This window comes from Hevea brasiliensis, chromosome 3, assembly GCF_030052815.1.
Source record: "Hevea brasiliensis isolate MT/VB/25A 57/8 chromosome 3, ASM3005281v1, whole genome shotgun sequence".
Classification (NCBI taxonomy): domain Eukaryota; kingdom Viridiplantae; phylum Streptophyta; class Magnoliopsida; order Malpighiales; family Euphorbiaceae; genus Hevea; species Hevea brasiliensis.
In genome coordinates, this window is record NC_079495.1 from 97,629,066 (window position 1) to 97,689,119 (window position 60,054).

Genomic DNA, 60,054 nt, shown 5'->3' on the forward strand with positions numbered 1-60,054 from the left:
CAACAATCATACAAGTACTATTGGCAAAGCACAATATTTATACATCAAATACATAAATAGATATATGTCTGTTGTTCTATGCCTTAGCAAATACATACTAGTTCCGTCTTACTTGTCTTCCCGAGCTCTAGATGTAGGTCTGCTCTCTATAACTTCTCCTGGAAGGGTTAGAGAGACAGAGGATTAAGGAGGAAGAAAATATGTCCCAAACATGTTCTAATTGGCTGAAATTATAATTCTCTTTTTTTTTTAGGTATAAATTACATTTTAACCCCTATACATTTTGGGGCTCTTCAATTATGCCCAAAACTATTTCAAATTCTCTTTCACAATCCATAACTTAATTATTTAAAAACATTATTATAATAGAAATGATAACAACATAATTATAATAATAAATTATTATATAAAATATTTAAAATCTTAAAAGCTCCCTAAAATATATAATAAGATGATAGTTAACCCTTTTAAAAAAAATTAAATGTCAAAAATTATATTAAAAATTTCTGAGGTATTACGACCCTCCCCTTGTCGACGAGCCTTTTTTTCCCCCTCTAGAAATTCTCTTGCTCTAGCTCTTTCTCAATTAAGTTAGCATATAATCACATTGTTGGTAACAATGGTGACCATTCTCCCTTAGGGTGGTCTCTTATCTCAAGAACCTCAACGACTTCGTGCCTTTCTTTGGCTGGCAATGCATGATCGGCTTCTCACAAATGGAGAGAGATTTCGGTGCCACCTTTGTAACTTAGCACACTGTAATCTTTAAATGGGCAATGAAAAGTCCAGTTTACATGCTCTCTTTGATAATTGCTTTGCTAATCAGGTATGGAAGCTCCTATCACCTCCGGGTGCTTGGGATCGGTTTGTTTGTTGGCAGACTTCCACCGTTAATTGGTTGTGAGAGAACCTTATTAAGGTGACATCTATAGAAGTGGCATTAGATAGTCCTACATCACTTAGTCATCTATTTTTGGTGTAGCTTGCTAATTGTTGTGTAGCTTGCTAATTGTTGTGGAATAGAAGGAATAAGGTGTTATTTAGTGTGGATTGTACCACTGTAAGCTTTAGAGTTTAATAGAGCCTATTCCCAGATGTCTAATGATTCTAACTTGGCAGCGTCTAAGGTTGTAAACTTGATTTGTTGGCGAGCTCCTCATTTTAATTCTTTTAAAATTATCATCAATAAATGCCAACAATTTAGATGTTATCTTAGAAATGGGTACACCTATGCCACTTTTGCATATATATATATATATATATATATATATATATATACACACACACAATGAACCAATAAAGCATTTAAAGAAACCAGTTAATGAAAAAAATAAAATTTACTATACATATTAAGATTTTTTTTTCTTAAATATTTGAAGGGCATAATAGAAAATTTACTATATTAATTTAAAAAAATAAAATTTTTTACACCTAAAAAAAATTTATAAATGTTTGGGGGCCAAGTCTCCACTTGCACCGCCCGCTCCGCATCTGCCTATACATAAAAAATTATAGGGTCTCATCGCAGCAACCGCAAAATTTACCACCATGGAGTCTCTCATGTACCACAGACAGAACATTTCTACTGCCAACCTTCCGGGATAACAAAACTGAATCCTCTTAATTTTCTTGGTTTCGTGCGCCCAGACAGAATTTCTCATGGACACAATTTAAGTTAACTCTTATCTCATTTAACTGGCAGGTACACTCGATAGAAGCATCTTCAATGTCTCATATGTCATGAAGACAATACCAACACTAGGAACTACCTTGTAGTATTCAGGCAGAATCCCTCTATACAAGCCCTTCAACCCTTCGTTCCGGATTATATGTCCAAATGTCCCAAACAAGCCAGTTGTGTAAACACGTTTACGACCACCAGCCCCTTCCAACTGCATTCTTCTCCTCACAAGGTCCAAAGGAAATGTTGCTGCACATTGTTATAACATTAAAAGTGTCACCCACAGGATGTAAGTATGACTGATAATCATTAGAATAACAGAACATAACCCAGATAATATGAACATTACTTCTTATAAACAACATTGCAATAAATCGTCCATGGGATTACTGCTAAGTTCATTCTAGCAGTAACAACGAAAGGAAAAACAATTACAAGAGAGTAACTGGCCTTCTCAGGGCCTAATGCATTATCCACATGCAGGGCAGTTGCTATGTCAACAAGTCCGCTGAAGAGGCACAACAAGTACTAAAAATGCAGCCAAATAATGAAAAATCTCATGAATAATTGCAATAAGATCAACTCTATTGTTGGTTGCTAAAGTTTGATAACAATTTATTAGTCTAAGACAGCCTAAAAGATATTAGACACAAACCATGCCACAGACACTGCCAGGGAAAGTGATATCAGAAAGTGATATGCATAAATATCATGTAGATACTCCAAATACCAAGCATATTAGCATGTGCTAACAAATGAATAGCATAATAGCATATGCAAAGTTTAGAGACCCTAAAACAAAATTGGGTAAGTTACAAAAACCATGATAATTTGGTGAATAATACACTTGGTTCTTCACTTTTTTCCAGACCGAAGTGTATAATATGTGAAAACTTGGAGATTAAAAGAATGTTTTGCTTAAACAACTTTGGATCTAAAAGGTTAGTCTTCTACTCTTCTTAAAAAATTAAGGACTTTAGTGTACAATACTTAAACAAAAAAAAAAAAAAAAAAGGATTAAAGTGTAAGAGTTTGAAAAGTGAAGAGCTACATAATTCTTTTTTTTTTTATATAAAAAAAAGGAACCAAGCATATATTTTGCCAAATAGACCAAGCATATCAAAAGAAAATCTCAAGCATTGTGTTTTGAGGATTGGAAAAAAAAAAGGCTGAATGCTTACAGCATAGGGTCACTCACCTGTTGAAGATGCAATGCCTGAAAGACTACCACAAGCAAGACTAACCACAACAGTAGAATCATTGGGCCTGCAGTCAATGTGGCAAAAACTTATATAACCAAGCAAGAGACATTAGACATAACAGTGCATATTCACATAACATTGCTCAATTTCACACATTTAAGGAGTCTTCACCTTTGAGACAGCCATAAAGATCTGAGAGACTCATAAACAGAAAAGCTTATTGCTATACTTGGCCCAACTCCCTGCAACACAAAAAGACCCTAATTGGTACTCAAAATTAATAAGAAGAAGCAAACAGAATAAGAGATATACAACACAAGCATACCAAAAGTGTTGCTCCAAGTCCCTTATACAGGCCCAAAAACCCTTCTTCTCTGCATATGGTATGAAATGCATGCCCAATACCTCTGTAGTAGATTGTGTTCCTCTACAAAGTATAAAATCAAGTCAAAAAAAGATTTGAGCAAGGAAAAGTAGGGACGAACACATAACAAATTTAACTAAAAATTGAACCAAACCAATTTAATTCAGTTTTTTGGTTTAGTTATTCAATAAATTGGTTCAGTTTCCATTAGTTTTTTGGGGAAATTTTAGTTTTTTGGTTTGCTTATTAAGGTCAAAAACCAAAATAACCGAACCAATATATGCTACGCCGTTTTGAATGGCTATATATTGAAACCCCCAACTATCCTGCAAATGTTTATGCTTTCTCTCTCCCTCTCTGTCCCAAGCTTCTTCCTCCCCTCTCCCTCACACTCACAGCCCCAAGCCAAACCCAGTCCTCTCCTTCTCCATCAATCTCCCTCTTTGCTTCATGGTATCGCCTCCACATCTCAAACTGTGTCTCTAAAGGCATCACCACCACCATTCCTTAAGTGTTTCCTCCCAGAATTTCCCTTGATGAAGCTTGAAAAGGCATCGACTTACATGGAGTGGCAACATCCTCGATGAAGCACCAGAGCACCAAGGGATCCCAGACATGAAATTGAAAGAATTGATGTACCCAAGAATAGTGCAAAGTGACATCCTCCACATCTGCATCGCTACTTAGGGACCCAACATCAGTGCCACAACCTGGCTGAAGTTTGATTGTGAAATTGTCATACAATTTAGGTTTTTTGCTAGGTTTTGCTGCTTCACGCAACAAGTTTGTTGAAATTGAAATTTTGAATTGCACATGTTTATATATTATTGAATGTTAGACTTTTTCAAATTTTCTTTACGATCAGATTGCACCAATGCAAGTTCTAGCTTAAGTAATGAAATTGTTTGCAATTACTTTTGGCTTTGTTTGCAATTTGAGCTGCAATTTGCAGATTTGAGATGGAAAACTTTGCATTATGTAATTTAGAGATAACTGAAACCAAAGTGCAGAACCAAACCGAATTTTTTGGCTTCGGTTCGCTTCAATTTTTAATTACTTTAGCTCAAAACTGAACCAACTGTTTACACAAACCTAAGGAATAGCATGTTAAATGGGTGTAGACAAACCTAAGCAGTATCATAATAGTCATTAAAAACTCCCCACCCACACCAGTCCCCAACCTGTATACTCACCCAAGTTCACTAGAGTTACCTGTGCTGCAAGGCGCGTCCTCACAAGATCTAGTGGATATGTTGCAGAAGCAGCTGTTATTCCTGACAACCCACCAGCTACAAAGTGTACAGCAAGATCTGCAGGAGCACTCCCTCTCTGTTTTTCCAGGCCAAGAACTGAATGTATCAACTGTAAAAGTTCAAAAGAAAGCATGAAATTTTAGCGGCAGTAAGATCACATATCAATCATCTTTAATTTCAAGAGTTTTCAACCGACTGTATGATCTTACACTCTTGTAGCGCTCATAAGCATAGAAATTCACAGAAGAATAAGGAAGACGATGAGCAATAGTAACCAGATTGCCTTTCCAAAAAGCTCTAAACCCTTCTTCATGAATAATACGGGAAGCCTCACGCCATATGCTAGCCTTGCTTAATGCTGTAACATCAGCATGCATACCCTGAACCTATTAGATTAATACAGTGCGAAGCAGTCAGCAAAACAAACGATTAATGGCAACTAGTCACATGAAAGTCAAATCCTAAAGCAGCAAAAATGCTAAGCAAACAATTTTTGGGTTGCATTCATGTTTAAGATAAAGTATAATAAACATTAGGCATGCCTACTAAAAATATATAGAAACAGAGCAGATAAGTTAGTATAACGAAAATTTGGAACTTCATCAAATCACCCAATGACATTCAAGGGTTTTTGAGCAGACTCTTATCCTCAGAAATGCAATAAAAAAAAAAAAAATACAAACTTGCCTGTCCCAAATTATCGTTACTAAAATCCAAATTTCAATGTCGATACAGCAGTCACTCATCACTCACGCTACATCAAATGCGTTTTTGTTAAAAGCCTCTCTGTTTGAAGAAATTCCAATTCAAGTATAATGGGCTAACTCTAATTCAACAACACCTCAATTTAACAAAGTTCTGTATTTTATTTTTTTGAAAAACCTCCAATCAGCAAAAACCAAATTCAGGAGTAGAAGAAAATAGACCTGAAAGAGGATAGTCAGGCGAGCCAGAGGAGCCGTGCAGGTCTTACTAAAAGCACCGGCAATACCACCAGAAAGCAGCTGTTGTACGGTTCCTATCTGCGCTTGAGGACTAAGAGACTGCTGTTTGTTGTGGTTGTGGTTGTGGCTGTGATTGTGATGCTGCAGAAATTTCCTAGCACTAGCATCAACGACGCTTCCATTAACAACAGCAGCAGAATTGAGGGCTCTCTGTCCTCCCTCAACAACCACACCAACCCTTGCTTCCATATTTAATTTCTTCCCTCGAGATTTGCCTTTTTCCTCTCAAAGTTCTTGGTGTCTCTGTGGCTGGTATATGTTAAGGTGGTTGACCTTGAGATTGGCGTTGCATAGGCGTGCGGATTTTAGCGGTGAAATTGGGAAAAGATGAAAGTCACGGTAGTGGTGAAGACTGAGGAGAGAAACCCTAAACCCAAACCCTAATTAGGGCGGACCAGTGTGTGCTTATTTTATGGGTTCATATAAGAACTTGGAACTCAGAAAAGGTCCGCATGTGGAATATTTTGCCCGTGTGCCTCGGACGGAAGCAGTTTACGGACAGGCAAGGATTTCACATGTAATAAGGTTCAAATTGCTCTGTACTTATTGTGAGGTTTAATTTAATTTATTTTTAATTTTTAATTTAATTTATAAATTTTAATTTATATTTAAATTAGTATAATTAATAAAAAAACTATAATTATTTAATTATTTTTAAATATTAAAATATTATTTTTATATTATATAATTAATTAATAAAAATATTATTTTTATTATTTAATATTATTAATTAAACTAAAAATATAAAAAAATAATTTTATATTTTTATATATTTTTAATTAATTATATAAAAATATAAAATTATTTTTTTATATTTTTAGTTTAATTAATAATATTGAATAATAAAAATAATATTTTTATTTAATTAATTATACAATAGAAAAATAATATTTTAATATTAAAAATAATTAAATATTAAATAATTTATTTAAATAAATTATTTGATATATAAACAAATTAATTAATTAATTATACAATAAAATAATATTTTAATATTAACAAAAGTCATTTTTTAATATTATTTAAACAAAATAATTAAATATTTTAAAAATGATATTAAAATATTATTTTTATATTGTATAATTTATATAATTAAAATATTAAATAAATTATTTTTATATTATATTTTAATATTAAAAAATAATACTTTTATTAATTGAACTAATTTGAGTATAAATCAAAATTTATAGATTAAATTAGATCAAAAATTAAAAATGAGCTAAATTGAATCTCCCCAATAAGTATAGGAGTCAAATTGAACCTTATTCCAATTTCATATAGACAATTTATACATAATTGTAAATTAATTAAATATAGATTAATAGTAAAAATTATTGAGTATATAAATTGTTAAAGAAACAATTATTTGTATAAATTTATATTAATATGTCAAATAATTATAAAAAAAATATTATAAATAAAAAATATTTAATATATTTTCATTTAAAAATTAAAATGAATTCATTTTAAAAATGATATTATCAATTAATATATTTTTTTTATTTATATTATTTAAAATTAATCTAAAACTTTTGAGAATTGAAAAAGCAATAAAATATTATTTTTAATATTTTTAAGTGCAATAATATGAAATCATTTAAATAATATATGTACATTAATCATATGTAAATAGATTTAATATATTAGATATTTAAAGAGATAATATTGTAATAATGATGTAAAGTTCTTAAGGCACATTTAAAATAGTAAGCATTATATAAATTATGTATTTAATATTTACTTAATATGAAATAAATTATAATAATTAAAATTTTTATAAAAAAATTGTTTAAACAACTCACTATTTATAAAAAAATAACAAGCACTAAGTATTACTCTTTATAGAAAGTATTTTGTGCCAGTACTATAAGAATATTTATCTGTTTTATATAGATAATATATATGTAGATTAGCATAAACTTACATTAATATCTCAAATAATTATAAAAAATATTATAATTAATATACTTTCATTTAAAGATTGAAATCAATTCATTTTAATTATAGTATTATCAGTTAATATATTTTATTTTTTTTAATTTACAATATTTAAAGTTAATTGTAAAAATTTTAAGAGTCGAATAAATAATGAAAATATATTTTAAAGTGCAATAATATGAGATATTGAAATAATAATATGTAGATTAATTTTATGTAAATATGTTTAATATAAGAGATATTTAAGGAAATAATGTTGTAACAATTATACAGATTTTTCTTTAAAAATTAAGGCACGTTTAAAAGGGTAAAAATTATATAAATTATATATTTAATATTTATTTAATATAAAATAAATTATAATAATTAAATTTTTTTTTATAAAAAAGAAAGATGTTTAAACCATTTACTATTCATAAAGTATCACTTTTTATAGAAAAGTGTCATGGGAGTTCCTATCTGCTGTTATATATATTAACATAAACTTATATTAATATCTCAAACAATTATAAATGAAAAAGCAATTAATATACTTTTTATGTAAAAATTGAAATAAATTTATTTTAAATATTATATTATTGATTAATATATTTTATTATTTTAGAGAGCTAAATAAGTAATGAAATAATATTTTTAAGTGCAATAATATGAATTCTCTTTAAAGGTCAAGGCACAATTGAAATGAAAAGAATTATACAAATTATGCATTTAATATTTACTCAATATCAAATAACTCTTGATAATCATAGAGAGTAATATATAACAACACTAAGTATCATTGTTTATGGAAATTGCCACGTGATAGTATTATAGGAACACTTATCTGCTTTATTTAGACAAAGGCCAAAATTTGAAGCTACGTAATATTATAATAATGATGAAAAATTCTCTCTAAAAATCAAAGCATGCTCGAAATAATAATTAGAATTATGTAAATTATGTATTTAATAGTTATTTAATATAAAATAAATTATAATATTATATTTTTAATGAAAAAATAAAGATGTTTAAACTGCCTAATAGTACTTAGGGGTGAGTGTTATACGATTTGAACAAAATAAATAAAAAAATTGCCTTAATTTAGTTTGGCTTTTTAAAGTAATTTAGTTCAGTTCGGTTTTAGATTTTGAGAATTTTGGTTATTTTAGTTTTTTTCGATTTTGGAGAGAAAAAATAAGTTGGAATAAAATAAACTGAATTGATTTATTAATTTTTAAATTACTTTATTTTTATAGGAAATTTATGTATTATATGAATTTTTATATATATTAATTGTTTAATTTCATTGATTAATAGTTAGTAGATTGAAATCAAAATCAAAATCAGATCAAATAACTTGAAAATCAAGTCTAAATAATAAAAAAACTAATCATAGCTCAAAAACTGATTGGTTCAAACCGAATTAAACTGAATTAGGATGATTTAGTTCATTTCAGTTTTTTATGCATTTTGGTTTGATTTTGTTTGGTTTCTAAAAGTATAGCAATTCAGTTTTAGCAGTTTGATTCAGTTTGAACCGAATGTTCAACCTTAATAGCACCAAGTATTAATCTTTATAAAAGTGTCACATCATAATACTATGAGAATACCCTTCTATTTTATAATAATAATAATAATAATATAGATTAAATTAAATTTTTTTGACATGGTTATTTGTAAAAAAAAATATTTTTATTTTTTATTTTTCATTTTTAAAGGTCCGTTGGATATTATTTCTGTGTTTATTTTTTAAAATTTAAAAATTGTTTTTAGTTCTTTTTTATGTTTTCTAAAAACGGTTTTTAATTAGAGTTTTTTTTTAGTTTATTGTGTAATTAGAAAATAATTAAAAATACTCATATAGGTAATGATTACAATAAAATGTAAAAAAGAAAAAGTAAAGTTGATTTATTACATTTTAGATAAATAAATAGATCATTATAAATAAAAAAAGGCATAAAAGAAAAAAAAAAACTTTAGGTATTATATTATAATTTAATGTTAACTTTTCAAATTCAATTTTACCCTTTGGATACGATCGTAAAAAATGTTAAACGTTTGCAAATTTAGAAATTTTGGATATAATTGTAATTTGACATAAATATTTAGTATTTTTAGTTTAATTGGATTTTTTTTAAGAAAACTATTTATTGCATTTATAAAAATTCCAACCTTTTCAAAATAGTCTTAAAATAAATTTTAATTCAGTGATATTTATTCTATTAGAGTTGTCTCCAAAGCTTTTACAGTTTTGTATTGATTCTTAGCAGAGTCATTTATAAAAAAAAAAATAAATAAAACATTAATTTCATAATTTGAATTTTCAAAATTTTAAAAATTCAGACGGTCAAAAAAATCAACTGTTAGAATTTTTTCCAACGCAAAGTTGGAGTTATTTGTAATAATAATAATAATAAAACATTAATTTCATAATTTCAATTTTAAAATCTTAAAAAATTCAAACGGTCAAAAAATCAACAGTTAGAATTTTTTTTCCAATGCAAAGGGTTGGTCAGGCGTGTCCAAAGTACCATTTTATTTTTTACTTTCTGATTTGAATTGAATTGAGAGTCAAACGGTAATTTTGATTTGGTTCAAAGTTTTAGAGACCTCTAAATTGGGATTCGCCCTATATTTGGTTCAATTCAGCTTCAAAAATTATTAATCGGTTCAATTTTAATTTTAATTAATCTAATTTCAATTCTAAATTAGACCGATTCCATTTCTATTAAAGCTATAAAATTTTTAATTCTAAAAATACAGTCTGACTTTTAAAATATAGCTAATTTTAAAATAATTTTTTCATTAGTTTAAATAAAAATTGTACTAATTTTTTTTAAATTATTTTTTAAAATATAATTTAGCTATTTGATAATAAAATAAAAAATTATGATTAAATTAAAAAATTATTTATTATATGTTTGGTTAAAATTATTATTTAAGATGTTATAGACAAAATCGAAAACTGCAATTAAGTCAAAAAGTTGTTCATTATATGTTCTTCGCTGCAACCCCAAACGGGACCTTACAAATTGCAAATCCTTCTATAAAAGGATCTCCTCCGCTTAATAAAATAAAAAATTTGTATCACTAGTGATGGACGCAAAAATTCAATTTAAGAGTTTAATTAAAATACGAAATTTGTAAAACAAATATGGACTGACAAGAAATTTAAAAAAAAAAAAGATTTGTTGAAAATTAAATAGAATTGTTGTTAGTTAAAAAAAAAAAAGAAATTAAGGAATGCCTAATATTAGAAGTTACTGAACTTACAATATATTGATTACCTAAAATTAAAAAAAATGTCTAGTTTATCTCAAATTTCATTTTTTTTAAAGTAATCATGAAAAATAAACTTAATTGAAATTATAGATTAAATAAAATGAATGACATGATTCTAATTTGTGAAAGAAAAAATATTTTTCTAACTTAAGTATGATGAAATTCTTGCAAAGAAGAGATCTCAACTATAGGGATGAGATTATGAGAAAAATGCCACTAAATTTTCAAATTAATAAAAAAAAAAGAAAGAAGTGTGCTAGACTTCAATGATTTTGTTCAAAAATTTAAAATTTAAAATAATAAAAATTGATGATTATGGATTTATTAGAAGAGAAAACCGGTAAAATAAAATTGATAGAAAAAAAAGAGGCAAAAACAATAATGAGTTAGATTTTTCTTTTTTTGGCAAAAGGATTTAAGTTTCATAGTTGATATCATTTTTTCAATAGAATAATAAAGAATTTAGAATTTTTTTTAAAATAAAATTACTAATAAATCTCTAAAAACTTTTAAAATATTAGGGTTCAATACTCCATTAAAATTTGATAGGTAATAATAAAAAATATTGATTTGTTTAATAAATTACCACCATATCTATACCAGCATACCTATTAAAATTTTTTGGGCTAGTGCCCTATGAAATCTATTAGACAATATAAATAATATTTTTTTGAGAATTATCACTATACTTCCTAAAAAATTTTCAAAATTCAGGTCCAATACCCCGTTGCCCAAGTGTAAATCTGTCTCTAAGTATTACACATAGAAATTTAAAAAAATATGATTTGAAACTATATAATTTTGTGTTACTTTTGCCTCATTTACGTATATTATTATTATATTAAATTTTAAACTATATATTAATATTTAATGTAAATTATAAAATTATTATTTTATATTTTTTTTTTTAATTTTTGTGTAGAGAAAATCTTATAGAAAGAGCAAGAGGTCAAAGAGAGATGAACAAGCGAGGGAGAGAGTTCCTTGGAGGAGGTGAAAGAACAAGAACTGCACTAACATTTTGAAGAGAATGTTATTTGTAAAGTAATTGTACCATTAATATGTTTTCATATTATTGAATATACTTTTTTTTTCAAGATAAAATTTGTTGATAGAAGGGGAATTACAAGCCTAGGTCTTACAATGCTAGATCCAATAGCGATTAGGAATGACAGCGGGTCGAGTTTTTACAGGAATTCGATCCGATCAAATCCTAATAGCACATATTTGAATAACATATAATTGAGTTTCAGGTTTGAAATTTAATACTCATGACGGGTTCTGATCGGGTTCTGATTTTATATGTTGGATATCCGTTACACAAGCCCGTTTATATAAATATTTAATTAAAAATAAAATATATGTTTTTTATAATAATATTTATAAATTTTTATATATTTTATTTTATATAAAATAAAATTGAAATATTTTATGAAATTATTAAATTTTTAAAATATAAATTATTAATAAAAATAATTTTTTATATATATATTATTAATTAAAATATATAAAATTAAACGGGTTCGGGTATTTACCAGATATTAATAATCGAGTTTGGAATAAATTCAGATAATTAAAAATAAATTTTAATCAGGTTTGAGATGGATTTAGATTTTGAGAATATTAATCGAGTTCAGGTTTAAGTATGATGATTTTCACAGGTTCCCTATTTGTTGTCTTCCCTAATAGAGATACGACCGTAAAGAGTAACATAAAAAATTAGAGGTTTGAAAGAAAACTAGCACTAAATACAAACAAGGCTCAAAGCAAAATAAAAAAAAATTAGGCTAGCGATAGAGGATGGAGGGGATCGGTCAACAACGTTGCCCAACTCGAATCACTATCTGGAAGGGAAACACTGACCTCTCATTCTTGGAACCTCCAACCAAAGCACAAGAAGGCTCAATAATACCCATTAAGTAGACTTCCAAGATAGAAGAAAGGTCTCTAGAAAACACAAAAAGTTCAAACTCCATCCTCTACGATTTACAGAGAGAGCCAAATGGTAGGCGACACTTTGCCTCAGAAGGTCGGTGAACCATAGCTTAGGTTGACAATAGGATACCTAAGGTATCATTGCTCTTGGCAATGTCGCAGCCTCTCACAGGGCTTCTCAAATAGACCAAGTTAACTATAGGGAATCTTCAATCGATAATAATAGTGTAAGAGTCTCTAACACAACCTTCACCCATATTAACTCCACCTGCATGCAACACAAAAGTACACAACTAAAAACTATATGCAATCCTTACCCGGAGGTAAGGGGTATAGGCAAAGGAGAAATAGCTCTCCATTGCCAGTGTGGGGCAAGAGAAGCTAATAGCTAATAGGAACTAGTGGATAAGCCTTTGAAAAAGGAAAGAAAAAGGAAAAAAAAATTCTCTCTCTAGAAAAGCTAGAGAGAGATCTAAGCAACCGCCTATGGACTATACCATCTAGATAAGTGTTAAAAGATAATTAAGTATGGATCAATCCATCTTCTTACATTTATATACCATTCGGCTGAATCGGAATAGAATCAGTTAAGAATTGATAGTTTCAGTTCAAGGTTTAGGAGAATTAAAATTATAATCACAAAAACTTCTTTTGCAGTGTTATTTTGATTCAGTTCATTATGATTCCGATTAATTAGATCCAACATTTGAAATTATTTCAAAGTTTTATTAAAAAAAAAAAATTAGTTTGATCTAAAACCAAATCAATGAATTTCAATTCGATTCAAATTCAATTTGATCAATTTCGATCTCAATTCTAAACCAACCCTCAACTAGTCTAGCTCTATCTATCTATAATTGCCTTTCTTTCTCTCCCGTCAACATCTTCTTCTCTTGGAACACATATGGATTTTTTTACACAGACAAGATACATATATATGGATTAAATCAATGATTTTGCATGATTTTAAATTTCCTTTCACAAGTTTAATTTATTTTTATTCTAGCGTAGTTTTTTAAATTTGATTCAAAATACAACAATGTTGCTTGTCTAAAAACCAATATAATAAACGTAAATCATCATTTATAGAAAATAATTACACAATATTATATAATTTGTGTGACGCGAAAATTTTACTCATAAATTGAGAGGTAAAGATCCTATATATTTTTTACTACATAATAATTATAGATGTATTTTCTAGTCCAATATTCTGATCACTTGAAAACACGTGTAGTTATATATATATATATATATATATATATATATATATATATATATATATATATATATGCTTTTGATGTTTTATATATGTATTTGAAAAATAATACACAGAAAAAAAAAAACAATTACAAAGCACGTAGGGGTGAACAGTTTTTTTTAACTAAAAAATAAAATAAAATTGATTTAATTTATTTTTTTTTTATTAATTTTTGGTTCATCAATTCAATGTTAATTAATTTTTTAAAAAATTTCAATATTTCAATTTTATTATTAAGATAAGAAATAAAATCGAATCGCTCCATTTACATAAGCTTTGTCGCTTATTCCTGCTTATATTATTAGCTTCTCTTGATCCTTTAATTCATAAATCACTTCATTTCTGCACTCAATTCCTTTAATACTATTTATGGCTCTCATCCTAACCTTTGGTTTGAATTGTGGAAAGTGGAGAGAAGAAGAAAGAAATGAAATTTGATTTCCTTCAATTCTCTTGTTTGGACATGTATTTGAATACAGAAAAGAGGAAAAAGAAGGGAAAAGAGAAGAATAATGCATTTCTTCAACCCCATTGTGTCTAGGGGTGAGCATTAGGTTCAAACCGAACCGAATTAAATTTTAGAAACCGAACCGAACCGAAATAGGTGAAAAACCGAATCGAACAGAATCACTCTATTTTGGTTCGGTTCGGTTTAAACCGATCGGTTTGATTTTTATTAATTTTTTAATTTAGACTTGATTTTCAAGTTATTTGGTCTAATTTTAACTTTGGTTTGAACCTAATAACCATTAATCAATGAAATTAAACAATTAATATATATAAAATTAAATATAATTTATAATTTTTCCATAAAAATAAATCAATTAAAAAATCGATTCGGTTTGATTTAGTTTGATTTGACTATATAAATTACTATTCGGTTCGGTTCGGTTTAATCAATTTTTTTCTTTTTAAAACCGAACTGAACCGAAATAACCGAAATTTTTATAATGTAAAACCGAACCGAACCGATTTAATTTTAAAACCGAATCGATTGAACCAAATTGACTCGGTTCGATTCGATTTTTCGGTTTGAACCGAATTCTGCTCAGCCCTAATTGGGTCTGTCCCAAAAGATTTCCCTCCAAATTAGAGGAGAAAGAGGGAAATTGCTTGTTGTTTGTGTGAAGATTACTTCAACACCCTTCAATTACTTCAATAGAAAAAAGGGTCTCCAATCTCTTTCATTTATGCTCTTCTCTTTGATGCAGAAAATGTCTCCCATCTTCCATCATTTCTACTCTTCTCACAAAAATGCCTTTGGGAAGTGTTTGAAGTTTCATACTACTCTAGATTGTCATATTATTTTTATCCAAAAAGGCAAATATTGAACCCAGGTTCATCCAGTACCTTAATATACTCTTTACTGCATGACCTAAGGCCCCAAGAGGCACTTCGGATTCTTTACAAATTATTAAGACCAATTAGAAATGTGCATGTAGAGAACAACATTAGAAATGTGAGATTTCCTCAGTAATATGAATTAATCTTCAGGCAATGTTATGTCTATGTCATTGTAATAATATTAGCTAAAAATATTATTAAACCTCAAAAGCAAAATATTTTAGTAATCAACTTAGATAAAAGAAAATAAATCAAGGTAAAATACTTGTTTTTCATTTTTTTTCCTAAAAAAAAAAAAATCTATATATATATATATATATATATATATATATGACATTCTCTTCCATGGTATTGTTACATGACTAATACGTGGTAAAGTCTAATACATGACATTCTCTTCTATAGTATTGTCACGTGACTAATACGAGACATTCTCTTTCATAATATAGTCACATAACATTCTCAATTATATGTAAGTTATAAATTATTTAATAGTTAAGTACTCATTATTATAAGGTAACTTACAATATATTAACATACATTAATTACATATATATATATATATATATATATATATATATTTTAATTATTTCTATTATGAAATATTTATTAAAAAGTTTAAGATATAAAAATAATAAAATAAAAATTTGAAATAATTAATAAAAAATTAAAATATTATATTATTTTTATATATTAATATTAAAAAATATATATAAATTAAAATTATTAATAATCATGTCCATTAGTATGGAAAATTTCCTAATTCATTCATATTAAGAAAGGTTAAACAAACTTTCTCTTATAACTGGACAGCCCAATTACAATACAATAAAGCTCCATAAAATAACCCCAAACAATAAAACTCACGACCCAAACAATAGAACCTTAAAGGAAATAGGTGACCTGAAAAAAAAAGGGCATGGATCCTAAAAACGTTGTAGGTCCATATTTTCTTTTAAGGGTATATTCCTCTCCTATTTTAATAATCTATCTAAACATCATAAAGTAAATTAGATTAGATAATTATCATTTAAAATCACCCAACTTTATGAATTATTTCATAAAAGTTATTAATGAGCAAATTTTCCACTTATAATCACTCAAGGATAACAATATATATATATATACACACCAAGGACGCACCGACTGAGTATCTGAATCTTCTTCAATTATATTGACACTTCTTTGAAAAGTTTGAGGTGCTTCAGGTGCTACTGGAGTAGAAGTTGAAGCTTCTAGTCTAATTTTCATGTCTCTTAAAGCTTGAATGAATTCAAAATTGCTGTTGTTTTGTAAATCTTTCTGGTTGTTTTTGAAAGCTTGAAATGGTTTGAAGATTGAGTTTTTTAGTTTTATATCAGGCATAGTTTCAACCTGAGAAACTGTAGCCTGTTCGGTTTGTTCCATTTTTTATAATTGCTTACCGATGATATGCAAATGAGCATTTGTAAAGTTATTCTGTAGAATAATATTTTTTATATTTACAGAATCATTTTCATTTGGAATTTTGTAAGGAGCTGCTTCTACTGTTTGGTCTAAATGAGGAATTTTTACCTTCCTAAGAGGAGGATGTTCAGATTGTATTTTTCTACCATCTGAAATTTTCCATTCACGAGTTTTATTTCTAGCAGTGATAGGGTTTACAGACAATTTTTCTTCTGAAGAGTTTTCAGAGTCGTAATGAACTCTGATTGGTTGTCTTCTAACTTTTGTTGTTTAGGTTTTGAAATCTAAGAAGGTTTTGAAACTGGATCTGATTTTTTGAAAGTTTTTGAAATTTTGGAAAACAGATATAAAATGTTATGTTGTTTAGAATACATCTCAACCCAATCAAAGAAAAGAATATGAACTTTATGTTGGTATATAAAGTCATAATATTCTTTTTGAATTTCTTTCCTTTGATCATTGAAATTTTTGAAAAATCATATTTGCTTTTTATGATTTTTAGCGGAGTAAAAATCATCATGTAAATATTGTTTGTCTACTTCAAATTCTTTTTCAAGCACATTAAGCTCATGATTTACATTTTCTGTAATGGCTGAAAAAGTAGGTGAAGTAGGTTCTAACTCTGTTTGGGTTTCAACCTGAATAGACTCATTTTGTAAATTTGTATAAACTGGATGGGGAACATTTGTAGAGTAATCTATGTTTTTTAAAGTGGATCTAGGTATTTCTAAGGTAGAAAACTTAGAAGAGCTAGGTAAATATGAGGTAGAATACCTAGGCTGAATATTTTGTATTTCTATTAGTTTTGTAACAGGCAAACTCATGATAGAGGGTATACGAGATACTCTTCCTATGTCTACTGTACTGGATGTCGAAGAATCATCTGAGAACCTAAGGCTTCTGTTAAAGCTAAGGCTGACTCTTCCATCTTCTCATCTGGTTTTTTGAATTTCGACCCCAAAATGGACTGAATTCCATTACCAGAAGATTCAAGGTAAAATGGTGGGACTCACTCAATGTCCCCGAAGCAATTATAAACCAAGGAATAAAAGAGTGGCTTAAGGGGAAAAATCTCTTACCACAAAATCCAGTACAAAACCAGTTGTTTTTGACCCAACGATCACATGTCATGGCTAGATTGGCGGGAGCTAAAAATGATAAAGAATATTTTGCAATAATGAAACAGTTATTGCAAAACAGAACCAATTCCTTTATAGCCGATTCTGATTCAGAACCCGTAATCGATTTGGGAAATGATAATGAAGAAGGTTGTGGTACAAAATCTCAAAAAAAAAAAAAAGACCGACAAAAGAAATTTATTGCGGCAAAATTATCCATTTTACTTTTATATTTTGATCTTGTAATTATTTTTGCACTTTTACTTTTCTTTCTTTCAAAACTCGGCGGGACACTGTTCACCTATCACTGTTCATATTTACTGTTCACATGTGAAAACAACAGGAAGAACTATTCAAGTACTGTTCACCCGACAAGAAGAACAGTTCAAGACACTGTTCAAGTACTGTTCACACGTGAAAATGTCAAGTGGCAGACACTATTCAAAATTTAAAAAATTACAAACCTGCCCCTAGTCATTTCTATATAAGGAGGCACTCATTCAAAGCAAATCCATCTTCCAAATTTGGTATCTTCCAAATTCATCTTTCCAATTCCATTTCTCTTCGGCATCCAAGAAACAGAGAGAATCCAAAGAAGGTCTTGGAGGGAAGATCACCCCGAGGCAAGCAAAGAGCAAGAAGGTCGATTCACTTCCCGTCCTACCCTACCTCTACCTCACTCACAAAACCTTGTAACTTCCTTGTAGTAGATCTTAGGAAGCTCATGTGTTGAGCAACCTTTGTAAGTCCTACCTGAAATTACATCTCCAAAACCTCTATACAAAACTTACAAAAGTTTATAAAATTTCAAAGTAAGTTTTCTTTGAAATCTCTATACAAAATTACAAATTTTGCATGTATGTGGCTGGTTTAACCGCCTAATATGCATATATATATATATATATATATATATATATATATCATATTTAAATTTCATTTCCGAAGATTTCTTATCTTTTTTTTTGTAAATTTTGTTTATTTGTTAAATTGTTTATATATTTTTCAAGATTTAGAGAGTAGTTTCTTCCTTGTTAGCTCATCCCCCTGTCGATCTCGGTGCGTCCTTGGTATCAGAGCCTTGGGGGGGGGGGGGGGGGGGGAAGGTTCTATTTAAGATTTGGATTCACATTCAAACATTTCTGAGAGGTTGGTAAAATGATATTAAGGCGATAAGACAACTTCTTTAGAGGTGTAAACAGGCCTGGGTTGTAAGTCTCGTCTTTGAAAGCCGAGTGAAGGCGTGTGTTTAGGACAGTGATTCTTTTGGCGATTATCTCACTTGACTCAAAAGATCAACCTACAAAAATTCTATAAGTATGAATCCTATTTTCTGTAGGACTGTTTCTTCTTCAAACTCTTCTACCTCGTCCTCTGAGTCGAGAAAGATAATTAATAGTGAAGAAATTATAATCGAAAATTTTGAAAAAATGTATAGATAATTGGGAAATTTCAAAAGTATAAAAAAATTAGATCTATCAGACTACAAAACTTAATTTCTTCAAAACCGATTTCACAATCAAAACTAAAAAAAGAGATCTTCAGATTTCAAAACCTTTTGAGACCGTTTCACTTCTGTCTCAAAAATCTTTATAAAAACACCGTGATAAACAATACAAATAGATCCACATAGGTTTAGTCCAAATCGAAATTAAACCTCTTACAAAAGAAAGATTGAACACCTCAATCCTAACAGTTCTTAGAGATACTAGGTTCATAAACTTTCAGGACTCATTACTTAGTTCAGTAGAGTCTAGTTTGTGTAGTGGACCAATCTCTTTCGATTGTTATTCAAATTTTACTGTTTCGTTAAACGACAGTCATATTACAAATCCCTTGTTTTACAAATCAAAACTTACAATTACAAAATGCTTGATGGATCTATTCCTCTTACTTTGATTTACAAAATTCATTACAAAGCTATGGTTTATGCTTTTGCTACAAAACATAAGTTTCAGAGTAAAAGAGAAGAAAAATTACTTTTATAAATTGATCTTACAAAATCTAACACTGTAATTTCTAGATCTATCCAATGGAAAGACATAAACTTGCCAGAAGAATAGATCTTAGAATGTGTAGTGGAACCAGAATCTTTAAAAATAGTTGAACCAAACGTTTAATTAAGGCAAATCACCCAGTATGAAGATGAAAGAGTCAGCCTTAACTTAAACAGAAGTCTTAGGTTTTCAGATGATTCTTTGACATCCAGTATGATAGACATAGGAAGAGTATCTCGTATACCCTCTATCATAAGTTTATCTGTCACAAAACCAATTGAAATACAAAATATCCAGCCTAGGTACTCTACCTCAAATTTACCTAGCTCTTCTAGGTTTTCTACCTTAGCAATACCTAGTTCCACCTTATAAAATATAAATTACTCTACAAATATTCCTCATCCAATTTATACAAATTTACAAAATGAGTCTGTTCAGGTTGAAACCCAAACAGAATCAGAACCCACTTCTCCTACTTTTTCAGCCATTACAGAAAATGTAAACCATGAACTTAACGTACTTGAAAAAAATTTTGAAGTAGACAAACAATATTTGCATGATGATTTTTAGTCCGCTAAAAATCATAAAAAGAAAATATAGTTTTTCAAAAATTTTAATGATCAAAGGAAAGAAATTCAAAAGGAATATTACGACTTTCTACACGAACATAAAGTCCATATTCTTTTTTTTTACTAGTTTGAAATGTATGCTGAATATCATGACATTTCTTATCCATTTTTCAAAAATTCCAAAAAATCCAAAACTTCCAAAAAATCTACAGAAGTAATAACCCCAGTTTTAAAATATTCAAAACCAAATCAACAGGAGTCAGAAGATAACCAATCAAAGTTCATTACGACTCTAAAAACTCTTCTGAAGAAAACAGAAGAAAAATTATTTGTAAACCCTGTCACTGTTAGAAATAAAGTTCATGAATGAGAAATTTCAGATGGTAGAAAAATACAATCTAAACATCCTTCTCTTAGGAAGGTAAAATTACAAAAAGAACCTCTTCCAAGAACAATCTCAGAATTACAAACATAAAGTGACTTCAAAGTTCCTGAATTCACTAACAATGATGAACCATTACAAAAAGAACTGGTAATTCAAATTTGAATACTAATTCTTCTAATTATTCAAACTCCAATCAGAAGTCCGAAGAAAATATGTCTTTACAAAAAGATAGATTAGTCACTAATTCATCCAATTCAGACTCTAAAATTGAATCTGAAGAAAATACAAAAAATGTCAACATGCTTTTAAAAAATCAAGAATTAGTCTTTAGATGTTTTAAAGCATTCTAAAGTTCAAAAAGAATTACAAAACCCTTCTATTCTACCTTTTGTGGAAAAACCCGCGTATGGTCTTACAACCATAATAGGTAGAAAGGAACCTCTAAAACAATCCAAAGCTCCAATCCAATGCCTCCAAAAGGAAATAAAAATCACTAAGAATGAGTTTAGACAACTTAGAGAAAAACAGGCACAGGAATCAAAAGCAATTCAGCTTTTGCTTTCAAAACCCCACGAGGAGTCTGAGAAAAATAAAGAAAATAGTTTGGAAACTCAAAAACCTCAAGAAGATTTTCTTTTTATCCTCAACCAGATTACCCTCAGAAAATATTTAATACAAATTATCATTGCTTTTTCAAAAGATTTCAAAATTAATACAATTGCCTTATTTGATACAAGAGCATATTTAAACTGTATTAAAGAAGGAATTGTTCCAAAGAAATTTCATGAAAAAACTACAAAAAAACTTTCAGCAGCAAATAATTCAAAAATGGCTATTAGCTATAAGACAGAAACTTCTATAGTTAATGGTGATTTTCTTTTCAAAACTTCATTTGTAATTGTCCAAGATATTCATCATAGTATAATCTTAGGGACTCATTTCATTAATTTAATAACTCCCTATAAGGTTAACGATGATAATATCTCTTTCAAAACTACAAAATAAACTCTTGTTTTTCCCTTTGTTACAAAACCAAAAACAAGAAATCTCAATATTATAAAAGCTTGTTCCATTTATAATAATGAGATTAATGTTTTAATAGAAGGAAAAAAGCAACATTTGCAGCATTTACAGCAAGATGTTTCTTTAAAAAGAATTGAAAACCAATTACAAAATGACTTGGTTAAAAAGAAAATTTCTGAGTTCAAAAATCAAATTGAAAAAGAAATTTATTCTGATTTACCAAATGCTTTCTGGAATCGAAAACAACATATGGTAGATTTGCCATATGAAAATGGTTTCGATGAAAATAAGATACCTACAAAAGCCAGACCTTTCCAAATGAATGTTGAACTGGAACAACAATGTCGTTCAGAAATTTTGGATTTAAAGAAAAAATGATTAATTACAGAATCTAGGTCTCTTTGGAGTTGTGCAGCTTTTTATGTAAACAAAAATTCAGAAATAGAAAGAGGCACTCATAGATTAGTAATTAATTACAAACCTTTGAATAAAGCTTTGAAATGGACTAGGTATCCAATTTCAAACAAAAAAAAATCTTTTACAAATTTGATATGAAATAAGGATTTTGGCAAATACAAATTGATCCAAAAGATAGATACAAAACCACATTCACAATTTTCTTTGGACAGTATGAGTGGAAAGTCATGCTTTTTGGCTTAAAAAATGCCCCATCAGAGTTTTAGAAAATTATGAATGAATCTTTAATCCATATTCAAAATTTTGCATAGTCTGTATAGAAGATGTTTTTGTGTTCTTAGAGTCAATTGAACAACACTTCAAACACTTAAGAACATTCTTATCTGTTACAAAACGAAATGGCATTGCCATTTCAAAATCAAATATTTCTCTTTTCCAAACTAGGGTTAGGTTTCTAGGCCATTACATATCCCAAAGAACCATTACTCCAATAGAGAGAAGTCTAGAATTTGCAAATAAATTTCCTGACAAAATCTTAGATAAAACCCAGCTACAGAGATTCTTAGGTAGCTTAAACTATGTCTTAGATTTTTGTCTAAATATTAACCGTCTAGCAAAACCCTAGCAAGATAGGTTAAAGAAAAACCATATTCCGCGGACAGATCATCACACTGAAGTGATCCGTCACATCAAACAACAGGTCCAAATCATTCATTGTCTTCATTTAGCGGATCCATTAGCCTCTTAGGTAGTCGAAACGGACGACTCAGAGTTAGGTTATGGAGGAATTTTAAAACAGTTTCAAAACGGAAAAGAACAAATAGTTCAATTCCATTCCGCACATTGGAATGATTGTCAAAAGAAGTACTCTACAATAAAAAAAAAATTTTTACAATTGTCATGTGCATATAAAAATTTTAAAGTGATTTATTAAACCAAAAATTTTTACTTGGAAATGATTGCAAATCAGCCAAAGAAGTTTGGCAAAAAAATGTTCAAAATCTTGCATCAAAATTGATTTTTGCATGATGGCAAGCAATTTTAAGTATTTTTTATTTCAAAATTAAATTTATAAAAGGAGATATAAATTTCATCACAGACTTTCTAATCAGAGAGTTTCTTCAAAATAGGCCAATGCCCAGAAAGAAAAATACCAAGGCTGAAGCCTCAGCCTCTACAAAACCAAACACTACAAAACTAGTCATCTCTTCTGCAAAGCCTATACAAACTTGGGTAGACATAGTCGAAGCGGAAGAAGAAGAAGATCATACAAAATATATTGAGTCTCAAGCTCTAGAGACTGACAGCCAGATTCAAAAATGGATAGAATCACTCTCTAGATTTCCTGAAATTCTTTAGGCCTTACAAAACATTACCCAGAAAGGTAAATCTACAAAACCCATTTCCAAAACCCTTGAGAAAGTATAATCTTCCTTCCAAAAAACTCTTTCTCAAAATATTTTTCAAGCAAATGAGATTTTACAAATCGATTTCCAAAATAGTCTTTTCCAACAGAATTCTTTTCAAATAATTGTCCCAAACAAAATTTAAAAAGAAGTCTTCACAATGGATTACAAAAACACATTTTTAAAATATTTTGATTATAGAGAATGAATTTTTACACCAAGACGCTTCCATAGCAATTTCAAAAGTTTTTCCAAAAGGATGGCATTACAAACCATGAGATCTTACAAAGACCCAATCCTACTGCCAGGCAATCGTTGAATTCACTGGCTCAATAAAATTCAAACATTTTTACTTAAAAGAAAACCATGCTGATCCGGCTTATTCAACTTGCCACATCTAAAACGTCCTTAATCCTTCTGATTGGGGGGCAAGAACTTACAAAACCAAAAATTTTCCCTTTATCATTCCAAAATAGGATTGACCATTGCCAACATTTCAACTACTGAAATTACCAACAAGCATGGTATAATACCTTTCTCATACAAAACCATAAGAATAGTCATTCATGGCTATTTTATTTTCAAAAAAGATTTGATCCTTCCAAAACTCCTACATGGTTTACTCACTGGTGGAAGTACTTTGGTGTAGTACCTAAAATTCTTACACCAGAAGTATTAAAGAGTTTAAGCCTCTTCAAAACCCGTTACAAACCCTCATCCAAAGAGAAAAGACTTCCGCCTCTTCTCTTGTTTTCTTCAAAATTCTTTTTACCCTGGGTTCTCATCTGGTTTTTTGAATTTCGATCCCAAGATGGACTGAATTTCATTGCCAGAAGATTCAAGGTAAAATGGTGGGACTCACTCAATGTCTCCAAAGCAATTACAAACCAAGGAATAAAAGAGTGGCTTAAGGGGAAAAATCTCTTGCCACAAAATCCAGTACAAAATCAATTATTTATTACCCAACGATCACATGTCATGGCTAGATTGGTGGGAGCTAAAAATGATGAAGAATATTTTGTAATAATGGAATAGTTATTGTAAAACAAAACCAATTTCTCTACAGCCGATTTTGATTTAGAACCCATAATCGATTTGAGAAATGATAATGAAGAAGGTTGTGGTACCTCTTCGCTGGTACAAAATCTCAAAAAAAAAAAAATTTAAGACTAGCAAAAGAAATTTAAGGCGGCAAAATTATCCATTTTACTTTTATATTCTGATCTTGTAATTATTTTTGCATTTTTACTTTTCTTTCTTTCAAAACCCGATGGGACACTGTTCACCTGTCACTATTTACTTTTACTGTTCACATGTGAAAACAACAGTGCTTGAACAGTTCTTTCCTATTGTTTTCATATGTGAACAGTAAAAGTAAACAGTGATAGGTGAACATTGTCCTGTCGGGTTTTGAAATAAAGAAAAAGTAAAAAAAAAAAAAACAAAAGCAGAAAAGCAAAGGAATAATACAAAAGTAGAAGTAAAAGCAAAAATAAAGGAAAAGAAAAAGGATGATCTGTTGCTGCCATAAATTTCTTTTTCCGGTCTTAAATTTTTTTTTTAAGTGGAGTGGAGCTGGGACCACCCCTTCATCCTTCTATCATGTTTTGTAGGTTATGCCATGTCTCCTCATCTTCACTCATTTCATCCTCTGACGAGACAAACGGTAAGTCATAATAGCTTTCATATTGAATCATGTATTTTTAATACTGTGTTTTAATATGAAAGGGTTTTGGACTTGGCAAATGATTATAGTGAATAAATATCCGACAATATATACCCGTATGAACTAGTATATACTCTGGATATCGGTATTTTTGCTAGTTATCGACGACTGTCTTTGCTCGTCATTTGTTGATTTGGACAAAATGATCTTCATGATTGCACAACCAATCTGGAAGATGATAGAGATAAAAAAGTTTTGTATCCAGGTAGAAGCAATGAATTGCTTGTTATAGCTCTCCATTCGCTAATACTTCTAGAGGTGTTGAAATGATTTGTACATTGACAGGTTTTTGGGAAAACAATAGTCTTTTGACTTCTTGCAGGACTCAATTTCCTAAAAATCTTGTCCCTTCATAATTAGATTTTGTAACTCGGACTCCATCTAACATTCCCCAATTGAATAGTTGTCTTGGGTCTAGATATCGGGTTCTAGATATCCAAGCTGCTTTGAAGCGAGGGATGCTGAGATCTAAGCTGTGTTCACAATCTGGATAGACGAGAGGAATTCTGTTAAGATGTTCCTGAGTGCAATGAAAATGAGGTTTTGAATAGAACTCCCCTTCCCATGACCATCCATTGTGATTCTGCTGATTATTTTTTGTAAAATTGAGACATTTTTGGAAAAAATTCAGCTGTTCTTTGGTTCTGAGCTGGATGATGTTTTGTAAGATCTTCTCGCGAATCTCTTAAGGAAGACCGTTGAGAACTTGTCACCTAAATTTCTTCGAAAGACAACGGGTTTGAAAATGTTCTAAGGACTTATTTGCACAAAGTGAAGTAAAAAGGACCTCACTATGGTGATAATTTTTCACATTGACCAGTGGGGCTAATGGTAATTTTACACTAGAATCCAGTGAGAATCCTAGGCCTTCAGTCCTTTGCTTTTGTAATTTTACACTAGAATCCAGTGGGAATCCGAAGCCTTCAAATTCTTGTTTTTGTAATTCAAGGTGATGATTCTGGTTAGAAGTGCATAGGTCTGATGAACTAATTCTGGATGTATGAGTTTTGTATAAAAGTTAGTTTTGTAAAAACTCAATGAATGATTGAGCTACCATGATATGATCCTCATGATATTTAATTCTACTAAGAAGGTTAGCCACATAATCATTAACTTCCTCGAATTCAATACAAAGTGCATTGAGAGTTGTTACTCCCAACCTTTTGTTTTGTATTAAAGTCCAAAGATTATCTAATAAACATTTGTGCTTTTTTGTGGGAACATTTGCAGTTCTGGCTACATTAATTCTGAATTTCTGGGCCGGAGTTTTTGAAAGGACTATCGATCCAAAGTGGACTAAATCACCATTGTTTGATGATTCTACCATCTGTAAAAACTCACAAGGGTTAGTTTGTAATAAGCATTTATCAAAAATTTGATTTTTGAAAACAAGCTGTTTTGTAAAGAAATATCCTTTTGTAAATACTATTTTGTTTCCTATGCCAAAACATTTATTTGATGATGAAAAATGGAATAAGTTTTGATAATATTCAAATTCTTTGTTTTGGGTTTTTCAACAAAAGGGAAAACAAGATTTTGATTCTTTATTCTAAAAGAGATACTATCATAGTTTACTTTGTGGGGAGTTATCAGATTAATGAATAGTGTCTCTAAAATAATACTATGACTAATATTTTCTATTAAAACAAGCGAGGTTTTCAAAAGAAGATTTGAATTGGCTACTGAGGCTACTGTTTTGTAATTGATTTTGATTTTGGAATTGTTTGCAGCTAAAAGTTTTACATTATTTTTTTTCTTGGAATTTCTTTGGAACAATACATTTGATACATGCATTTTGCATAGTCATTTATGTTAGATTTCATGGCCATTTCATTCAATTGTTAGTCACTTTTAGCCAATTTTATTAGTTATTTAGATAGTATTCCATAATTGTCAATTTTTGGGTTGATTTGTGATTTTGTTTTGTTTTGTAGGTAAAATGGTATTTTTGAGGGACTAAAAGGAAATTATGCCAATGAGAAGTGATTCCTATAGCCAAAGATATCAAAAATAAAGCTTGAAAGTTGAAGAATGCAAAGTGGCCAAAATGTGCATAACTTACTGCATAAGTTGTACAGTTTTGCATAGAGAGAAGAAGCAACTTTTCAAACCTGCCGAAACTTGCATAAGTTACTGCATGACTTATGCAAGTTCACGCCCTGCTTATGCAGCTTCACGGAAAACTGCATAACCTATGCAGTCTCGCACTATGCTTATGCAGCTTCACGGAAAGAGCCCCTAAACCTGCCAAAAACTGCATAAGCTACTGCATAACTTATGCAGTCTCACGCCTCACTTATGCAACATCCTGGGAAACACATAAAACCATCAAATTTGCTCAGAATCTGCATAGGAAGCTTGCACAACTTGTGCAAGTCTTCATAATGAGCTGGCAGAAGAATTTTTATACATGAATCCCTTCCTCAAATACACCATTTTTAGGGTTATTTGTCAGAAAGTATAAATAGTGCCCTTACCTCATTTTTGACAATAAGAAGAAAGAGAGGAAGACAGAGAGAGGGGCAGAAAAATAGAGTAGCAGCCGGCTTCCATTTTTGAGAGCAGAATCCAGCTTATTCTTCTCTTCTTCACTATTTTCTACGTTTTTCCTATCGGGTTTCTTTAGTTTTAGTTTATTTTCATGATTTATTTCCTCTTTTACTTAGAATTTCTTGTGTTAAACATGGATTGTGAGTAGTTTTCTTTGATTCTGGAGTAAGGGATGTAATAGTTTAATTATTTTTGTGGATTTGAACTGGGTTAGTCGTAATTTAATGAAATTTATGAGGTTTAATCCATTTCTTGTGTGTTTATTCACATGCTTAATGAAGGGCCTCATTAAGTTATGTTTTTAATCCTTGGTTGAAGCACCAAAATGAGAAAACCAAGTAATAGTTAATCAAGAAATTGGGCTAAATTAACTTAGATTTAGAGATAGACTAAGGGTTAAGAGGGTTTTAATAGACTGATTAAAGAACCTAGTGGGTCTTGGTTAATTTTAACTTCACGAAAGTAGAATTAAGTTAATTAAGACACTATTTATCTCACTCGAAAGAGGTTTCAAAGGATTTTAGAATTAATCTCCTTTAAACCCATAAATTTCATAGATTGGACTAGCTAGGAAAATCCCAAATTGACTTAAATATGAACCTTTAACTCCAGAATCGTCTTTTATCAATTATTACTTGAAATTTTACTTTTAAGTGTTTAGTTTAATCTCATTTTATTAATTTTCATTATTAATATTATCAATTTCTTTATTTTATGAATTATTAAATAGTCATTGTTTGAATTTAGTTTTACGTTTTCATACCTTATGCTTCAAATTTTCAAATTTATTTTTTTTATTTGATTAAAATATAATTTCAACATAGTTTATTTTACATAAAAAATTCAATTGAAAACACAACTCTCTGTGGGAACGATATCTTTTTCTATACTACTTGAACGACCCGTGCACTTGCGGTTGGGTTACATCAAGTTTTTAGCACCGTTGCCGGGGAGTTGTTTGTTTAAGATTGAATTCTTTATTATTTTAGTTGTTTATAGTTTTTATTTTTATTATCTTTTCATTTTGTGTTTGTTTTTTTAGGTAGTTTTTAATCTTTTATGATAAGAGCCAAAAGCATAAGTGACATATCTCGTATATAATCCTGAAATTGAGAAGTTTTGTAGAGCCAACAAGAAAGAAACCAGAAGAAGAAAAGAAGCCTTGAGAGCAACTGAAATTAAAGCAGAAATGACTGATGAGAGAATTAGAATTGGTGGTGGTAATGCTGAAAATAATCAAAACAATGAAAATGTAGCTCATGGTGAAGAAGTTGTAAATGCTAATGTGCCTAGGGGAAATATGATGGATCATGCATTCTTTCGTTTTGATGATTTGAGAGAGAGTATAGCAAGACCAAGAATTGATGCAAATAGCTACAAGATGAATTTTGGAGTACTACAAATGATTCAAAATTCCTAATTTGGGGGACATCCTTCAGACAATCCTCATACTCATCTTAAGAAGTTTGCTATGATTTGTGATATGCAAAAAACAACCTAGAGTGTCTGATGATGCAGCAAGGCTAAAATTGTTTCCATTCTTTTTGAAAGATAGAGCATTGGATTGGCTTGATTCTTTACCTCACAACTCAATTACAAATTGGGAGCAGCTCACTGATGCATTTCTTGCTCAATACTTTCCACCTGGAAAAACTTAAGAGTTGAGGAATCAAATGATTGCTTTTAGACCAAGAGAAGATGAGACTCTTTATGAGTCATGGATGAGATGGAAGGAGTTGGAGAAACAATGTCCACATCATGCCATTCCTAAATGGATGATAAACCATAATTTTTACACAAATGTCACTCCTGCTATTAGAGGAATCATTGATGCTCAAACTGGAGGGTAATTCATCATTAAGCATGAAGATGAAGCTTATGAGTTGTTAGAGAAAATAGCAAAAAACACTCATCTGTGGAGTAGTCCAAGAGGGTTAACTCCAACTCAAAAAGGCAAGTTGCTGGAATGTATGAGCTTGATCTATTCAACAAGATCAATGCCAAATTTGATGCACTCACTAATGTCCTTACTAAGAAAATGAAGGATTTAAGTATGCTAGTCAGTTCATTATCATGTTCTAGAAGTTCTCAAAAAGTTGCTTATACAGAAGAAACAATGAGTTGTGGAGTAAATTTTCCTTCATATGCTTGGAGGAATCACCCAATTTTTCATGGGGGAATCAACAAAATCAAGCTTCAACTCAGAACTTTCCACCACAACAACAAGGGCATCAATACCAACAGCCTAGGCAACCACCACTTGTTTTTCAACAAAGGAATGCAAATCCTGCACCTCTATCAAAACAACAAGAACAAGGTTCTACAACCGAAGCTTTGTTACAACAAATTCTTACCAATCAAATTAAGCATGATGAGGAGATGAGAGAGATAAAAGCAAGGCTGGAACAGATGCAAATATACAATAGGATGCTAGAAAATCAAATTGCACAACAAGCAAGCTCCTCAGGTACCAAATCAATAGGAAGACTTCCTAGTCAGATAAAAAATCCAAGGGAGCAATGTCATGCCATCACACTGAAGAGTGGTAAAATAGTGCATAATGAGAAGAGTGAAAAAGTTAAGAAGAGAGAAAATGAGGAAGATGTTGAGGGAGATGAAAAATAAGAGAGTGAAAAAGAGAGTGCAAGAAAAGGTAAAGAGGAGGTTGAAGAGAAAGAAGAAAAATACGTACCTCTAGAGCCTTACAAGCCACCGCTTCCCTTTCCACAGAGATTTCAAAAAGCCAAGCTTGATAAGCAATTTGAAAAGTTCTTAGAGGTTTTGAAGAAGCTATATATAAATGTGCCTTTTATTGATGCTCTTTCCCAAATGCCTTCTTATGCTAAGTTTTTGAAAGAAATTCTCTCAAATAAGAGGAGACTTGAAGACTATGAAACTGTAGCCTTAACTGAGGAATGCAGTGCTATCCTCCAAAGGAAACTTCCTCCAAAGCTCAAGAATCCAGTGAGTTTTTTAATTCCATGCCACATTGAGGAATCATGTTCTACAAAAGCTTTATGTGATTTAGGGGCTAGTGTAAGCCTTATGCCTCTCTCCATATATGAAAAGCTCAACATGGGAAATCTTAAGCCAATCCACATTTCTCTTCAGTTAGCAGACAGATCAATTAAGTATCCAGAAGGGATCTTAGAGAATGTACCAGTGAAGGTCGAAAAATTCTACATCCTAGTTGACTTTGTCATTTTGGACATGGAAGAGGATTCTCATATGCTAATCATTTTGGGGAGGCCTTTTGTGGCTATAGCTAGTGCTTTGATTGATGTGAAAGATGAAAAACTTACTCTTAGAGTTGGAGAGGATGAATTAGTTTTCAACATTGGCAATGCAAAGAAAAAGCAACATGAAGATGTAGACTCTTATTTGAGAATTGATATAGTTGAAGAGTTAGTGGAAAAACACTTTAGAAAGAGTTATCCGAAGGCTTCTCTTGTCCTATGGCACTAATCTTTCAAGTTGAGCAAGTGGAGAAAAGTGAAGTCAAACAACCATCTCTCAAAGAAAAAGATGCACCAAAGGTTGTCAAGAAAGAAATGGTTGGATTTTTAGACAAAGCAATAAAAATCTTCTCATGTGATGGAAAGAAAATGAAGTATAGATTCATTGAAGCACCTATTGGAAATAGAGGCAATAAATTCCAATTCCAGCCACCATGAAACATGATAAGGGTCAAGCTAAGGACTATAAATTAGCGCTCTTGGGAAGCACCCCAAGTTTCTTTATTCTATTTTTATTAAGTTTATTCTATTTGCATTATTTTTGTTTTGTTTTAAAAATCTCTTAAATTCAATTTTGACATTGTTGAATTTTTCCTTTTGTAGATGCATTTGAAGGACTAGAGGCTATTGCACTGTTGGGAAGTTATTCTTACTTGATATTTTGATTGTCTACTTCCCCAAAACTGATTTGTTTTAGTTGCCTTTGTTGCAGATTCTTTTGGCTTGTACAAAGAAGTTTTTGTATGCTGATTCTACAGCATATGCTATCAACTATTTCTTATTGGTTGAGGTTGGGTGTATTATCTTCATATATCTATGTCTTTAAGGTTGATATTATGGTAAGTGGTTCATTTTTGTGGTTGTGAGCTCAATTGGGTTATGTCATTCAATTTTATGGTGCTGCATTTGATTGGAAAAACTGAACATGCATGATTTGCTTTTGTGGATAAATGCAACTTTTTGATTGTAATGTAGTGGTGTGCTCACATGCTTTTGTGCAGAAATTTTTGCTATCATGAACTTGAATGTGCAACTAATTTGGATTTGCATGTGTTGATGAATTTTTTATTCTAACTTTTAATGATTCATGCAATTTTTATGGCTAAAAATTCTCATTTTTTTTAATGAAGTTTAAACATTAAAAGTCATTTTCCCTTACAATTTCTAAATTTGCAAAGTGATTTTATCAACTTTTGTTTCTGCCGAATTGTGCATAGGCAAACTGTACAACTTGTGCAGTTTTTATACTTCGTTTTTGTCCTGTTTTTCATTTCTGTCGAAACCTGCACAACTTAGTGCATAACTTATGCAGTTTCGCATCACTCAACTTTCTGTTATTTCAATTTTGCCGAAACTTGCATAAGTACTTGCATAAGGACCTGCATAACTTGTGCACCATCACCTCCATCCCAGCCACCACCTCAACAGCAGCACCCCCATCTAGTTCAGCAGCAAACTCTTTAGACAAGGGCAAAGCCATAAAAATAGATTGATTCTTGATCTATTCTTGTTTAGCTTCTACTAGTTTCCCTTTATATACAGTATTTACATTTTTATAGTTGCTGGAACAATTTAACTTGCTTTGATTTAGTTTGCTGAACAAATTGAATGGATAGTAACTTTGGCTTTTCACTGTTGCTTTATGATTGTGAGCTCCAATTGTGCATACTAGTGTATATTCCTTCTTGACCCACAATTCTTTTCATTTTTTCTATTATATAATTCTGCTACAATTTTTAGTCCACTGCACAACTTGTGCAGTTATTTATGCAACTCATTTCAAGGTTTTGTATGCTGCAAATTTGTGCAGTCTGCTTATGCACTTATTTACAAAACACTCTTACTGCATAATTTATGCAATTTGCTTATGCAACATGCATTATGCATTTTAAGCTGTTAAATCACTGTCCTGTGCCAGGTAACCTTTCACCTTTGCTTTTCATTTCACTAATACCTGGTTATTCATTTTTAACTTGAATTTCACTATGCACTACCTTAGATATTGAGGACAATTTCCAATTTTGAGTTTGGGGGTATGCATTAATATTTAAATTTTGATTTTTGCAAAAAGTTTTCACATTTTAATATAGGAAATAATACAAAAAAAAAATATTTCATTACATTTCATTAGCATACATATACATTGTAAATAGATTGCATACATTATATTGCACATATATACATGTATTACACATTACCTAGGAATCATACCATATAGATATTACAAACAGATTTTTTTTTTAGGAATCATGCATTTATAAAATAAAATTTTTGCCAAGTCCTTTGATTTATAGGAAGTTACTTATAAGAGCGATTTAGCTCACCTTTGGTTGAGTTTGTGGATTGAAAGTTTCCTAAGAGGTGCAAAGTTTTGAAGTGTTTATCATTTGCCTATATCTTCTTAGCCAAAAAGCAACCCAAGTAGTCATTTAGAGATGAAAGTGTTTAGAAGGAGCTATAGGGTAAAAAGTAGTCTAGTAATGTCTCACCAATCCTAGAATAAATTTTTCTAAACCTTTCGAGGCAAAATACCAACTTGTACTTGAAAAGAGAGATAATTAGGCATTCTTTGATTTAAACCTTTTCATTTTAAATCTTTGGCCTTTTTCCCAATTAAAACTAACTCTTGTAAATCCCTTTGAGCCTTTATATTCCAAATTTTTCTTAAAACCCTTATTGCTACCTAGCCAATGAACCAAACACTCCAACCCTTTTCATGAGAATAATTATTTATAATATTAAATACACTATATATATATATAAAAAAAGAGAAAAAATATATAATAATGAAAGCGAGAAAAAATGCTTGTCATCTTTTAAAATTGTTAGTATATATGCTTTTCACTATTGTCATTAAAATTGAAAGAAATCCACCCAAAGTAATTAAAGGAAATGTGTGTGGGGGTGGCATTTTTAGGGACAATCATCAAGAGAAAATACAATATACAAGTTTAAAGTATCAAAGTGTCTTTCCATTTTATGTATTTTGTAAAATATGCTAGCACTTAAAAAAAATTCTCATTGTGTATCTCTCTCCTCTTTATATATATATATATATATATATATATATATATATATATATATATATATATATATATATAAGTTTAAAGTATCAAAGTGTCTTTCCATTTTATGTATTTTGTAAAATATGCTAGCACTTAAAAAAAATTCTCATTGTGTATCTCTCTCCTCTTTATATATATATATATATATATATAAGGGTGTATCTTATGTTTTCAAGATTGAAAATATTCTCATACTTTGAATCCCTTTTACCCTTTTCCTTCTTAACCTAATTTTGAACTCCATAGTCCTATTACATCCCTAAAAGACCTTTGATCTCTTGATAGTACTTGCTACATTAGTGGAGAAAGGAGTAGGGAGTTTGCCTATGGGATTGAAAATTTATTCATTTACTCATTAAATTCCATCATTCTATATAGAGATACTTTAGCTATTGATTATTCTAAAATTCCTTTTAAGTATGACTTCCTCTTTTGATTAGTTGGTTTGAGAATTTTGGATGATAATTGACTTAATGGCTAAGCAGTGAAAGCTTGGATAAGCATTAGATTCTTTGCATCTTGAAGGATGGGTATATGAATTGTTGATATGGCTAAAAGTATATTAAGTTACTTTAATATGTGATTTTCATAGCTCTTTGGACAAGGCGTAAGGGATGTAATATTTTAGTTATTTTTGTGGATTTAAACTGGATTAGTCCCAATTTAATGAAATTTATGAGGTTTAATTCATTTCTTGTGTGCTTATTCACATGCTTAATGAAGAGCCCCATTAAGTCATGTTTTTAATCCTTGGTTGAAGCACCGAAATGAGAAAACCAAGTGATAGTTAATCAAGAAATTTGACTTAATTAACTTAAATCTAAAAATAGACTAAGGGTTAAGAGGGTTTTAATAGATTGATTAAAGAACCTAATGGGTCTTGGTTAATTTTAACTCCACGAAAATAGGATTAAGTTAATTAAGGCACTTTTTATCTCACTCGAAAGAGTTTTCAAAGGATTTTAGAATTAATCTCCTTTAAACCCATAAATTTCATAAATTGGGCTAGTTAGGAAAATTCCAAATTTACTTAAATATGAACCATTAACTCCAGAATCGTCTTTTATCAATTATTGCTTGAAATTTTACTTTTGAGTGTTTAGTTTAATCTCATTTTATTAATTTTTATTATTAATATTATCACTTTCTTTATTTTGCGAATTATTAAATTAGTCATTATTTGAATTTAGTTTTGCATTTTTATACCTTATGCTTCAAATTCTCAAATTTCTTTTTTTTTATTTGATTAAAATATAATTTTAACATAGTTTATTTTACATCAAAAATTCAATTCAAAATACAACTCTCCGTAGAAACGATATCTTTTTCTATACTACTTGAACGACCCGTGCACTTGTGGTTGAACTACATCAACATTCTTTAATACAGTTCAAATATGCACCTATATCACATAAGGCAATTGTATCGATTCTGAAATCTTTTGAAAAAGTTATCGAAATCCTAATCAAATATTTTCTAGAAGAAATCTCATTGAGAATGAAGAGAAAATCTTTTGTTGGTTTTTCAAGATTTTGAATTTTCAAATTATTCTCTTTATCTTCTTCGAATTCTTCATTGGTTTGTTTTGAAAGTAAGTTTTGAATTGTCTCTGAATCTTGTGTCTGTCTTTCTTTAAGGTGTTCAAGCTCAATTTTGATGGCTTTTACCTCTTCTTGGAGGCTTTAGACTGAAACAGTTGATTGCTTTGAAATTTTCTTTCTATCTAAAATGGTTGTTAGATCATACAGATTTTTTTCCACAAAAGGTAAAATAAAAGGGTTTTGTACTAATTTTTCATTAAAAGATTTTAAAAGTTTTTCCAAAAATTCTTTTTGTAATTGAGGATCTTCAACTTCAGTAAGAATTTCTAAGAGCAACTTTTGATCTTTTGAAAGGACATTGATTTTTAATTTGAGTTTTGTAAATAGTTCATTTTCTATTTCAGAATCTAAACTGGATGATGAACTTGTAATTAATTCATTAATTTATAATCTTTCTTCGTTCTCTAGGAATTCAGAAGAACTGGACTCACGTTCAGTTTCAATTAGAAGAGCAGTTACCTTATCAATAACTTCTTTATCTAATTGTAACTCATGAAGTTTTGAATTTAATTTGCAATAATTTGCAGTATTACCTTTTTTACCACATTTATAGCAAGTCAAATTTTTTAATTTTGTTTTGGAATTGAGACTAGGTTTACTAGTCTTTTTTGAATGTTTTTTTTTTTGTAGTAAAGGTCTTTTTCTGGTTTTGAAGAGGTTTTGTATTTTTGGAAAGATTTTTTGTAAGATTTTCTGCTACAACTTCCTCCACAATCTGGATTAGGATTTTTTGTTCCTATTTCAAATTGTTTGCAAAAAGATCCTAACTCTTGGTGAGTTTTCTTCATTTTCCATTTTAAATGTTTTTGTAATTTCAAATCCTGACAAATCTTTAATCCTTCTTTTTGGGTGAGACTAACTAGTTCACCATAGGTTAATTGATTATACGGGATTTGGTTCCCAAAGGCTTTCTTGATTTTATTTCTAACATTTTCTCCTAAAAGGGTTGGAGGTCCTACAAGGAATTTTCTTTCCAAAAAGGTTGATTAAAGTCTTTTCTAAGCAATACCCTTGTAAGGAAAGTATTTTTGTAGTATTGAAAATCACTCAGTTTTTTGCATCTAAGATTTGAAAGGAGTGCGGTATTCTTATTCTTAAGATGAGATGGATCACCGACGAAATGTAAAGAAATTGTTACAATCAAGGTGGCTACTGCATCTGAGATTGGCTGGCCTAACTCATCAACAATTGACATACCATCTTCTTGAGCTTGTAATTCTAGAATCTCATATTTTTGTAGGTTTGTGAGATGATAATCTCACCATCTATCATCTCACCATCCTTTGAGCTGTCCTGAGAATCCTGCAATGAGGAGTTTAGCAATAGCTCTGTTTGGGGTTCCAGTTTGAGTTTTGTAAGCATTTGTTGCCATGGTCATTTGCTGGAGCAAATTTAAAATGTTATACTCAGATATACCATCTATATTCCATTCATAGACAGTAGAGGCATTGAATTTAGACTGGGTTAAAATTTCAGGTATATTTTTATGCCTAAATCTGAAGCTATTATTGGAAGGAGCGTTGCGACCCTCGGCCACTAAAGTCTATTGATTTGTAAGGTTTTTGAAGACTGAATTTCTTCACTTTGCACTGACTGAGCATCTGAATCTTCCTCAATTATATTGACACTTATTTGGGAAGTTTTAAGTGTTTCAGGTGCTACTAGAGTAGAAGTCGAAGCTTCTAGTCTAGCTTTCATGTCTCTTAAAGCTTGAATGAATTCAGAATTGCTGTTGTTTTGTAAATTTTTCGACTATTTTTGGAAACTTGAAATGGTTTGAAGATTTGAGTTTTTTAGTTTTGTATCAGGCTTAGTTACAACCTGAGAAACTATAGCCTGTTGGGTTTGTTCCATTTTTTGTAATTGTTTACCGATAGTATGCAAATGAGCATTTGTAAAGTTATTCTGTAGAACAATTTTTTTATATTTACAGAATCATTTTTGTTTGAAATTTTTTAAGGGGCTGCTTCTACTGTTTGGTCTAAATGGAGAATTTTTACCTTCCTAAGAGGAGGATGTTCAGATTATATTTTTCTACCATCTGAAATTTCTCATTCAGGAGTTTTATTTCTAATAGTGACAGGGTTTATAGACAATTTTTCTTCTGTTTTCTTCAGAAGAGTTTTTAGAGCAGTAATGAACTCTGATTAGTTGTCTTCTAACTCCTGTTGTTTAGGTTTTGAAATCTGATCTGATTTTTTGAAAGTTTTTGGAGTATTAAAAAACGGATATAAAATGTTATGTTGTTTAGCATACATCTCAAACCAATCAAAGAAAAGAATATGAACTTTATATTGATATATAAAGTCATAATATTCTTTTTGAATTTCTTTCCTTTGATCATTGAAATTTTTGAAAAATTATATTTTCTTTTTATGATTTTTAGCGGAGTAAAAACCATCATGTAAATATTATTTATCTTCTTCAAAGTCTTTTTCAAGCACATTAAGTTCATGGTTTACATTTTCTGTAATGGCTGAAAAAGTAGGTGAAGTAGGTTCTGACTCTGTTTGGGTTTTAACCTAAATAGACTCGTTTTGTAAATTTGTATAAACTAAATAGGGAACATTTGTAGAGTAATCAACATTTTATAAAGTGGATCTAAGTATTTCTGAGGTAGAAAACCTAGCTAGGTAAATCTGAGGTAGAATACCTAGGCTGAATATTTTGTATTTCTATTAGTTTTGTAACAAGCAAGCTAATGACAGAGGGTATACGAGATACTCTTCCTATGTCTACCGTACTGGATGTTGAAGAATCATCTGAGAACCTAAGGCTTCTGTTAAAGCTAAGGCTGACTCTTCCATCTTCATACAGGGTTATTTGCCTTAATTGAACGTTTGATTCAACTATTTTTGAAGATTCTGGTTCCACTGTACCTTCTAAGATCCATTCTTTTGGCAAGTTTATATCTTTCTATTGGATAGATCTAGAAATTATAGTGTTTGATTTTGTAAGATCAATTTGTAAAAGCAATATTTCTCCTCTTTTACTTTGAAACTTATGTTTATAGCAAAAGCAGAAACCATAGCTTCGTAATGAATTTTTAAATCAATGCAAGAGGAAGAGATCCATCAAGCATTTTGTAATTGTTAGTTTTGATTTGTAAAACAAGGAATTTTGTAATATTACTTTCGTTTAACGAAACAGTAAAATTTGGATAGCAATCGAAAGAGATTAGTCCACTACAGAAACTAGACTCTACTAAACTGAGTAATGAGTCCGGTAAGTTTATGAACCTAGTATCTCTAAGAACTGCTAGGATTGAGGTGTTCAATCTTTCTTTTGTAAGAGGTTTAATTCTGATTTGGACTAAACCTATGCGAATGTATTTGTATTATTTATCATGGTGTTTTTGTAAAGATTTTTGAGACAGAAGTGAAACAGTCTCAAAATGTTTTGAAATCTAAAGATTTTACTCTTCAGTTTTGATTGTGAAATCAGTTTTGAAAAAAATAAATTTTGTAGTCTGATAGATTTGATCTTTTTGTACTTTTGGAATTTCTCAATTATCTATATTTTTTTCAAAGTCTTCGATTTTAATTTTTTCACTATTAACTATCTTTCTCGACTCAGAGGACAAGGTAGAAGAGTTTGAAAAAGAAATAGTCCCACAAAATATAGGATTCATGCTTAAAGAATTTTTCTAGGTTAATCTTTTGAGTTAAGTGAAGTAATCGCCAAAAAAATCACTACCTTAAATACACGCCTTCACTCGGCTTTCAAAGATAGGGCTTACAAACCAGGCCTGTTTACACTTCTAAAGAAGCTGCCTTATCACCTTAAAATCATTTTACCAACATCTCAAAAATGTTTAAATGTGAATCCAAATCTTAAATAAAACCTTTTGCCCCCAAGCTCTGATACCAAGAACGCACCGGGATCGAAAGGGGGATGAGCTAATATCCAGGCTGCTTTGAAGCGAGGGATGCTGAGATCTAAACTATGTTCACAATCTGGATAGGTGAGAGGAATTCTGTTAGGATGTTCCTGAGTGCAATAAAAATGAGGTTTTGAATAGAACTCCCCTTTCCATGATCATCCGTTGTGATTCTGCTGATTGTTTTTTATAAAATTGAGACATTTTTAGAAAAAATCCAGCTGTTCTTTGGTTTTGGACGGGATGATGTTTTGTAAGATCTTCTCGCGAATCTCTTCAGGAAGACTGTTGAGAACTTGTTGCCTGAATTTCTTCGAAAGACAACGAATTTGAAAATATTCTAAGGACCTATTTACATCAAGTGAAGTAAAAAGGACCTCACTATGGTGATAATTTTTCACATTGAGTAGTGGGGCCAATGGTAATTTTACACTAGAATCCAATGAGAATCCTAGGCCTTCAGTACTTTTCTTTTGTAATTTTACACTATAATCAAGTAAGGATCCTAAGCCTTCAAATTTCTGTTTTTGTAATTCAAGGTGATGATTCTGGTTAGAAGTGCATGGTTCTGATAAACTAATTCTGGTTGTAAGAGTTTTGTATAAAATTTGGTTTTGTAAAAATTCAATGAATGATTGAGCTACCATGATATGATCCTCATGATATTTAATTCTGCTAAGAAGGTCAGCCACATATTCATTAGCTTTCTCGAACTCAATACAAAGTGCATTGAGAGTTGTTACTCCCAACTTTTTGTTTTGTATTAAAGTCCAAAGATTATCTAATAAACATTTGTGCCTTTCTAGGGAAACATATACAGTTCTGACTACATTAATTCCGAATTTCTGAGCGAGAGTTTATGAGAGGACTATCAGTCCAAAGTGGACTAAATCACCATTGTTTGATGATTCTACCATCTGCAAAAACTCACAAGGGTTAGTTTATAATAAGCAGTTATCAAAAATTTGATTTTTGAAAACAAGCTTGTTTTGTAAAGAAATATCCTTTTGTAAATACTGTCTTGTTTCCTGTGCCAAAACATTTATTTGATTATCAAAAATGGAATAAGTTTTGATAATATTCAAATTCTTTGTTTTTAGTTTTTCAACAAAAGGAAAAACAAGATTTTGATTCTTTGTTCTAAAAGAGATACTATCATAATTTACTTTGTAGGGAGTTATCAGATTAATGAATGGTGTCCCTAAACTAATATTTTCTATTAAAACAAACGCGCTTTTCAAAAGAAGATTTGAATTGGCTATTGAGGCTTTCGTTTTGTAATTGATTTTGATTTTGGAATTGTTTGCAGCTGAAAGTTTTTCAGTAGTTTTTTTTTGGAATTTCTTTGGAACAATAACTTCTTTAATATAATTCAAATCTGTACCTGTATCAAATAAGACAATTGTATCGATTCTGAAATCTTTTGAAAAAACTATCGAAATTCTAATCAAATATTTTCTAAAAGAAACCTCATTGAGAATGAAGAGAAAATCTTTTGTAGGTTTTTCAAGATTTTGAATTTTCAATTTATCCTCTTTATCTTCTTAGAGTTCTTCATTGGTTTGTTTTGAAAGTAAGTTTTGAATTGTTTCTGAATTTTGTGCCTATCTTTCTTTAAGATGTTCAAGCTCAATTTTGATGGCTTTTACCTCTTCTTGGAGGCTTTGGATTGAAACAGTTGGTTGCTTTGAAGTCTTCTTTCTATCTAAAATGGCTGTGAGATCATATGGATTTTTTCCCACAAAAAGTAGAATAGAAGGGTTTTGTACTGATTTTTCATCAAAAGATTTTAAAAGTTCTCCCAAAAATTCTTTTTGTAATTGAGGATCTTCAACTTGGGTAAGAATTTCTAAGAGCAATTTTTGATCTTTTGAAAGGAGTTCGGTATTCTTATCCTTAAGATAAGATGAATTACCTATGTAATATAAAGAAATTGTTATAATCAAGGTGGCTACTGCATCTAGGATTGGTTGGCTAACTCATCAAGAATTGGCATATCATCTTCTTGAGTTTGTATGGATTCTAGAATCTCAGATTTTCGTAGGTTTGTGATATGATAATCCCACCATCCTTTGAGTTGTCCTGAGAATCCTGCAATGAGGAGTACAACAATAGCACTGTCTGGGGTTCCAGTTTGAGTTTTGTAAGCATTTGCTGCCATGGTCATTTACTAGAGCAAATTTAAAATGTTATACTCAAACATACCATTTATGTTCCATTCACAGATAGTAGAGGCATTGAATTTAGATTGGGTTAAAATTTCAGGTATATTTTCTATGCCTAAATCTGGAGCTGTTATTGGAAGGGGCGTTGCTACCATCGACCAATAAAGTCTACCGTACTGGATGTCGAAGAATCATCTAAGAGCCTAAGGCTTCTGTTAAAGCTAAGACTGACTTTTTCATCTTCATACTGGGTTATTTGCCTTAATTGAACATTTGGTTCAACTATTTTTGAAAATTCTTGTTCCACTGCACCTTCTAAAATCCATTCTTCTGGCAAGTTTATGTCTTCCATTAGATAGATCTAGGAATTACAGTGTTGAATTTTGTAAAATCAATTTGTAAAAGTAATGTTTCTCTTCTTTTACTTTGAAACTTATGTATTGTAGTAAAAGTAGGAACCATAGCTTTGTAATGAATTTTGTAAATCAGTATAAGAAGAATATATCCATTAAGCATTTTGTAATTATGAGTTTTGATTTATAAAACAAGAGATTTTGTAATGTTACTATCATTTAACGAAACAGCAAAGTTTGGATAACAATCAAAAGAGATTGGTCCACTACACAAACTAGACTCTACTGAACTGAGTAATAAGTTCTGAAAGTTTATGAACCTAGTATCTCTAAGAACTACTAAGATTGAAGTATTCAACCCTTCTTTGTAAGAGGTTTAATTCCAACTTGAACTAAACCTATGTTGATATATTTGTATTGTTTTTCACGGTGTTTTTGTAAAGAATTTTGAGACAGAAGAGAAACAGTCTCAAAAGGTTTTGAAATTTGAAGATATCTTTCTTCAGTTTTGATTGTGAAATCAGTTTTGAAGAAATTAAGTTTTGTAATATGATAGATCTGATCTTTTTGTACTTTTCGAATTTCCCAATTATCTATATATTTTTCAAAATTTTCGATTATAATTTCTTCACTATTAACTATCTTTCTCGACTCAGAGGACGAGGTAGAAGAGTTTGAAGAAGAAACAGTGCTACAGAAAATAGGATTCATACTTAAAGAATTTTTCTAGGTTGATCTTTTGAGTTAAGTGAGGTAATCGCCAAAGGAATCACTGCCCTAAACACACGCTTCACTCGGCTTTCAAAGATGGGACTTACAACCCAAGCCTGTTTACACCTCTAAAGAAGCTGTCTTATCACCTTAAGATCATTTTACCAACCTCTCAAAAATGTTTAAATGTGAATTCAAATATTAAATAGAACCTTTCCCCCCAAGGCTTCCATACCAAGGATGCACTGGGATTAAGAGAGGGATGAGCTAACAGGGAAGAAACTACTTTCTAAATCTTGAAAAATATATAAACAATTAAATAAATAAATAAAATATACAAGAAAGACAGGAAATCTTCATAAATGAAATTTATATATATATATATATATATATATATATATATATATATATATATATATATATATATACTCAATAGACGGCAGAGCCAGTCCGTTATGAATATATATACATATATTTATGCAAGATAGGCGGTTAAACCAGCCATATGCATGCAAAGAAATTTGTAATTTTGTAGGAAGGATTGAAGAACTTACTTCAAAATCTTATAAATTTTGTAAGTTTTGTACAGAGGTTTTAGAGATGTAATTCCAGGTAAGACGTATAAAGGTTGCTTAGCACATGAATTTCCTAAAATCTACTACAAGAAAGTTACAAAGTTTTATAAGTGAGGTAGAAGTAGAGCAGAACGAGAATTGAATCGACCTTCTTGCTCCTTGCTTGCCTCAGCGTGATCTTCCCTCCAAGACTTTCTTTGGATTCTCTCGGTTTCTTGAATGTCGGAGAGAGAAATGGAATTGGAAAGATAAATTTGGAAGATCCCAAATTTGGAAGATGGATTTGCCTTAAATGGGTACCTCCTTATATAGAAATTACCAGTGGCAGGTTTGTAATTTTTTAAATTTTGAACAGTGTCTGCCACTTGACATCTTCACATGTGAATAGTACTTGAACAGTGTCTTGAACAGTTCTTCCTATCGGGTGAATAGTGCTTGAACAGTTCTTTCCTGTTGTTTTCACATGTGAACAGTAAAAGTGAACAGTGACAAGTGAACATTGTCCTGTCGGGTTTTGAAATAAAATAAAAATAAAAAAGCAGAAAAGTAAAGGAATAATACAAAAGTAGAAATAAAAGCAAAAAGAAAAGAAAAGAAAAGAAAATGGATGATTTGTTATCACTATAAATTTCTTTTGTCAGTCTTAAATTTTTTTTTTTTTTAAGTGGAGTGGAGCTGGGACCACCCCTTCATCCGTCCATCATGTTTTGTAGGTTATGCCATGTTTCCTCATCTTCACTCATTTCATCTTCTGACGAGACAGACAGTAAGTCATAATAGCTTTCATATTGAATCATGTATTTTTCATACTGTGTTTGCATCCCTCGCTTTAAAGCAGCCTGGATATCTGAAACCTGATATCTAGACCCAAAACAGCTATTCAAATGAGGAATGTTTGCTGAAGTCCGAGTTATAAAATCTGATTGTGAAGGGATAAGATTTTTAAGAAACCGAGTCCTCCAAGAAGTCAGAAGACTATTGTTTTTCCAAAAACTTGTTAATGTACAAATTATTTGAACACCTACAAAAGTATTAGCGAATGGAGAGCTACAACAAGCAATTCATTGCTTCTACCTGGATAAAGATCATTTTGTCCAAATCAACAAATGACGAGTAAAGACAGTCGTCAATAAGTAACAAAAATACCGATATCCAAGGCACATATTAGTCTATACGAGTACATATTCTTAATTATTTGTTCACTATGAACATTTACAAAGTTCAAAACCCTTTTATATTAAAAGACAGTATATATATATTTCTCTCTTCACATCTCTCATAATTTCACATTTTATAATAAAAATTTAATAAATATCAAATATTTACACCTACAATAACATTCACACTAACCATAGCACCCCAAAAATTTAATAAATATACAATTTATTAAGTTGATTATTTTAATTATTTTAATATATGTTGAAACTTATTTTAATGTTCAAATTTTAAATTTTTCATATTAAATTTAAGTGTGTTAAGCGTAATACTATTTATTTGTAATTTAAATAAATAAATTAAAATAATTATATTTCCTATTGCTATTAACTATTTTAATCTTTTTCCTGTACTTTTAATTTGGCATTTTTTTTTCTAAATATTCTGTGAAGCAAGTTCTCTGATCCCAGAGTTTAGTATTTTTACATTTTATTTCTTTTAATAAAAATAAACGTTTTCAAAAAAATAAAAATAAACATTCTGGTTGAACTTTTTAACCCTTCCCACTTCATGGTTATTTTGGAAAATACTTTGTAAAATAGGCATATTCTACAATTACTTAAAATTACTTTATTAAAAAAAATTAATTTAATAAAATTTTATTATTTATCTAATAAAATTTTTATAAATTGATTTTTCTAAAAAAAATTAATTATAAAAAATTATCAAAAAAATTTATATAAACAATAATTTTTAAAAATTAATAAATAATCATATATGATAAATATTATTAAAAAATTATAGAAACAAATTTAAAGTTCATTAAATATTTGTATTGTATTTTTTTAAAACAATATTTTTTATGTGAAAAAATTTTATTTTTAATTAAATTTATAAATTTTTCTGAATTAATTACTTTATAAAAAAAATTATTTTATAAAAACAAGTGTAATCAAAGTAATTTTACGGAATAAAAGCACACAAGTGTAAAATGTGAGCTTTCATTCACATTGGAATCCACTATCTAATACCAGTCTACTGATGATTTTGCCACCAAGGTATCATTTCTTCACATTTAATTATACATTTACAGAAGAATTTTACACCAATCCTTCTTTTAGGCACAATATTAAGAGATCACATACACTGTAATGTAATGAACATACCTTGTTACACCATGAGGGCTAGCATTTGACCATTTTGTTTGAAGTTGGGCTCTGATAGTCAACAAAAGCACATCTGGAATAAGGCTGTTAGCATGAATACTGATGCTCAGACTGTTCCTCACATCAAACCTCTTCAACCAACAAAATCATGCAAAAGTTGCCCTCCAATAACATCCCTTCCAAAGTGCCGATTTTGTGCTTCAAAACTCCCCATAACAAATCCCTCGCTACTTGTCTCAAGACCGAGACCAAAACGTTGTGCTGCATTCATAGGGAAGGGCTCTGACAAACCTATCCCATTATTCTGGTGAAGGCCTAGTGTTAAGGAAACACTGCTGCTTCCACCTGCTGCCCTTATACCAACTCCTACAGGCGGATTGCTCGACATACTGTTGTAAGACAAATTCAATGCTTCCTCATTCCCCGGAGGTAAATCAGGAAGATCATTTCTAGTGCGCTTTGAGAGGATGTCTTGAACCCTTTGGATGGAGGCTGACGGGTCATCTGATGCAACGGAGTTTGAAAGATGTACCTGATCACTTGATTTGTTAGCATTTTGTTCCACCCTTTGTGAAGATTTTTGTGCTTGCCGTGTTTCCAGCATGTATATTTCTTCCACCATTGGCTTCCAGAGCCTTACTCTTGCATTGATGAACCAATTAGAAACCTGGTTCACATGTAGATATTGTCAAACAATGATCACTCAAATTCTCTATGAACACAGAAGTTTGAACAGTCCAAACTTTTTTGCTGGTTGGGACTGTGATGGTGAAGGCCTAATTCCTTGGGTCTCGAAGGCCATAAAAGAATTACCATAGTTATGAGAAACGCATACCTGACTCCGTGATAGACCAGTTTGTTTCGCCAACATTAGCTTGTCTGTATCTGTAGGATAACTGCAACAGGAAACGTAATTCTAATGATTATAGTATAATCATTGCTAAACATACTCCTTTAACAGTAAGGGAAATGAGGAGAATGAGGGAGGGAGATAAGGGACAGAAACTGTAGCTCTATTTCAGAATGCAAAGCAAGTTCAAATTCAATAAACTAACAGAAATTAACTAGGGGGAGTTACTAATAATAAATATAAAAAGTTGGTCACTCACGGATGCAAGAAATGTTCAAACAACCATGCCCTAAGTACAGTCACAGCACGCTCAGGAAGCCCCCTCTGAGGTCTCCAAACAGGCTGGTGCTCAATGAATCCTGAGTTCTGAACTGACCTCTGGCAATATGGGCCTCTATCAATGTTGCCAAACCTCGTAGCCTCTTCTTTTCCATGGCTCAGCTGACCATGACCCTTAATGAACTGAAGCTGGTCAGTTATTGCATTCTTCAAGGACCTAAAATGTCTAGACATGGTTTTCAAGGCCACGTTTGCATATGGAGCAGCATTGCCAAGCCCAGCAACACACTCAAAGGAAGCCACCACAGCTTGCATCTGCTGATAATAATGCTTGTATCTCCTGTAAACCTACCAAAGATACAAAACACTATTGAGTTTCAGGAAACATGCACAAACAGGTCCAATGAGAGTGGAAAGAAGTTATTCTATAAAAAGTAAGCAATACTTGGATGGTCATTACAATCATTTCTCCTCTTCTAGCATAACTCTCAAAATCTTTAGAGCATTAGTGGCCGAAAGTTGCAGTCAAGTTAGACTGAAACCACAAATCACCACTCAACTCATAGCACTCTCATTTATTAAATATGTGCTTAACTAAAAATGAATCAAACTTATTTTGGACTGTATTTAAGGGGAAAATATAGGCATTACGCACATTTCAATTGAATGATGGGAAGGTTCACCATAAGTCCACAATGTGGTAGTGTTTTTCAAGTCACTTTAATACAACAAATTTAACTATCTGATCTTTTCTTTCCTTTTTTTTTTTTTTTAATTCAATGATGATCTGATCTAATAGATCTCTTACTGAAAATTGAAGATGATGACGCAAAAATTAGCAGTTAACATTCTTATACCATTCATGAACAAGTAAATAAAAAATTTGGGGAATAGAAAGTTAAACCTAAACAAAACTAAATTAAACCAAGCATTTGAACAAATTTAATATTCAATTAGATTGCAATATTTGTTGGTTAAGATTGCAAACCTAAATAATTTAGTGGTGGCAAGTGAAATTAAACCAAAACTCTCAATGCTTATGCTCCATGACTTACTCGCTAACTTCATCCTACCTGAGCCCACATCCAACTCATATTACTAGGGACACCATTAAGTCTTGACAATTAAATACTAGTGCTTTTAATGTTCATTACCAGAGGCACATTTTTAGGAATGACATTTTCCTAAGCATTTTAAAACATAAATCAGAAATTGAGTTTTCTTTTTTTCTTTTTTTTTTTTAATTATTTAAAAGACCTAGCAGCAGAAATGTATATCAGCCAAAGACTGCACCGTATAAAACTTGAAAGCAACTGAAACAAAATGTTTGCCAACCACACCAAACACAGCATTAACTGCAAATAGAAGTGGATAATTGAACTTGAAACCTAATAGGTGAGTGATATGCCTTTAGCCATTAGATCAAGTCAAGCTATGCAAGTTGAGAATAACTAAATAGGAAGTTTAAATGATTTTAATCCAACACCTCAACACGACATTTCAATACCATTCCAGAGAATGGAATTGCTTTAACACAATCATATCCACCCCAAACATAAAGACAACACTGGCTAGCTTCAAACCAGCTAACAATATCTTAACATCATTTACTATGTAAGATTTCACTAGAAACATAAATTTCATGAAAACACTCAAACACAAACACAAAAAATTTGCATATTGTGAGATAGTCCTGCGGACTGAAGCACAACATTTAAGAGAGACTAATTACTCGCATGTATCACCACTGCATTGGCTTTGAAACTTAGTGGCACTAGATTATGCAAAATGGGCAAGAAAGAATTCAGGCCCAAGTCTTCTCCTCCTGTCTAACTATTAAACTAACAAAATAACCGTAGTTGAAGTTGAGGTTACCATAGTTCACTAAAAATTCATACATGTAAATGAATTGAACCAATACAAAAGCAACTAGCAATTATTATTTCAACAGAAATAAAACCAACTCAGCAAGCTTAATAAACTCTTGGCTAACAATCACTTATCTTGAATCATATTCAGTAGCATTCAAGTGCAAATAGAAGTTATAGCACAGCAGCACTTCTACTTCAATCCTACATAGGGCAGTCAACATGGCATGCAAAGAGATTTGCCTGTACTATAGTAAGGGGCAGACAAGATGGTAACAGACTCGACCTCTTGGTTAAGAACCCACTCCTGCTGCTCTCTCCAACACCCCCCCCCCCCCCCTCTTTCTCTCTCCTCCTCTCTTCTCCCCTCCTCCTTTTTACTCTCTCTTACCCTATCTTCATCTCCTCCTTGAACAGAACATAATCATTTTAAAAAATTAAAAAGAAAAAAAAAATTTACAAATAAGCTTTGGCATGCATCACTTCTTGGTCTTCCCATTTCTAAAATTTCAAAGTTAGTTAAAAATGGTCCAAAACAACAATAATATTGTCCAAAGCATGTCATTTTGAGCTTAAAAGGCCAAGTATTATCTTAAAAAACAATGACTAAAATATTATTTTAAAAAAATAAAATAGGACTAAAGATTATTTTAAATAAGGGGTTAAAATATCATAAAAAAATGAGGGTGCAGGTATTGGTACAGTAAAGCTGATGGGGTTTTTATAACATTTTCAAATACATATACATAAAGCACAGTTGTCCTACAATGAAATAATATCTTGTTGGTGAATATAGATAGATAAGATTATGGCATATTTTGGACACAGCACCACCACATATTTCATCCATATAAGAATTATACACAGAAGTAGCAAAATTTCAAATTCTACTACTGTGCTTTATCCACTTCACAATCATGACAATATTGGGAAAGTTGATCATATATTCCAAGTATTTAATAAATCAGATCAATTACTCTTTCAATTAGCATTTAGATTATGTTCAATTTATCTCAAATACATCAAGTAAAACATCAATGGCGAGATCCATCTAACCACCATACAATTTAATTCAATGTGACTGCTCTCATCATGACCAACCACTAAATGGACTATCATAACAGGCTATAGGGATCCAAGTATAAAATCAAATTCCATGATGAAGAGGAGCACATAAAGCGCACATGGAGGAATAATTCCATCACTAACTTATCTTTGTTCTTCAAAAGTTCAGAATCACATCCCAAAAATGATAATTGATATTAGCATAACCTGCTTGAACTGAAACCAGTCTTTTAAAAAGTCTAGACGCCTTGTCTTCTACTCATCTGTTTTCTTTAAGAGTGGAATAAAATTATTGCTTTCCATACAGACTTTTTTAGAGTATAAATCTTTTCAACCGGATTCCTTCAATCACTTTACACACAATAAGCCCAGAACATAGTGACATTGTTACTTATTAGAACTCTTTCTATGACTGTCAGACACTTTATAACATAATCTTTGTGCATATATTCCCTTCTATCGACTTTTCATAAAAGATGATTTTGTGATCATCAAGGCCATCTACTATACCTCTCGAATAGCAAGAATCTAATAATACAGTTGAGGAAAGCTATAAATTACAGACAACAGAGAATCACTTATTCATGCAAACATCATCGATTGTATTTTGGTTAAAGCAATGTCTGCCCCAGCACATTATAGAATAAAATTATTCATTTAATAATTGCAATTGATGGCTCCCACAGCGACAAAATGCTTGGTTTTCACAAAGACGGGTCTCGAAGGAAGATTGAAAATGAAAATTACATCGATCTACTGGAATTTAAAAATACCAGACCATAGGACTAAACGGCAGGAAATAAATATTATAAGAGTGATTCTACGAACCCATCAAGAATACGAAACATGAACTACGCATCGACATAGTTGAAGTTAAACTCAAGAACTGCTTCACTAGACCAACCATTTAGCTCAAATGCAAAAGAGAAAAAAAATGAATAGAAGAACGATATCACAATAGAGATTCTTACCTCATCTAGCATTGAAATTAGCCTTGACTTCTTTCTCCGACTTTCACCTCCATCCCCACAATTAAGCGGATCATCCATAATTCCACATGCGTTCAAACACTCCACAGGAGGATCCATCAAAGACGCATCCATCGTGATTTTCTCGCTGTAAATTTCCCGACCCACGTCACAAAACTCTTCAAGTAGCTGCTGTGCAGGCTTCAAAAATCTTGATCCTTTTAGAATCGAAGCGTATCCCGTGAATGGCCCGAGAGGGACCGAACTTCTAGACAGCTCATTCGAGGTCGAGCTACTGCCTCCAACAATGCCAGGAACTATATATCCATCACCACCGCCAGCAGTAACCTTATCACCGTAAACTGCAGATCCGTATCTTTGCAAATTAAGCTCTAAAGGGATATTACTTTGGTGGGTGTTGTGAGAAGACAAAGATAAAGACAAGCCTTGGCCAGTGGCATTAGACTCATGAGCCAAAGACAAGGGTTCTGGTTTAAACGCTGCAGCTTCACTACCACCATTATATGGCTGATCAAAGTCTCTCATGTTTTGAAGGTTATGAGAAGCGTAAAGAAAAGGGTTAGCATGAATATCTTGAATTGAGCTAGGATTTATAGGCAAAGAAGATTGCGGATCCAAATAAGGATGATGCGTAGTGGAAGAAGGAGAAGAAGCAGCATTTACGATCCCAGCAACAAACCCCATTAAATTAACACCTTCCTCTTTAACCACAGAAACCCCGTTTGCTTTACAGGCCTCACTAACACCCGAGAGAGAGTTATTAGCACAAGCTAGCAAATCTGAAGAGAGAAGTGAGGGATCGTACAGAGGGAGTAACCCAGTACAACCCTGAAGGTCAGGATGGTTTTGAGCCACAACTCTTAGCTTATCTCTTCTACTTTGCTGTGGGACATGGTAGGGCTCAAAACCCTCCGCCATAGCTACACAGAGCCAAAAAAAAAAAAGGTCTGTATTCGTACCCTTTGAGAGTAGCAAAATATTAAAAAAGTAAAAATTAAAGACAAAACAAGAGAACAGAAGAGTTAGGAGGGAAGATTGAAGACGAAGAAAAGGAAAAACAGAGAGAGAAGAGTGAAAGAGAAGTGGTAGTGGTGACGAAATGAAAGGTTATGAGGATCATCTACTGCTGCAAAAATGGCAGGTTAGCAGAGATACGTGAAGGGATAGATGGAAAGACGGAAAAAAAGAAAAAAAAAAAGAAATTGAGGTTATGCTATGGAGGTTGTGTTGCTCACTTCACGCATACAGAGACGCTCGCTCGCGCTCACTCACTTACGCGCACAAATTAACATCTCACACACACGACAACAAATCTATGTTACAGTCATCTTTCTCTCCATTGGGAGCTCTCTGGAGAGCATAGGGTTTCGAGAAACCGGACGACGACCGTCTATTTCCGGTAATAATTGAAGGAACTACTGTGTTGCAGATATTTCTGACAGGGATTTGTCGTTTTATTCAATTTTGTTCTTTCTTCTTTTTTTTTTATATTTCTTTTAATTCAACAATAAAAATGACTACTTAACCTCTCTAATTTTATGAAATTAATAATTTATTCTTACTTTTTAAAAATATAAATTACTTTTTAGTCTTCTTTATCTAATAAAATTAAATAATTAAAAATAAAAAAATTATATAATTATATATTTTAAATTATAAAAATTAAGTAAAATTTAAAATAATATTTAAAATGATAGTAAGAATTAAAGGGTAAATAAAATAAAAATAAAGAAATTTTAATAATAATTAGGTTTAAATTTGGGAAGGAGGAGTGGGGTGGGGGGGTGATGACGCACATGAGAACGCGGGAATAGACCGATGAATAAGAAAACTGAGAGAAGGGCGAAAAGGCTGAGCGAATGAGAGTTTGGCCTTCTCAACACTCATCAGCCAAACTAATTAACAAAAAAAAAAATTCATTTTCTCTTTCTTGCGCTTACTCGCTTAACGAGGTCTTGTTCGTTTATTTTTTTTCTTTATTATTATTTAATTAAATAATTTTATTTTTACACTATACGTAAATTTTAAGAAAGCGAAAGACAATCCCAAAGTCACCTTTTATTTTATTCTTTTTATATCATAATATTAATAAATAATTAATACAATGTAAGAATGACAAGGGATCGCTCTTACAAATTTTATTTTATAGAAATTGAATAAATTTTAAGGATTATCCATGAGTTTTTTTGGTTATAATAAAATTATTTTTAAATTTAAAAATATAATATAAAATTTTTTTAATTTTAAAATTTTATATAATAAAATATTTTTAATTTTTAAGTAGTTAATTTATATAATTTAAAATAATAATAATAATAATAATAATAATACAATAACCCCACATAATAATAATTTTTAAGTAGTTAATTTTAAATTTTAATTTTTGAGTTTTTAAAATATTATTATGTGGGGTTATAGTAATTTAGGATGAGAAAAAGGTCTGTCTATGTCTTCATCACGCACAATATTAACATCGAAGGGAAATCGAAAAAATATTAAATCAATTCGGGATGGATTGGGAAGGATTTGAAAACTTTGATCATTCCCACGGGGATGTTGGGTTTAAGGAGCATTGAATAGGTAAAGAGGGAAGAACAGTAGAATTTGGTGTGGCAGTAGTAGTATGTGAGAGGAGTTAGGAGCGCAGTGTAGCGTTAAATGAATGCACATGTGATTAATGATTGCAGGAAACTGTTAATTACAGAGCTACTGCCATCATTTACAGGCCAGTGGGCCTCTAACACCGATTAGCGGCTTACCTCATCATTGTCATTTTCTTGAAATTATAAAATCTCTCTCTCTCTCTTTGTTTCTAAAATAGAACCCTATTTCATTATGCAAGCTGCTCCTCAACGGGGATTGGATTTCAATTTATGGCCGAAACGACATAAACAAAGGAAAATAAGTCCCATTTTGGTCCCTTGGAAATTCAGATCAGCTTGCAGATGATTTTCATTCTAATTTTAATTAGATGTGATTTTAATTTCATGGCGATTTAAGGCTAATTTTATTTTTCAATCCGCAAACTTAATTTAAAAAAAAATATATGTCAATAAATAATTATTAAAATAATATTTAGTATAAATAAATTTTATAAAATTTATTTATAAATTTAAAATTTTAATATTTAATTTAAATGAAAATTTATTTAAAATTTTTAATAATTAATTTTATAAAATTTATTATGACTAAATTAAATTTCATTAAAATTGATAGTATTTATAAATAAATTTTAAATATAAAATTATATATATTTTAAGTGATAAAATTATTTTTTTATTTTATATTATTTTATTTATTTTAAATATAAAATTTATTTTATTTGAAATAAATTTAATATTTAATATAAAATATATAAAATAAAAAAATTTATTTATAAATAAATTTCATCATGAAATTTATTTATAAATAAAATTAATTTTATTATAAAATTAAATTAAATAGGATCTAAGATTATAAAAATTAATTGAAATATTAGAAACTAGTAAATAAAACAAACAAGTAATTACTAGTTAGTCTAGTTTCTCATATTTAAATAATAAAAAATATAAAATATGTATTTTTTTTAAATTCTTTACATAAAAAGATAATAAAATATATTATACGAACGAATAGTCTAAGATAAAAAGTACTTAAAAGTATGAAATGGATAGATTTAAATTTGAATAGATTATTGTTAAAAGTTTAGAACTAATAAATTAATTAATTAGTCTTTCATTCTTATATATTTCTTTGAATTTCTCCTTTTCAATATGAAAATATTGATGATAGCTTGTAAATTTAAAATTAAAAAATATAAAATTTACATACAAACGAAAGGGAAAATTTATAATTACTATATTAAAAATTTTCTATGTAATATTAAATAAAAAAACAAATAATTAATTGATTTTAATTTTAATTATTAAAAATTAAGATGTATGCATATTTTTTTTCATTTATTTTTATCTGTCATATTTAAATTTTTCACAGCAATTTAAAAAAAATAACCTCATTTTTATAAAAACAAACTATTAATTAATTAAATTACATTTTATTTCACCTAATCACTCTTTATATAAATATTTATCATATTTAATAATGAAAAAGGATAGAATTAGAAAAAAAAATAGTTAATAATCTATGATTTTCTAAATGTCACAGAAAATTTAAAAAAAATTAAACATGACAGACAAAAATATATGAAGGGAGTATTTTTCTTAAAGCAGAAAATATCAAATTCAAGTAATGCTTTTAATGCATGTTTGGGAATGAGTGAAAATGGAGGAGGAGTAGGGGAGGAGAAAATGGGGAGTATTTACATTTTATCTTGTTAGAAATATAAGAAAGATTAAAAAAAGAAAAGTTAAATGCATCTTTTCATCCCTCAATTTGCGCTTTCTAACTTATCATATTAGGAACTTTTCAATAGGCCTATAACATTCCTGAACTTGCAAATTCTATAAAATTAACACAATTTTGATATTCTTCATCACAGAAATATGAGTCCCACACATCAATTATAATAATCCATATTAACATTCTGCTTCTTTCTATCTATATATTCTACGAAAATTTTCTACTCCAAAAAAATGATTTTGCAGTCTCATTCTCTCTCTCCTCATTCTCACTACAATAATTTTGACCAAAATTCATAATAAGTCCAAATATGATTAACATAAATTTGGGAATCCAATTCAATCCAGTAGCGACATTCAATATCCAAGAAAGGCCGTCTCAAATCATATACACAAACATATCGATCTTTATCAAATAATTGATTAAAAATAGATAAGCAAAAAACTAAAAAGCAAAAACAATAGTTATTGGATTGTGTTAAAATTTTGATAGAGTTTTCTCTATACCTAAAACCTAACTTCCTGTAAGAAAAACACAATTTTAAGCAATAAGCAACCTCACCATTGCCTCAAGACTACAACTCTCTGCTAAATGCCTATCCGGTGCCTTTATTAGCTCAACTGCCTAAATTTCACTGCAATCTCAAAATTTTAACAGGTCAACCCTAGACCTATCAATCTCCTTCAACTTAGTTCTCTCTCTTTATTTATATAAAAACATCATGAAAAAAAAAGAAGAAAAATTTACATCTATATAATTTATAAAAATCCAAAGTATTTTAAAAACTTTTAACAAAGCAAAATTTATAAAATATTCAATGAAGAAATGTTTATATATACATACATATGAAATAACTCGATGAAAATTTGAAATCCATATAAATAAATATATTTTTTTTATTTGAATTCAAAAGGAAAAAAAATAATGACATGAAAATGAAAATAAAAAAAAATATGGCATTAAATTCTTCCTTTTAAATAAAAGTTTGTCTTCGGATTTTTTAAAACAATAAGATGATAAGTCCAAGACAATACAGAAAGAGAAAAGTCACAAGTGGAACAAGTGTGACTACTTGTTCCTCACATCCCGCTTAAACTCCTAATGGGCATTCCAAAATGAATTGGCTTTGTCACAACATGCTAACCATCGGTATCCTTGTAAAGCGAAGCTATTGCATCTAATAATCCCATAAAGCCACTGCTACTCATAAGTCAAGTCCTTGTTAATCTTCGCCTCATCTATCCATAGTACTTATAAGGGGTCAATAACATACTTCTTCAACATGGAGATGTGAAACATAAGGTGAGCACAAGAAAAAAAAAACAGATGGGAACTCCAAAAGGTATGCAATTGCTCCAACATACTTTGGTGCCAACACGGCTCCTTTCCTAAATTTCATAAATCCCTTTACATGAGAGACCTTAAAAAATGCATGGTCATCCACTAAAAATTTTGCATCTCAATTTCTTGGGTTTACTTAACTCTTCTGTTCGCTGGAAGTTGCCTTCAAATACTCACGGACCCAAGAAACCTCCCTTAACGTGTACAAACTAAAACCACATCATGCACTCTTACTTCATCAGCCTCTGTTCAACAAAGGGGTGACATACACTTCTTGTAATGCAACACCTCATAAGGTGTCATCGTGATGTGATTATTATCGTAGACATTTTACCAGAGGTAATTGCTTGTCTCATTAATCAATAAAGTCCTTAACACAACTACTGAACTATTTGAGGTGGAAAGTTCCACTGAATTCCAAACCAATTGCCACGTGCCTTTTTGTAACATCCTTTAAAATAAAAAAAGTGACCAAAGGCGCTTTATCTAACATGATGGGAATTACAACTTCATGTAACCCAACTATCTTTCAGATATACAATCTAACAATAAGTTAATTATATGTAGGAATTAGTTTGCCAATTTCCAATCCATATACCAAAACATATAGAAATAAATGTATCTCATCCCTAAAAGTAAATTTGGTAATTCTCTTTCACCATTTGAAATAATTTAAAAATAGTGTGTTCCTATGTATTTCTATGAGAACATTTAATTAAATTGTTGATGTAAAACATTTAAAATGCTTTGAAAACCTAATTTAATCCAAAATATATTATACCTTAAATTGATAATTTCATCAACACTTATTTGCTTGAAATTTTGGATCGAAGGAAAATTTAGTTTTCTTAATTTTGTTTTTCTAGTCCTCATTGCTTTATGGATGCCTTAAAGACATCCACTTGACATTTTCTATAAATATTTGAAGAAATTAAAAAAAAATATAATTATTATTAAAGGTAAAATTGAAGAAAAAAAAAATAACAAGGACTCAACACATGGATTCAACTACATGAATCCTAACCATATTCATATAACTCTAACATTTTCACCATATTTATTTTACTAGTCTAATATATAATAACAAGAACTATATAGATTAGTTCACAGTCTAAATGTGTATCTTATTTACAGAATAATCTATATTCCACAAATGAATCAAGCAAGAGTCTTTTAAGGATGCTAAGTAAAAGCCAATGCACCACCACTCAGTGCACACACTTCACTTCTATATGTGATTTTCTTCTTTTTCTTCTATATCTAATAAAGACAAAAGCTTGGCTATTTATAAAGTCATGGCACCTTTTGGCCAATAGTTACATCACTTCATATATATAACTATTAAGAATAGTTGCATCTCTTTATGCAGTTACATCTTTTGGCAATATACATGACTCTTCATGTGATTATTCTTGATACTAATTTTACGATTATGGATCCGAGTTGATCCACATGGGTGACCTAAACCATATTTCCAACATCTCCTACTCACACATGATGGGTTAACTCTCATTTCAAATTCTGCAATTTCATACTTCACAAATAGACCATGTGATTAGTATATACTTCAAGAGCTCGATTGCTAAATACCTATTAGGGTAATATAGCATCTCGATTAATGAAGCTTAAAGTAGATGTAGTATGCAGCACCCTAAATCATTTATCACATTCTAATCTCTTCCAATCTCATTCATATATACTGAGTTCATAATTATGTTTATATCACAAATATAAACATAATTGGTCAACTTATGAGCAAAGATTAATGTGACAATTCCAATGATCTTTCTCTTACCTTAATTTAACTTGTTTTTCTAGAAATGCCCTTTTAGATAAAATTTTTTATAGTCCTTTAGCAACACCCTAAATAGCAATCATTAAACTAAATCTTGAGTAACTAATTAAAGTCAGAGGATACTAGGAAAAGATTACTTATAATCTTTAGGGTCTCATATAATACCAAGTAAAGATCACACTTGTATTCCCCTTGATGGACACAAATTTCACATGTAGTATGAATCATATGCTATGATATTTGCTCTTTTCATATGTAGGTATGTCTTTATTAAATACCATATAAATAATAGTTCAGACACCTCAATGTCTAACTTTGAGTTCACTTGTCTACTCTTTCACATCAGAACTCGCATTTGGTGTTCAAGACAGATAATGTGACTCAAATCACATATCGTTGATGCAATTACTTAGCTTACAATGACTATAGTTCCTTATATTTTTTCCAAGGCGACATTTCGTGTTATAAGCTTTGAGCTCTTTATATTATTATCACATAAACAATATAAAGCTTATAACCTTCTCATCCCCATCTATAATTAAAACCATGGAGGCAATTGCTTGTGTGAGAAGGATAATCTTTTTATCTGTCCAACATTCTTTTCAAGTTTTAATTTATATTCCAAACATATATAGGCGATTGCTTGGGTGAGAAGGATAATCTTTTTATCTGTTTGACATTCTTTTCAAGTTCTAATTTATGTTCCAAACATATATACTCACATATGTATATGAATCAACAAAAATAATTTAAGCATATGAACATTCTTGGGAAAAACATAATACAAGTACATTATTAACATCTATGCAAACTCAAAGATTTAACATACATATTGTAAACATCTTTTACGATAGGTTACCATATCAGGCATAGATATGTACTTCATGTTCATCTCTTATCTTGCAACTATGCCTCTAATAATTATATTTAATATCAATATGCTTTTTAGATATCTTAGTATCCTCTTAATTGTTTTCCAATGTTAATTTCCTAAACTGGATTGGTATCTACTAACTAACCTAATAACATAGCAGATATAATTTCATTAGCATAAGGGACTTTTCTCATTTGCTTCATTTCTTGTAAATTAATTGTAAGTTAACCAATTCACATACTTGGTTTGATTTCATAGAATCCATCTCTTCTTTTATTGCCTTAATTCATTCATCCTTAGCAAGGCATATAAGGCCATTCATCCTTGGTAGGGATTAGGTCCATCTCTTCTTCTATTGCCTTAATTCATTCATCCTTGGTAAGGCATATGAGGGATATACTTATTATCACTTTTTTCGTTATTTTATGGAGTAACTATAAATGCTTCCTTGTCGATCTCAAAACAACGATGGGAAACATTCATACGACTCGATCATCTTGATTGAGATTGATAAATTGACTTGCCAATATTTATATTACTCCTACTAGGACTAGCAATATACGTTGGATTCTCTATCTGTTGTATTTCGATGGCAATTGAAACTTGTTTTATTGTCGGTTGATATACTCCCACTCGGAAAAGAATTCATTTGGATTTATGTAGCGAAAAGTGACCTAGCCTATAATTTCATATAGAGATAGATCTTAACCTATCTTACCCTATCGTGGAAAGTCATTCTCTAATAATGCGACTTTTAATGTTTCAAATTTAGTTATCATGCCACTATTTTGTTCACTTATAAAAATATGTCCTTTTGACTATTCTAAATATCTTACAAAGATACGTTTACTTCCCCTTAGACCAAATTTTC

The 60,054-nt window shown here is 30.4% G+C and overlaps 2 protein-coding genes and 1 non-coding gene across 3 annotated transcripts; all 3 read right to left on the bottom strand.

The window, feature by feature from the left end:
- Positions 1 to 1,383: 1,383 nt before the first annotated feature.
- LOC110658279 (uncharacterized) lies at positions 1,384 to 6,006 on the bottom strand. Its single transcript, XM_021815827.2, has 7 exons — positions 5,427 to 6,006; positions 4,710 to 4,886; positions 4,460 to 4,609; positions 3,209 to 3,310; positions 3,055 to 3,125; positions 2,880 to 2,947; positions 1,384 to 1,930 (listed from the first exon to the last, which is right to left on the bottom strand). The coding sequence occupies exons 1-7, from the start codon at positions 5,691 to 5,693 to the stop codon at positions 1,692 to 1,694; spliced, it is 1,074 nt and encodes a 357-aa protein (XP_021671519.1). The 5' UTR covers positions 5,694 to 6,006; the 3' UTR covers positions 1,384 to 1,691.
- A 23,528-nt stretch (positions 6,007 to 29,534) lies between these two features.
- LOC131178887 (small nucleolar RNA R71) lies at positions 29,535 to 29,642 on the bottom strand. The gene has a single exon (XR_009147895.1). It is a non-coding gene; the product is annotated as a small nucleolar RNA R71 (small nucleolar RNA).
- A 15,961-nt stretch (positions 29,643 to 45,603) lies between these two features.
- On the bottom strand, positions 45,604 to 52,276 carry LOC110643460 (BEL1-like homeodomain protein 9). Its single transcript, XM_021795834.2, has 4 exons — positions 50,818 to 52,276; positions 46,894 to 47,261; positions 46,620 to 46,680; positions 45,604 to 46,451 (listed from the first exon to the last, which is right to left on the bottom strand). Exons 1-4 carry the CDS (start codon positions 51,751 to 51,753, stop codon positions 45,918 to 45,920), a joined length of 1,899 nt encoding a protein of 632 aa, XP_021651526.1. The 5' UTR covers positions 51,754 to 52,276; the 3' UTR covers positions 45,604 to 45,917.
- Positions 52,277 to 60,054: the final 7,778 nt, after the last annotated feature.

Excerpts from the sequence above, each read along its gene's own strand:
- LOC110643460 (XM_021795834.2), bottom strand. The coding sequence starts at position 51,753 with ATGGCGGAGGGTTTTGAGCCCTACCATGTCCCACAGCAAAGTAGAAGA. Across the intron at positions 47,262-50,817 it reads TAATTTCAATGCTAGATGAG|GTTTACAGGAGATACAAGCA; the intron begins GTAAGAATCTCT and ends TATCTTTGGTAG. Across the intron at positions 46,681-46,893 it reads TTTGAACATTTCTTGCATCC|TTATCCTACAGATACAGACA; the intron begins GTGAGTGACCAA and ends TTCCTGTTGCAG.
- LOC110658279 (XM_021815827.2), bottom strand. The coding sequence starts at position 5,693 with ATGGAAGCAAGGGTTGGTGTGGTTGTTGAGGGAGGACAGAGAGCCCTC. Across the intron at positions 3,311-4,459 it reads GGACGCGCCTTGCAGCACAG|AGGAACACAATCTACTACAG; the intron begins GTAACTCTAGTG and ends TATACTTTGTAG. Across the intron at positions 1,931-2,879 it reads AGGCATTGCATCTTCAACAG|CAACATTTCCTTTGGACCTT; the intron begins GTGAGTGACCCT and ends AACAATGTGCAG.